Source organism: Diadema antillarum, unplaced genomic scaffold (genome assembly GCF_040938485.1).
Source record: "Diadema antillarum isolate AM-2024a unplaced genomic scaffold, OU_Dant_1.0 seq00001548_RagTag, whole genome shotgun sequence".
NCBI lineage: Eukaryota > Metazoa > Echinodermata > Echinoidea > Diadematoida > Diadematidae > Diadema > Diadema antillarum.
The window spans coordinates 17,183-87,500 of NW_027272277.1; the positions used below are offsets into that span (position 1 = coordinate 17,183).

The following is a 70,318-nucleotide window of genomic DNA, read 5'->3' on the forward strand; positions in this document are numbered from 1 at the left end:
AAAAAAAGAGACTGTTCAGCAGAGATAATAGATATTTGATTATTATACATCCAATAGGAGAGAGAAAAAAAAAGGAAAGAAAAATACTTTCGATAAAGAAAAATGTTTTGGGTTTTGTTAAACGAGTTTGTTGGATTGGACAAAAGTTTATTGGTTTTAATGATACAAATCAGTTCTTATGAATACTACCTGTATAAGGACATAATTATATGGCGTTTTGTATAGTTGAGTTTTTCAAATGTAGTAACTCAAGACGGAGTAATGTTTTTTTTTTGTGTGTGTGTGTGTGTGTGGTTTGTAACAAGAAACAGCCAAAAGTGGGAAAACACCACCTAACCATTTTATCGTAAAACTTATAGCTAGTTTGTAATCACAAAATTGAAATTAAAGAATATTTTTCAGATTGGTTCAATGTGTGAAATAACTATGTCATGACCACAGAAATGTGCGACCTAAATTGGTTTAGTAAAGTCAGGGTTATCACTATATGCAGTGAAAAGAGTATCTATCTTTAGCGAGGTCATAACCTACGCGACATGTTGGTTGTTTCTTTTTTTCACAATGCTTATCATTAATGCCTGAGCACTTGTTCTGAATTTTCAAAAGTGCATATAACGAATTCTATACATGTATATGGATGATTCTAATGTACACTTCTTGGAAGTGCTTCTACTGGGTCCAAGATTAGAAATATGGTGAGAAAAAAAATAGCAAATCTACAAAATCAAGTTAAATGGTGTAAATCTGCATCTAGAGTGCAGAGGGAGAAGGGATCTCCGTCAGCATGGTGTATTGTTATTGATTGAATGATGTAAATCTTCTTCATTTGGATGAAACAAAATGGAAAGTTTTGAACCTTGATCTCACGTGAAGTGAATTATCATAAGACGCCTTATTTTGGACTTTTTTGAGTGGCGATTTTTACATCCGTGATATTTTATCACCGTTTGATGTGCTAAAATCCTTACACGATCTTTGTTTTTTATATATCTCGTTTGTAAAAAATAAAAAAAATAAAAAAAAGAGAGAGAAGGAAAAAGGAGCTTAAATCACGCGAAGTGAAATGTTTTAGTTAATTTTTGACATAATTATGGAGCTTGTCATTTCGCAAATGAAAATGAGAGAATAAGTATGATCCAGAGGAGAGACTGACTATAGATATTCATTTTGAACGAACATTTGGTGCGAAATGGTCATCGTGTTTAATAGTCATACTTCTTGACTTTAAAAACATTTTGCTTGTTTGTTATAGACAATTTTTTTTCACGGTTACATTCATGAATATTTACCTTTAGACAGTGATGGTCTGGGGCATAGATTTTTTTCGGACTGATTTCCATACATTGATCCGGAAATTATGGGGGTTGATTTGCTATTCGCAGCTGTCGTCAGTCAGCTCTGATGCGTTGCGTTGCGTCCAAACGTTTGTGTGTTTTGTTTTGTGTTGTGTGTATTGTAATGTTTTCGTCACAGTACAGTCTTGTTTGTGTCGTTACTGTTTGTGTACATAAAATGAAAACTTCCACAGGTTGTTCCTCTTTTCTTTCCTTCATTCTTTTCGTACATGATGCAGGATAATGTTACGTTTATTTCAATGAATTGTCGCGGCCTAGGAGATAGTCGCAAAAGACAAGATGTTTTGTTGTATTTAAAAGCTAAACAATATGATGTTTGTTGTATTCAGGATACACACTTTACTCGGGAAATAGAGACCGATATACGTAGGGAATGGGAAGGTAAATGTTTTTTCTCTTTCAATACGTCCAACTCAAGAGGAGTATCAATTCTTTTTAAGAACGCTGTCCCAGTAAATATAAATAAATTTAAAGTAGATAATGCAGGGAACTTTGTGGTTTTAGATGTAACTCTGTACGAATATAATATTACTATCGCGTCGTTGTATGGGCCAAATACAGACAACCCAACATTTTTTTGCAGATCTTCAACAAATTATACTAGATTTTGAGAATCCACATGCTATTGTTTGTGGAGACTGGAATTTAGTACAAGATTCAAACCTTGATACATATAACTACTTGCATGTTAATAACCCGCGAGCAAAACAACAAGTAAATAACATGAAAGATGAATTAGATTTATGTGATCCTTGGAGAATTAGATTTCCAGATAAAAAATATTATACATGGCGACAACCTACCCCTTTTAAACAGAGTAGATTAGATTTTTTTTGATATCCTCAGAACTTCTTTCATTAGTGCACAAGGTTGATATTCTTCCAGGCTATCGAACAGATCATTCTTTAATTCTTTTAAGTCTCAGTTTGAATCAGTTACAACGAGGCCCTGGCTTTTGGAAATTTAATAATTCTTTGTTAAAAAACGAAGGTTTTGTTTCACACATTAAGAAAAAAATAAAAGATACTATTCTGTTTTATGCAAAAGACGGAGTACAGTTCGATCAAAATGATTGCATAGTGGGTAACTGTGAATTCATTGTAAATGATCAGTTATTTTTTGAAACTTTAATGATGATAATACGGGGAGAAGCAATATCATATGCTTCTTTCGTTAAAAGACAAAGTGTGAATAGTGAAAAGGATTTAGAAAAGAAAATTGAAGAGTTAGAAAGAAAATTGACAATTTTAAATGATAAGAATTTTATATTAGAGGAAATTGATAAATTGAAATTAGAACTGGAAGCTTTCCGTTTAAAATCAAATGAAGGAAGTGCGATTAGATCTCGGATAAAGTGGATGGAGTTTGGAGAAAAACCTTCTAAATTCTTTTTAAATTTGGAAAAGCAAAATAATATCAATAAAGAAATACGTCAGTTATCGACTGAAAATGGTGATATTTTAGATAAACAAAATGACATACTTAAGGAAGTGTTTGATTTTTACTCTAATCTTTATGCAGAAAAAGAAACTGATGAAATTAATTTGGAAATGTTATTAAATCATTCTGACATTCCTAAGTTGTCTTCACAATTGTCCTCTTTATTGGAAGGTCCACTTAGTGTTGATGAGGTTTATTCCACTTTAAAACTCATGAAAAATAATAAATCTCCCGGACAGGATGGTTTTACTGTAGAATTTTATCGTTACTTTTGGGAAGATATTAAATACTTTCTGGTAAGATCACTGAATTATGCGTATTTCTCAGGACAATTGTCAAACTCACAAAAAATGGGAATAATAACCTTGATTCCTAAAGGAAATAAACCTAGACATTTGTTAAAAAATTGGCGCCCGATCACTTTACTGAATGTAGTTTACAAATTGGCATCCGGTTGTATTGCAAATAGACTCAAGGGCGTTTTGTCTTTTTTGATACATGAAAATCAAACAGGATTTTTGAGTGGTCGCTTCATTGGCGAAAATATACGTCTATTATATGACACGCTACTTTAAACTGAATTAAATGATATAGCAGGCATGCTTCTTGTTGTCGATTTCGAAAAAGCTTTCGACTCCGTATCGCATACTTTTCTATTCAAGGTCCTGGATTTTTTTCACTTCGGTCCATCTGTAAAGAAATGGATCAAGTTATTTTATGCAAATGCATCCTCTTGTGTATTAGTTAACGGATTCTGTACAGATAGATTTGAAATAGGACGAGGGTGTCGCCAGGGAGATCCTTTGTCCCCCTACCTCTTTTTGTTAGTCAGTGAAATACTTGGTATCCTAATACGACACTCGGATTCTTTAGTTGGATTGCATATGAATGGGAAATCGCTTAAACTTTTGCAATATGCAGATGATACCCTTTTGATACTCAACGGTTCAACCCAGGATTTACAAAGTGCTCTTACAATACTTAATGAATTTGCAAATATGTCCAACCTCAAAATTAACGTAACTAAAACTCAAGTAATATGGATTGGGAAGAACAGAACTTTCAAAAAAGAGATTTTACACGAGTACAAATTAAACTGGATATCTGAAGGATATTTCAGGTACCTGGGCATTGATTTTTCAGTTAAATTATCTGAAATGGTTAATCACACTTATCAAGAAAAGGTTAAAGAGATAAAACGTCAGATAGCGATATGGCTGAAAAGAACATTGACTCCCTTAGGGAGAGTAACGGTAGTAAAATCTTTATTGATACCCAAACTGAATTATTTGCTTTTATCTCTTCCAGAACCAAAATTAGAAATTATGAATGATGTTAACCGATCTTTTTATAAATTTATATGGCACGATAAACCTGATAAAATAAGTAGGAAACAAATGTGCCAATTATACAGTGATGGTGGGGTTAAAATGACAGATATTTTTATACATTCTAAATCACTCAAAATATCATGGATAAGAAGATTCTTTTGTTATCCAAGTAACGAAAATTTCACTTTACATATGTTCCAATCATTCTTGCCTCCATCATACACATCTCTCCACTTATTCATGGGGGCTGAACATTACAAAGAATTAGCCAATTCAATGCGCAACCCATTTTGGAAAGAGGCATTATTAGCCTTTTCAGATTTAACTCAGTCCATTGTAGATAATATCGCATGTCAACCCCTTTGGAACAATCCTAGAATACAAGTTAATAATAATGTAATTTATTGTAAGTCATGGTGTGCTAAGAGGGTACGTTTTGTTAACGATGTTCTAGAAACAGATGGAAAATTTCTTTCATATTTTGATTTTCAACGTAAATACAATGTACAAGTAAACTTTCTTCAATATTATGGTTTGTGTAATGCTATTCGATTTGGTTATAATAAAAATGTCATACCTAAGATTATGGAACCTACATGTATTATCCCTGAAACATTGCTTTTAATACTGAAAGTGAAAAAAGGTTGTGCACATATCTACCAGGCTTTCTTGAAACATAAGACAAAGGAATGTAAAAGTCTTATAAAATGGAAACAGGAGTTTGATTTTGACAATATCATTTGGAGTTTTTATTACCAAATTCCCTTTTATTCAACTGTCGATGTAAACATGAGATGGTTTCAGTTCAAGATGCTAAATAGAATTCTTTATATGAAAGACGCTTTATTAAGATTTAAATTAGTAACAGATAACTTATGTACTTTTTGTAATAACAGCGAAGAAACAATTATGCATATATTTTGTTCTTGTATATATTCAAACGAGATATGGTCAGAACTTGAGCTTTGGCTGTCCCGTAATGCTATTCATATTAAGCTTACAAATCAAAATAAATTATTTGGTTTTTATGGACGTAATAACAGTGCCCTCAATTGCATTATGATTATAGTAAGGAAAGAAATTTTTACAGCCAAATGCAAAAATTGTTTGCCAGTTTTTGAACAAATCATGTCAGCGATAAAAAGTTATTATGATATGGAAAAGTATATATGTAAAACAAATCTGAAAGAAAAGAAATTTATGAAAAAGTGGTTACATTTTACTAAATGTTTCTGATTGTGTTTTCTTATGAAATGATTTGTCAGGTAATTTTCTGACACTTTGAAAAGAATTTGCAATTTATAATTGATTTTTGTAACTGTTTGCTGTTCTTATTGTATTTAGAATGGCCAAGAATATCATGTGTTAAATCTGCATGTACATACATATCTCTTTTTGTATATATTTGTGTGTATGATATCATTCAATAAAGGAACCCTGTGGAAGGGGAAAAAAATAAGAGTTCAAAAATTTCCATTTCTTTGAAAGTGTAATGTCCGAAATATTTTCGATACAAATTCTTTATAGCACACTGTTTTTCTTCATGAGATCAAATGACTCAAAAGGAGAAATTATGCTTCTCTTGTACGCATATTTAGAAACGAACCCTCAGAGATTTAATGAATGAGGTGGTTATTTTGAACAGATGATGCTGATTTTTGTAATTCGGATTTGAGAGTGTTCTAATAGACTTATTTTGAAATAAATTTGCTATATAATGGTAAAGCATCAAAATCCGCCCAATGTTAATAGTTAACGAGTACAATGAGTTAAGTGATGAGAAAAAAGGAGAGAAGAGAACCTAGTGAGGAAAAGAAGAGAAGAGAAGAGAAGTGCGAGTATAGAAGAGGAAAGAGATTAAAGAGAAGACCGAGATAATGCAAAGAAAAAAAAATAATGGGCCAAAATGTCATGAATATGTTGGTATATACGGTTGTTTGTGTGTGTTACTAACTCAGGTGTGTTCGTGTTTGTGCATTTTTGAAACATGATATCATTCCCAAAATAAAAGATTAATAATACTTAACGATTGAAAAAAAAATACTAAGTACACATGCACTTTCTTGTTCTCAAAGAAAAATGAAACAACTCTAAATCTTTTCCTTTTTTTCTCGTCTCTTTCATTTTGATTCTCTCTAATCAATATTTTCAAGATCTCTCGACTGCTTAATTTTCACTTCTCTTCTTTGCTATTCTTCTCGATTTTCTCGTTTCTTCTCTTCACTTTTGTTCTCTGCTCTTCTATTTCTCTTCCCATCTTCTTGCAGTTCTTCTCTCTGCTCCCCTTTCCTTCTGTCTGTCTGTCTATTCACTAATTAGTACTCTTTTCTTTTTTGTAGTGTCTCTTCTCCTTATTTCTCTTCTGTCATGTCTGTTATATTCTCAATTTTCTTCTCTTATCTCTTGTCCTCTTCTGAATCTTTTTTTTTCACTTTTTGTTTTGCTGTAGAGCTGTCGAACTCAAAGTCGCTCACGGATAACTGGTTCGCACATATAACAAAAATAGTGCTCCTTGTCTCATGACTGTGACCTTTGACATAGATTATGTGACCTAAAGACGCTTTGTTCAGTAAGCCGACTGCATGTATACACTGGATGCACATTGCGCATTGTATATTGGATTGTGTGTAGCTACACTTCGCCCATGTGCCTGACTAGAATCATTAAATTCTGCACTTTTACCAAAACGACTGAATCACATCTATCCAAAGCGTTTTAAAGTCAATCAGGAGCATCGATTTCTGTCTAGTGATTTTCAAATCCCCCGGAAAAAAAAGAAAAATGTGTCGCGAATCATACTGCTCTGCTGCGGCATAATATCAATAAAATGATACTTGTAATTATAATAACAAGGGCCACATAATATTACGCCCTATATCGATCATCCAGCGGTTTTGTTACCCAAATGGCGCCTGTAATTCGCCCATGAGCGTAACAACGAGAAATCACGAGAGTTAGCTCTCTTAGCGCTTACTTCTATACTCTTTGGTCATGATCCATTCGTTACGTCTATGCGATAAGATAATGTGCAATACTTACTTTAGGTTTTTTGTGTCATTCACGTTTGAAAATGACAGTATTTTTATTTTAATCAAATTATGCAACCCAGTGGGATTTACGTATCTATAGGCAAACTGTGTGCACTTTTCAGGAAATTGGTGTGTAATTTGTTGTCAATCTAGAATAAATCGTCCGCCAAAACTATACATTCAAGTCGTGAAATTGTTTGTTTGTTTGTGTTCATTGGAATCATTTTTTACACCCATGAATTTACGAAAAAACAAAGTTTTAAAAGCACAAAACCTATCGTCAGCTCAAGATTCACGATTGCCGATTGCACGATTACATACTCATGAAGGAAGATAACTAAGTCAAAGAGCTGTAATTGATTGGAAATCATTTTTACACCCATAAATTTACGGAAATACGACGTTTGAAAAGCACAAAACCTACTGTAATCAGCTATCGCGATTGCCGTGATCAGGTGTACGCACAACAGTACCAGCAGAATCGGCAGTGAAGAGGTATTCCTTGATGCCGTGATTTCAGCTCGATTCTTCTTCGAAATGGCATGAAGGTTTGTTAGATGAATGTGACCTTCTTTTTCTCTTATGTGTTTGTTTAAATTCTAATTTCTACCTCAACTTGCTAAAAAAACAGTTTAACAAAGCGGGAAACTGCAACATTTCCGTGCTGAGCAGCAGTCACGATACACGTGTTGCATGCAAGCATGCACCGCTGCTGCAGCGATCCCCATAGTGTAACACGTAGGTTGTTTGTAAAAAAGGGGGTCCTCGGCGCATTTGACTAATCGTGAACACGTATTTCGATCACGTGTCTTGGTAAGCAACAAGGCTGTTTACGCGTCTGGGAGACGATTTGCATTAACTTACGCATGTTTCAGACGAATTTATGAATGAAAGTGAGTAGCATGACATTATGCCATGACCATATTTGGAATAAGTTGAGGTAGAGCTTTCTGTTGGTATCAAATGTGTCAGGGTTCAACGCAGAATATCTAAGACACGATCGCCAAAAGAACAGTCATTTTCGCCGTAAGCGAAGGCGATTTGGTCTTTAGACGCAGGATTTTGGACAACATTTGAGATTAACATCCCACTTTTCTCTTCAAAATTCCACATTTTGTAGGTTGTATTTCGAAATGTTGTGGATATCAATCAGAAACTAGAAAATTTCCCCTACAACGTGATACCAAAATGTCAATTTGGTCCCTGAGGTAGGTCATTGTTTGACCTTTTTCACATTTGCCGAGAAGTTTCGGGTTTTGCCAGAGCGGGTCTCATAGCCGTACGGCAAATCAGCTCATACACATTTGGTGACGTCGCTCAAATCCGATGTTTCTTGTAGCGAACGGAGCTACGTGGTCATGGAAATTGGGTGTTTTTTTCAATCTCAAAAACAGTTTGGGGGTAAAGTTACATCGTGTAAAAGATTTCCAGTTTTGTTAACTAGCTTCTTAGCTTTCCGGAGATACCAAACTTGTCATATTTCTAGATTCTCTATAAATTTCTGCTTTAAAGGGAGGTTGTAGTATTGGTGAAGATTAGGATTAATCTGTTATCTTTTTGCGAGAGGCTAAGAAACCACTAGTGAAATGATCCAGAGTATACAATTTTGAAAAGAACTCAAGTTATTCAGTTTATTTGATGAAATGAATTTGATGAATTTGAAATGGTTGAGATAAACAAGGCGATCCTAATAAAAGGTTGGTCCCATCTTCATTCGGATCGCTCTGTTTTGGATGTCTCGGCTATTTCAAAACCATTTTCAGCAAATAAACGTTGAATTCCTCTCGGAATTACGTGCTCTTTCATGTTTCATACGAGATATCTCGTTAATCTAAAATTCTTTGGATTATTTTTGACCCCGTCTACAGTGCGGGGCTGGGTGGAGCCGCGGCCGAGCCGCGGCCGAGCCCCGCAATTCTGTCCGTTTACAGTGTCGGGCTCGGCCCGGGCTTTTAATTCAAACCTTTCAATTTTTTTTTTGTCGTAGTGGCGCTCTGGTTGTAAACAAACGCAATTTGGTATTGTCTGGTTTTCAGATCCTTTCCCGACTGGACTCGGCAAAGGCCTTTGCCTAAGGAAAAATCCTTTGCAGGACAAAACCACCTTAAGCTATACTAGTTTTCGACGTTGAGGGCGTTAATATCCTGAATAGTGAAATGGTACGGGCAGAGGGTCTGTATAAAGCCAGACTAAATTCGGTACCGCATTGGGCCCACTTTGCGATAACACTGAGAAAAGGCCGGGGTCGGCCGCGGCTCGAGCCGCGGCTGAGACTACCTCAAGAGCTTGACCAAATTAATGCGCGGCCGATTTTAGCTCCGCATTCGGCCATTTGAGCGTTTACAGTGAAATGGGCTCGGCCGCGGTCGAGCCCGGCCTTTTCACTCACTGTTAACTGGGTCTTAAACTCCCGTTGTTATTTGGGTGGTGATCATGATTTTTTTTTCCTTATACATGTATTGGACCGTATTGGACAATTGTAAAAAAAAAAAAAAAAAAAAAGCGTTGGGACAAGAGCGATTCAATTAGAGAATGATAGCATTTTGAATTATGTGAAAAATGTTTTCAGTGATAACATTATTGGTACTGCAAACCATATGGATTTGTATGCAGAAATGGTCATCTCGTTACCGGTGGCACCAGCAGAACGTCCAGATATCGAGATAGTGAACAAGACAGATAAGAAAGTTGTAATTGTAAAGTTGACAGTTCCATTTGAGCCCAATATAAGAGATGAAAAAATAACGAAAAGAAGAAAAATATGCACCCCTTCAAGCTGACATTGAATCCCATGGTTACAAGTGTGATCTCATTTGCTTTGCAATTGGCTCTCAAGGACTATAGTTACGAAAGAAAACAAAAAGAAAATATGACGAGTTTGTTCGCAAAAACCGATAAGTCCATATTTGCCAAATGAAGATATTTGCGATTAACAAACAATTTGTGAGTATAAATGGTCGTGATTCTCAGTTAAAGTTAATTTCATGTGGTGTTCCACAGGGCTCCTTACTAGGCCCACTATTGTTCATTTTGTACATTAACGATCTTCCTAGTTCCTCGCCAATTCTTTCCTTTATAAGTTTTGCTGCCGACTCCAATCTGTTTTTTACACACAGAGATCCTTATACTCTTGTTAACACAATGAATAAAGAACCTAAATCTGTGCAATCTTGGATATACGCCAACAAATTGTCACTTAATATCGATAAAACTCATTGTATGCTTTTTGGCAATAGTCTTAAAACCCTTCCTTGTAACATTAAGTTTAATGAAACTGAATTAAATCAAGTTAGTAGCATAAAATTTCCAGGGCTTTTTATTGACAGTGATTTGTCTTGGAAATCCCACGTCAGTTATTTAAGTAATATTCTTTCCAAAAATACGGGTGTCCTTAATGAACTGAAGAATGTTTTTCCAAGTCAAATCCTGCTTAATCTTTATTCTACTTTGATTACTCCGTACCTTGATTATGGCATTCTTGTTTGGGGGAATGCACATAGAAATCTTCTTGATATACTGTTCCGTGTTCAAAAACGCGCCATCAGAAATATCAACCATGTTCGATATTTGTCCCACACGAATGATATATTTTTCAAAAATAAGAAACTGAAAACATCCGATTTATTTAGTTACAACGTCGGCATATTTATGTATAAATTTTCTGCCAATGAGTTACCGGGTGTTTTTACTCGCATGTTCAGGAAAAACTATATGATTCATAATTATCCTGCCCGCCAAAGTGACGCATTTCACCTTCCACGTACTCGAACAATTTTCGCTAAAAAACAATAATGTATACAGGCCCTAGATACTGGAAGCTGCTCGTCTTTATATTCCTTTAAACGCAAATTAAAAGAGTCTTTATTGAGTGCATATCTTGCAGAAACTGAATAATTGCAATGTCTTATGTAATATTGTGGTATGTTATTGTCCGATCAAACAATCTTGTCAACACGCTGCAGATTCCATTTTGGGTCTTGCTGTCAGGCTCTCCGAATTCATCATTAGCAATTCCACATTCTACTTCGTTTCCCTCTCTTCCTCTTTCCCTCTTCCTCTCTCTAACTTTCTATTCAGAGCTTGACGGCAGGCACCAAATGGCTTAATAGCTGTACATGTTACTTTTTGTGTCTTACTGATCATATCCTGGCGATAGTTTTAATGCAACAACAGTTTATAGTGTATATACCAAAGTAGGCTTTATGATTATGCAAATCATGTTGTACTCCTGAAACCAATGATAGCTCGGTCACAGGAATAGTTCACATTTTAGTATCTTTTTTTTTTTTCTTATTTGGCACCATTACATCATCTGGTCTTATCTTCTATCCGTTCTCCGTTTCTTTTTCACAAACACTGATTACTCGGGGCTTACAGCCAAACAAGCTTGCTTTCAAACTTCAAACTTCAAACTTTATTTTTCACTCTTTTTCCAACAGAATGTACAAAAAACAACAACAATATGATACATTTGGCATGCGAGTCTTTGATAATATTTCATGTAGGCCCCGTCATAGTTTTCTTTGATCAACCCCATCTCGATTTCGATATTGACCAGTTATCATTACATATAATTACTGTGTTATCATCATGTATATTGTTTGTGTTTTGCACATTGTTTACAAGGTGAAAGAACTTGTTTGATTTCTGTTATAATGTCCATAAATGAGAAGTATGGAAATAAATGAATTGAATTGAATTGATTTGAAAATGAATTTACCTCTATATAGTTTATAATGTATGGCGGTTGATGGTTCTAGATAGGGTGTTTGAAAAAACAATTTGATATTATTAGTTAATTGTCATTATATGGTATTATATAAGATTTGATGTTATATGATTTGGTATTTTTAATGGATTGTTGTTATTTTTAATGAGAAAGTAAAATTGGAGTTTTTTGGAGAAGAAATTAAGAAGGTGTAGAATGAATTAATGGGTAATGGTGTAAACGAAAGGTATGAGAAAGGTAGGAGGGGAAGAAAGAGAGAGAGAGAGAGAGAGAAAGAAAGAGAATTTTAAAGAGAATGATTTGTATATTGTAACAGGTGAAGAGATGAAAATAACAGAATGAGATAAAGTTGCATTATTATGATAGAAAGGTATGTTTTGAAATCAAACAGATGTATGGCATATTCTAATTTGTTTGTGTATAAATGTATTTTTAGGTCAATTTGTTTGTGAGCGTGTAACTGTACTTGTTGAGTGTGGGTTTTTTTTTTCAATGTAAGATGTATTTACATTTGTTTCTGTATTGTCCTTTGTCTTTGCCTTGTGCCTCCTGTTCCATCCAGGAGAAAACCTCGACCTTTCATGTTACACTGTTTATTGATATAATAAACAATGCTGAACAACAACAACAGATCTGTGCAGAAGTACAGCAAATGTCTGTCTTGAGGCTTAATTTCTTAACAGTTCCAACTAAATCATCTATGACTCCCTTCGCACAGCTATTGCTCTTGCCAGCTGAGACTTTGGCCCTCTGCCTTAAGATGTTTGCGACCGGTGATCCCTCATTTAATAGTGCATTATTTTTGACTACCACCCCCTCCCCGATTAGCTCTCAAAGGGTATGCAATTTAGGCACACTGCATTTCCTTGAGTCCAGAAAGAATACTATCTAGTAAGACACTCTGCGTCTATGCATATAAACGAAGTACCTGACCTTGTCTGCCCTTTAATAAAATGATTATGCTCATTCTGAACTATAATCGCTTGTGATGTCAGGAACCTGATTTGTAATATGTAAGTAATTCAAATCAATTCAAATTCTATTTCGAGTATCGAGTACATTCGCAAAAAGGGGGACAAATATTTAATCCCTATATATTCTGAAAAAAAAGATATACTAAAGTATGAGGGGAATTCACCCCCCCCCCCCCCCCCCCCCGTTGCTCCGGCTGCATGACGTGTGATTATCGCCGATCATCCCCCTCCCCACCCACGCTCCATTGTGCCTCTATGCGCTCTGCCTACGGGACGGTGAGAGCAGGATTATCCTGTGAAATTACAAGCATACAATAATTGGTAGGAATGTAAAACCCCTGAGAACGAGGTAACATAACTTGATCTACATACCTCTGCTGACAGTGCTCCTGTTGGTTAGTTCTCTGCTGCGAGTTCAAGATCACTGATACCGTAAGGCCTTTGAAAGTTCTGCTTCAATCGAAGCTGCGTTGATGTTGTGTAAATTCTTGAAAGAATTGTTATCCTGCCACTCAATGTTGCAACTTCGGCAGCCGCACAGACTTGGGAGGAAATATTGAAAGACACTGGTTACTGCTGAACTGAAACCACAACGTTCACCCTTACAGTCCTCGCATCACTAATCACAAATGCTGAAACCCGATGCCTCACGTCATGCATAGCACGATGGCAAAGCGCAGTAGAATATTAGGCCTATTTATATTGGTATATATACTGGGACATTTTGTATCAAATCCAGGGTTTGTCGTGTTGAGGCAATATGTCATGGAGCGGCGTTTTTTAATGTACATAGAGGAGATGCAGGAAAATTGAGCCATTAAGGAAAAGTTGTACCACCCCCTCATACTTGTATTTAAGAGTTCGCAGGTGCAATCACTTGTACCCTCTGTTAGTGGTCCCTAACATCACTGTCATAATTTTAGCATAAGCAAGACGCAGATCAAGTTGGTACAGCAAAACAAAGACGCAGGTCACCAAAAAAAAATAAATAAATAAATAAAATAAAAAGACAACAAAAAGTCAACTTCTGAATTTCAGGTAAATCCCCCTTCTGTTGCTCACATACCAGCAATTCGTAAGTCATTGATGTATGTTTTGTCTAGAGAGTTGATCCTAGTTTGCAGGCACAAACCCTTGTTGGTCGTAAATGAGTCTGTGCCAAGACTACTACATGCACCACTCCAGACATGCACTGTTCCATAGGCCCTGTGTTGTAGCTTCTCCCACAGGTGCGTGTAGTAGTATTGGCGCACGCAATCTCCTTTGCGACCAACAAGGGTTAAAGTTGAGCCTTAGTTCAACTCTCCTTTGACTGCATAGCTCAACACATAAGGTCACAGGCAGGTCTCAATGAACTCTAGGGCCCTTTTTCCCTTACAAAAAAAAGTCCTGTAGTACTCCTGTGGTAATTACCACAGGACAGTATCACAGGACACTACCACAGGACCGTACCACATGAATTGTCCTGTGGTATTTTGGGACATACCACAGGACCAGTACCACAGAACAGTACCACAGGAACTGTCCTGTGATATTTTGGAACGTACCACAGGGCAGTACCACAGGACAGTACCACAGAACAGTACCACAGGAACTGTCCTGTGATATTATGGGACATTACCACAGGACAGTACCAAACAGCATTAAAATGGTGCCACAGGAGAGCACCACACAGGATATATCAACACCAAAAAATCTAGGAGAAGTTTTGCAACATATCAAGGAATATTCGTGATAGGCGAGTGATAGATTTCAGGACAAACATTGTCCTAAATAATTACCTGTCCTAGTCCTAACATAATCATATAACCTCAAACGACAGTCTTATATGGCCAAGTGCCATTCTAGTCCTATAATGATCTATATAGTTATCATATTCCTTCACATTCCGTAATGCAATAGGGCATGGTTACTAACTAGATAATTATTTATTATCAAGATATGAAAATACACTTTCACAACAATATTTAAGATGTTGGGAATAACATAACATAATTAGACAATCCTTAATAAACTTGAAAGTAAGTCCCAACATTAGTACTTTTGCTTTTTAAGTCTTTTATGTATTTTTTTAAATCGAGATTACTTTTTATGAATATTCATGAGCTATGTAAAAACTTGGACCACAGGAGCACCACAAGAGTACCACAGGAGTACCGCAGAAGTACCAAATGAAATGTCTCTTGCTTTACATCAGCACTTTCATTTTTAATAGGTAATACTGTAGAAGCATAGGACAGGTTAAACAATTGCTATCACAGCATAAATCATTTATGAATTAATTGGGGATTATGTACTTTTTTGTTTATGTTTTTTTTTTCTGTGTGGTACTCCTGTATAGTATTGCTGTGTGATATTCTCGTGATGTCATGTGGTATAAAATGTTAAGAAAAAAAATTCCTGTGATATTTTTCTGTAGTACTTTCCATTCTATAGGTGTGATTTTTCCACGTGGTATTGTGCGGTATTGCTATGTGTTACTACTGTGTGATGCTATCCTATGTAGCTAATTTGTTGTATGGTACTTCTGTGTGGAACAGTACCCTTATAGGACACATACCACAGAAATACCACAGGACAGTTCCTTTGGTACTGTCCTGTGGTACTGGTCATGTGGTACTGTTCTGCAGTAATGTTGTGTGGTATTGCCCTGTGGTAATTATGTGGTACTGTCCTGCGGTAATGTCCTGTGGTACTGGTCCTGTGGTAATATCCTGTGGTAATGTCCTGTGGTACCTTCCTGTTGTAATGTCCTGTGTGGTACTGTCCAATGGTATGTCCCAAAATACCGCAGGATTTCCTGTGGTACTGCCCTGTGGTACTGCCCTGAGGTACAATATTGTACGTCCAAAAATAACACAGGACAATCCCTGTGGTACTGTTCTGTGGTATGTCCCAAAATACCACAGGAATTCCTGTGGTACTGCCCTGTGGTACGTCCCAAAATACCACAGGACAATTACTGTGGTACTTTCCCGTGGTATTCCCCCCCCCCCAAAAAAAAAAAAAAACAAACAAACAAAAAACAGCCGGAATTCCTGTGGTACTGTCCTGTGGTATGTCCCAAAATGCCACAGGACAATTCCTGTCGTACTGTCCTGTGGTACTTTCTTGAGGTACTATCCTGTGTTACTGTCCTGTGGTACTGTTCTGTGGTACTGCCCTATGGTAATGTTCTGTGGTACTGGTCTTGTGGTACTGTCCTGTGGTAATGGTCCTGTGGTACTGTCCTGTGGTAGTATCCTGTGGTTATGTCTTGTGGATTTTTTACTGTGGTTATGTCTGAGGTACTGTCCTGTGGTAATGTCCTGTGGTACTGTCCAGTGCTAATTTCCCAAAATACCACAGGACAGTTCCTGTGGCAATATCCTGTGGTACTCTCCTGTGGTACTGTCCTGGCGTGGTACGTCCCAAAATAACACATGACAATTCCTGTTGTACTGTCCTGTGATACTGTTCTGTGGTACTGTCATCTACCACACATCAGTGCCTGTGCTGACATGTAATATGTTTGTCTTGTACATATGTGTGGTACTGACAGTTACCACAGGGAGTACCACACGAGCCTGTGACACAATACCACACAGCTCATGTGGTATCATATTTGTGTGGTACATTGTTTGATACTGACAAGTACCACAGGCAGTACCACACGAGCCTGTAATACAGTACCAAACAGTTCCTGTGTTAACATATATTTGTGTGGTACATTATGTGGTACCGACAAGTACTACAGGAAGTACCACAGGACTTTTTTGTTCGGGATATGGTGCGCTTTGATTATGGCTCATAAATTTTGGTGTTTATGTCCGTTTGTGACCTAACTTGGATGGTAGTACATGTCCCTTCGAGAGCTGAAGGTCAACACAAGATCAAAGGTCAAAGGCGGGTCAATGAACATCCGGGATTTATTTTTTAAAAACCCAGTAATTTCTTCGACGCATATATCACAACTTATTTTGGCACTTGCCTCGTGTATATTCACGGACAAAAAATGCCACCAAATTCACCCAAAAAAAGAAAATGTAAACTCCGATACATTTTGGCATAGAAATATATTATTACATGTAGTAGCTAAAAATAACAATGTTTTCGAATTTTATGCATAAAATACGTGAAAGATTGCGAGTGCATGGCATCAACTACCTTACTTGAATATTCATAAGTAATGGTCGTGAAATAATTTCAAAAGAAATGTGAACTTTCATATCATATCTTCCTTATTTTTTTTTCATTTTCCCCCATTTTTGGATCATTTGGGACAGATTTTTTTTTTTTACTCTTAAAGTTTATTATTTTGGTTTGGATTTCCTGAATGTGCTCTATGTGTTTGTTTTATTTTTTTAAAAAGCAAATGAAAGTAAACCTGAATAAATTAGTTAAACTCCCATTAAGGTCAATAGCCCGCCTAATCAGAATAATGCCACATGTGACTGTGAAGAAATCGATACTTTGCTTGCAATTTTGATCATATATACATAACTATGGAAAAAGCAGAGTAGCTAATTTCATAGAAGTAAATTTTCCTCCACAAACACATGCTGCATTACGCCTATTGGAAACTGCATGATTCCAATTTGCGTTTCGACTGTGAAATGTTCACTGTGGATTTGTTAATTACAAGATCTCAAATAGAAATATCAGCAAATCCCTGATGACATCAATCATTGTTTATTCATATATACGCCTACCTTTGCTGATCTCTGCTTTTCACATATATATGGCGTAGCGATAGCACCAGAAAATTGTTGTACTTTACAAATCAGACAGAGTACAGTTTGTTCTCATAACGTTTTTGGGTGTTTTTGTTTTTTTTTTTGCTTATGCTTATCATCTTAGGTTTCTTGTTTGCAGTTTTTCTTCATGGCTCGTGTAATTAATCATATTGCGGTTGCTACAAAGCACAACCACTTTCAGAAAGACCACGCGTGTTACTATGTTATATCATAAAAATATGACTGACATTAACATTTCTTTAGTATGTTTGTAAAATAATGGTGCTTTCTTGCTTTCTAAACTCAGGTTGCAGTTCTGCCGGGTAATTTTGCCTTTACTTTGCTTCAGATTATATTAAGGGATCATCTTCAGTGATGAGTAAATACGTCCCATTGCAAAATCTCCCTGGGTAAAACTTCACTGTAATCAGAATGATGCTTATGAGGGGTGTCATAAAGTGCACAATGAGTATTTGGATTTCTTAAATTCCCAGATGTTCTTATGCGTGAATGTAAGATGAAACCAAGCTGTTTTAGGTAAGATTTATTTCTGGCTACTTGTAAACCATTTCTTGAAATTCATATGTATCTGTTTACACCATGATTAATCTCTTCAATAAATGGCACATGTCTTCAAAAGCAAATTCAACTCTCCTGAAGAGGTTTCCGAACTCTCCTCGTACTGAGGCAGTGTTGAGCCACTTTACATCTTTTTTTTTTAAGGAAAAGTTTTTTTTTTAAATTAGGCAATGATCTACAATATAATTTCATTGGAACAAGACATGCTTATGGTTGTATTTCAATATGGTAACAAACATATATTATCAGCCAGGTTTAGATAGGAACAAATGAAGAGTTTGTTTGCAAAAACCGATAAGACCATATTATTTGCCAAATTGGAGATATTTGCGATTAAAGGTTAGAAAAAAATAAAGAGAATAGTAAGAAAAATTTAGCTTCTTTTGACCATAACTTAAAAAATGTACCTTTATATGTAGCGACCAATATAAAAATTAAAAGGTATTATTTTGTACTGTATGACAGAGACCGTACTTTAAAATCTTCAAAAATGGACTTATCGGCTTTGGCGAACAAACTCTTCAAATCGAAAATAGAAAAAGTGACTGTACTGTCCTTCATCTCCCTAAAGGCCGAAAATGTGGAAAAGTTCTTCTTGTAGTCTAAAGAGCATGCTCCTTCTAAATCTGATGAAGGCATCTTAAATTCTTATTGAAAGAAAGTGGTTATCACGCAGAGAATGTGAAGATATAAGGTATGACAACTGTACTAGATTTCGTCAATTTGTCTGCCCTCTGTAAAAATGATAATTGTAAGATCCCAACCTACGCTTTAATAACAAACATGTTGGGACAATAAAGCAGCGGGAATCTAACCTGTCATCTACTATTTTCTGGGCAGCAGCACTGCCACCACTCCACCAGGCTATCACTGGTTGCCGGCAGTGACACAATGAACTTGGACAAATGCCCAAGCTCCAAATTCCGACAATGTTATGGTAAGTAATCCAAGGCCGACAAGATATGAAATATGAGTTTCCTCCAATTTTTCTGTTAATTTTCTAAGATCGCAACTGATAACCTATATCCAAAAAAAAAATGGACAAAAGTTACCGGCCTGAATTTAACCTGTCATCTACTGCTTTCCCGGCAGTGACACGATGAACTTGGAGCAAATACCTAAGCAACAAAATTCCCACATATAGCCCAAGGCGGAGAAGGCATATTAAATAAACGCGACCCTACCAGAATGCAGGCTACTAATGCCAGGCTTAATAAAGATCCTCTGTGGTTTTGTATCATGGCTCTGTGTGTGCGAGTATCAGAAAGGAGAGAGAAAGAGAGAGAGAGAATCAGAGACAGACAAAACTCATGAGAACTTGCTCGCCGTATTCAACAACGTGAAGTCTGCACTATTCTAATGAGAACAGGGTACTTGAACTTGTGCCTTTTAAAGGCAATTGTTGCTCTAGTAATTGTTGCTGACGGAAGAATTGCCGTAAACAGCGATATTCCAATTTTCGGAGCCTGCTTGTAAATTACTCACCAGGACTAGATCGATGCGTCTGCGGGTTAAGACAAATGAATCTTTACCATGGTCTGTTTTACCGGTATTATACATATTTTTTTTCTTCATAGTTTGCTTATTCTTAGAATGTCTTTTCTGTACTTCGACACTAGATTTTAAGAGCTCCAAAAAAGGGGGATATGTACGAGACTACCCCTTCAGAAAAGTGGTCCGCTCGTCTGATTTTCATCCTAACGTAGCTTATTTTTTTCTTCAATAACATCTTAAATTAAAATATGAAACTCTAACAAAGCCACATTTTAGGCTCAGATACGCTATAAGAGACTTCGCACCTCAAAAAGGACCTGCTAATAGAGTTCATCATTGTCTGTCGCCTGTCGGCACCAACCAGACAACATTGTCAAGCTCAAAGTCGTCTTCAGACCCGATTATCTATTTTCCACTTTAGGCTTTAAATAGTATTTTCGAAATTTTGTTTCCCTTATCTTTAATAGGTCAAATGCAATAATTTCTAAGGGGAGAATGATATTTTCATAATTATTATGTCCATTACAATAAACAATTTCAAAATGTTGCTCACCAGTGAAAATGAAGCACAAACGCAGGAAGCTATAATATAGTAAGCAACCAAGAGTCTGCTGTCTCCTTGATGTGTAACAACCAGGGAGAATAGAACATCCGGACAACGCCGGATTTTCTATTCTCCAGGCAATCCTGCCTGAGTTGTAGGGGTCTTAATTTTTTAGGTTACTGACTTCAGTATAAACATTACCACGGAATATTGCAAGCCAATCCTATTAGAGATTACTGCTCAGCATATTACACTGCATATATACAATTCACATAACCTCAAAAGAACCCATTGTACCAGAAGTTTGAACACGATATGCATTTATAATATTCAAATACTTATATATTTTACATACAAATGCTCATTGACTCTTTTTTCGTGACATTCCTTTCGGCAACTAAATAAATCGAACAGCTTGGGGTGTACAAGTGACGATTCGCCCAGGTAACAGTGTTCTATGCGTTTGCATGTCGGCTTTTCCTGTACTGACCCAATATACAATGGAACAACTGTGAATACTGCCAATTATAATCGCACACCTGAATCCATCTTTTAGAAATCCTCGCCTGTCACGCTTCCATGATCACTTTGAATTCTGCCATTATGTCTATGCGTCGATTCTTTTGTCATTGCCATGTTTTGTGATTTTCTGATTTCTGTTTCCTTATAAAGGCTCCTGGTCTCTGTACTGCGTTGTGGCATGTCCATTATAGAAATTTATAGTGCACGAAGGTACCACAGGATTCTTTGCATTACATGTTTCTCTTTCTCTCTCCCTCTCTCGCTCTTGTAAAGTATAAAGTAAAGCGTAATATGTTACAAAACTCAGAAGGACGAGGCATTAAGGAAATAAAACAAGTGAGTATCATAGAATGTTGGAAATCTATCGTTATTGGTATGTCCTAACTCTGTGTATAATTTCATGGACATTAATCAACCAGTGGATCGGCTAGGCGACGTGCACTTATAATATGCATGTTCGCAGGGCAGTGCATGCTCTATGACGTCGGACCCCCCCCCCCCCCTCCCCCCGAGTTGGAAGGCGAACACACACACACAGACACACACAGACACACACACCACAATGAAAATGTTCACATATTTCCTCCAAAGTGTGCATCAGATCGTCAAATTTCAATTTCTCCTGCTTGGGAGGGGGCACACACATCTCCGCCCCCTTTGTGCTCTTTTCCCTAGTACACTTTTTAGATTGACAAAGAAAAAAATCTGACTTGCATTTGTCACTTCAATTCCACGAACTCAAAAGTTCTCTCGTGTGATGAACAAGAGGAATATCGCCTTTTAATTAACCTTATCTTCGTCGAGTTCCCTTCATATCATCAAATGTAGTACAGTTTTTGTTTTGTTTCGAAAAAAAAATCTCAAATATTCCGTGAAATATGCGTAATCGAGATATTTCAATTTCAATATAACAAAAAATTAAAAAGCTCCTTCTCATGGGCCTTCACCTTGCTCCCTCCCCCCCCCCCCCCCCATTTATAGACCATACACTATGGCTACACTATTTTCCAACTGTGGAACAAAATATAGAAACCAGATCGTTTAACTGCCATCATAAAAAGACAAAATCTCCCTCCTGTAGGAGAGTAGATTTTGGCTAATTGGTTTAAATTGGCTGTGACATTTTACAGTGGCTACTATACAAAAAACAATGTAAAATGATTTCTTATTGGCTTAATATCCACATCGTTCACTTACAGTGCCGTCTGATATATTGGAAGTACTATAAAGACAATTAGCTGGAACATTCTTGTCTGAAAATGAGCTTGGTGATTTTGCATAACCATCACCTATTAATGATACCGACTTACATGATCATTCTATAAGTCAATCACATTAGTGTTCTCGAGTAAAAACAATAAATTTGTTTTTCTTTTTTTTTCCTAATTAATTGTGACCCTGCACCACAAAATACACAAAAAGTCGCCAGACATGAAATTAACGAACATATTCTGATAGCAGACCTTAAGCTTTAAAATGATGCATTACTCAAATCAAATGGACTCTTCTAACCTATCTAAATATTGGAAAGAAAGCGTGAACTGAGGAAACAGGAAACAGGAAAAGTGTGAACTGAGAAAAGAGGCTATTCAAGCGCTTAATCTTTACCAAGCCGTGCTGGTTGTGAATGGGACAAAAAAAAAAAATGATGTAAACCACCGGAGTAACAACAATGAAGGGATTATCAGATTAAACTGAAATTAAACATGCCTTATCAAAATATTCTGTCCTTAATTAATGCAAACTTTCATAGTAGTAGCTCAATCCTTTCAAAAGTTATGAGTTGAAAGTAGAAAAGTGTGTACAAGGTTTTAAAGAAACGAAAAAGGGACTCTAAAGACACACTTAATCACACTATTTTGCCAAAAAAAAATGTTCGAGATCAACTGCTAAAAAACACACGTTCCTGCCTATTTCATGATCCCAATTTGTAGCATAACGTAGAAGAAGACTTGCTCTTTTAGAAAATAAGAAAATGTCTAGATCAGCTCGGTTAACCCATTTTACCTATTTTCAGTCCTCACACAAAATCAGTGTGAGCGACTTTTTGTTCGTTTTGGGATGCACGGTCACAACTGATCTCATGTCAGTTGACATTGGTTCCATTGATTTTACTGTATATCTGTTTGTAGTTTTATTGATTTCTCACTTTTCTTTGGGAACCTCAGTTTCCATCCCGATCCTTATCTAATTTTCCTATATGCATATGTTATTGAAAAAAAAAATGCAGTTATTGTTATGTGTTCTTCATTCTGTTACCATTATCACTTGCATTTTGTTAATTTACGTTTTTGCAATTATCATAAATACACTCAGCAAAAAGAAAGTAAACACTTTTTCAAATTTACATTTCTCATAGAATATTTGGCTGAAAGCTAATGTATCATATACCAAATTGAAGGTAATTTAATTGGTTATAAACAGCTTGTTATTCCGAAAGTTCGTTAATCCGAAGGCTCTAACGTGAGAAGATTCGTTATTCCGAAGGTTCCTAATTCCGAATTTCATTTTCAGATTAACAAGTCTTCGGAATAACACACCTTCGGAATAACGCCACAAATGTTCGGATAAAAACCCTTTTTCATTTTCGGATTAACGAACCTCTACAATAGGAAATTTGTGTGTTTCGGATTAACGAACCTTCGGAATAGCGAACCTTCCGAATAACGAACAGGAGCCACTTAATTGGTTATTAATCTGTTAGGTCAACAAAAAAGGGAACCTAACGCATGAGTGAACACAAGGGTTTTTCTCTTCCAGGGCACAACAGTAAACATTGCAAAACTGAACATGTCATTCATGCGTATGTGCTCTTCCATAGAACGATAAGAACAAACAACAAATTTTACACGAAAAGAAACATGAATTAAGTTGTAAAAACAAATCCTTGATCTCTATGATATCTTTCAAGCCTAAAAGAAAAATGAAGGGGAAAAATAATGGAGGAAAATAAAGCATCTTATGTCAAATCTAAATTCAAATGAAATAAGAGAAGGAAAAATACGTCTGTAATCAACAAAAATGGTACATATTTGAGCTTTTTTCAGATGAGGAAATTGTAAATAATGTTAGGTTCTCGAAATTGTCACATGGAATTTAAATCACTAGCTTAAAAGAAATGTGTAAAGCAATTCTCATTTTACCAACTTTATGCTTTTTATTCGATATGTCTTTTGAAGTTTGACTTGATAGAAAATTCTTATCTTTCCCGTTTAGTTTCCGACTTTGCTTTTCTTGGAGGTACAATAGAGATAAAGAGAACAAAAACTTTTTTTTCCTATTTCATTCATGTCTCTCCCTGTGTTTAACTGGTCTTTTGTTGTCAATGTTATCGCGAAGGGCATTTGCAAATGAAAGAGAACATGTCAATTATTGCAATTTTTTTTTTTGCCTTTGAGGACAAAAACGAATGTGCTCACTCATGTGTGAAGTTCTCTTTTTATTTAACCTATGAGCTTAATAGTCAATTAAATTACCTTTAATATGGTATATAGTACATTGATTTTCATAAAAATCTGTGAAAATATGACCTCGAAAAAGTGCTTACTTTCTTTTCTCTTTCTTTTTTTTTTTTGCTGAGTGTATACTCAGCTTATACACTGTATATAATTTCATTTTTTTCTATTTGATGGGTATGAGAAAAGTTTGATCTTTTGAAATTTTTATATAGTTCAAGTGTACCTACTCTTGACATCAAGCCTACGTAATGTGTAAACAGAAAGTGCACCAAACAAACTTCTGGTGTGTCCGAAAGATATTTTTCGCACATTCCCAGGTCAAAATGAGAATGTCTTGTTACTTCTTTATTCAAAATCGTGTCTTTTTTTTTCCTTCCAGACAAATAAAACCACATCAAACTTCAAGAATGAAAGAAATACGCAGACTTACTCAGACTTGTGAAAAAAAAAACAAGTTTTGTATTCACTTTTGACAGATATGTAATAATCGACGTCAGATCAGATTTATCGACATTGACTCATTTTTTTTTTTCAGTTTGGAATCATATGAATACACTATATCATTAAACGTTGTATAAGAACAATTGCATATCAGCACGAGATTCATTTGATTACAATCAATAACTTATTTAACAATATGATATATTGTCCAGCCTAAGTAACACGTTTCATGTATTAAAATTTATTCACTAAAAACATTGCTTGACAAATTTTGTGGAAAAGCAGATACTCGTAGAGATATTTTGCACATGTTCAATTTAGTTTTCTACCATCAAACTAAATCCAGCCATGTCTACAAAATATACTATAGTATAATTATTCTGTTCCTCATCTGCTCAAGAAGGTAATGAAAACAAAACAAGCAAAACACGTTATTCTCAAAACGTATTTCAATTTGGCTTTCACAAAAACAGAAAGGACAGAAATGCAGCGTGATATTCATTTCCATCCTCAAAATAATCGTCTATTCATGATAAAAAAAAAAAAAATTCATGATTACCCGAGTATCATACATCTCTGTCATTCTACCACAACATGAAAATATTCGATCTACACAAAACAAAAATCTAATGATATGAATCAGTGAAAATGAGAAGGAGAATGTTACTACTGTTTGTATATTTTTGCTTTCCAACAGATACATGCAGTAAGCATCACTATATCCTACTTCACAGACCTTTAAGATGTGCATTATCTCTTTCCCCTCACACTGTCTTACTCCATCAATTCCACATCAGACTCAACAACACTGGATATGAGATTCACTTTGTATCGCCAGACGATCATGAATGAAAATGTTTGGATTACCACATTATGCTACGTGTATATACATCATAATCTGGTCAAATATCACAGGAACGATGTATCATCTTTGCATGTTTCACTGGGGTTATGATGAATTCTATTTCAGAGCTGCTCAATTGTCATACACTTCATTTTCATTATACATATTATTCTATTACTACACTTCCCTTTTTTCTTTGAAGGCAGAGGAGGTCATACAAGTTGACGAACAAATTATATTCATGCAAGCAATATTGCCTAAAAAGAATAAGATATTGACAGACTAAGAGTGGATATCTCAGATATTGACACGTTTTGATAATAAAACTTGCAGAAAACACTGTACTACAGAAGTACAGCACATGAAAAAGTGGTAGAGTAATGACAACCTGATTTCACTTTTGACTGGGATGTAATAACTGGAATTTCAAATCAGTTATTTTCATTGATTGTTGTAAGTTTTAAAACATAATAATACATATCAACGTCATGTGATCATGTGAATAAACAAGCCACATATTCCAATTACCCTGTATATAGGCACAACATGTTTATATTAAGTAGAACGATTGTGTAATTTAACGGGCCATGATTAATCAATATTTGCCAACGTTTGTGAGGATCTTCAAAGACATATGAAAATTGAAATTCACAAGTTTCATTCAATTTGGCCAATGTTCTATCAAATGCATTGTTTAATTTGTAAACTTAAACAAACCAGGAGCTCAAAGCACGAACAATGTTTTCAATATAGTGTTTTTTCTCTAAACAAGAAATCAACATTTCAAATATATACTTCAGTTTGCCTTCAAATCATTATAAAAGGCAATTCAAGACCATAATACAGTGTACAACCATGTCAGTCGATCGTACATTATAACTGCCCGTGAAGGGTACGAATTTTTCGTGAAATGTTAGACAGTTTCACCAGAACGTACTATACAATTTGTATAGTTGTAAGGCAGTAGGAAGGGAGGGGTGAGAGTCAGCATTAACATAAGCAGTAAAATAAAGTTCCGTAAGGAAACGTATGCAGCAGCCCTTTCGAATCTACATCCATCCATCCACTCATAACACACACGGTAGAAACATTTGAGGAGACAGGATGCATAGATGCATAAAATATGCCGGCACAAAAATTTCATTTCGAAGAATAACAAAAAAATATCTTTAATTTCCATAAGTCAGAGGTCAGCTTTACCTCTGCATTGGAAGCAAACAGACGTATCAGATAAGGGACTACATGTTATATCCGACATGATCGCGACAAACCCGAACAGAGATTCTTGATTTGTCTTTGTTTTAATAATTTAAGATCAAACCATAATTCATATAAAAAGATAGGATTTTTTTGCACATTTTTTTTTACATAATTAAATTCTGAACTGCAAACCTGAAAAATCACCCCTGACTATGATCAGAACCCCCTATGACGCAACTGAGCACCCACATTGATAGCCCATGAGTTACTCGGAATGTCTTTGCATCCTATATGGTACAATGAAAATACGTGCAAGCATTCAAAGAAAAAGGATGAGAGTAAAGCCGGCATCTGATCATTGACATAGCTGTCATGTCATTACTGTCCACAATGTCCGTCCTACCCAGTTCTGACTGCGGCGAGACTCCGTATAAAAGATCATCAAAGGTCATCAAAATCTGAGAATTTGAATTTCAAACAATAATTATATACTGCAACAATAAGGAGAGTTACAAAATGATCATAACATCCACACCTACGTGACCTACAAAACATGTTTGGGTGCCCGCTATTCATTTCAGTAAAACTGTCTTTAATTTTTTGATAAGTTACAGGGAATTAAATCTAAGACTGGAGTTTAATTGTAGGTAATTTCAACAACGATCTGTGTCATATTTGGCATTCTCGTTAAACAAGTGTATAGGGGTAATATTAGAGATTGTTGAACCAAAAGATTAAATCACTCATGAACCAGGATTTGTGGATTTGCACTGTCTCTACAGGGAAAGTCTTTGGTAATTCTATAACCTATTAATGAGAAGGCAGTCGGGACTGAATAGAAGCAATAGAAAAAAAGGAAAATCAAATTCCGTTATATCTAATTGAACTCCAGTTGGACCCTTCATTTGTATGTATAACTACAAAAAAAGTGTGACTTTACATAGAGTATCCCACAAAGAGAAGTCGATATCTTGCTGTTCATTGACATAATTTGAATATTTCGTGTTTTGTTGTTGTTTTTGGGAGGGGCATAAATGCACATAAACACAGGCACACACACATGCATGCACATTCACATGGAGGGGGGGGAGAAATGTCCTTTCACGTATTTGAAATGACTTTGCCTCAGTGGGCGCAATTATGATGGGAAAATACAGTGTAGTTGATAAAAAAAGATTGTAATAAATGTGCACGTTACACAGACTTGAGTCTGGCATACTGTATTAACTAGAAGCATACTTGGTGTCCCATGCTCAACAGTAACGAGGAGTTTCCCTTCTGCGTTGACCTCTTTACAAAACGGGTCAAGCTCCTCTGTAGTATCACATCTGATCAGCCTGGATGAAAAGTCGAAGTGTTTGAACAGCGGCGATACAGTGAACTAAAACTAAAAACAGAGTCTAAGTGGGTAGTTATCATTTATACCTTCTTTAATTACTTTGTTGCTCTTTCTTCACCACGTTTATTAATATCAATCCCTCTACTATCCACAGGATGAATATTTTTTTTTCTAAGGCAGAGAGTGGTTTCAATATTCCTAAATACATAGAGGTATACACGCGCAGATCTTTTTTTTAGCAGCTGCTGTGGTTGAAGGTGATGCTTATTCGTATTCAGGACAGTTGCGATTTCTATGTAATTTACTCACCACATTAAAAAAAAATATATGTTAAAAGTTAAGGGACTCTAAAAGAAAGAATTAAAACGAAGAGTTTGTTCGCAAAAACCGATAAGTCCATTTTTTAAGATTTTGAAGTACGGTCTCTTTCATAAAGTACAAAATAATACCTTTTAAATGATATATTGGTCACTACATATAAAGGTACATTTCTGAAGTTATGGTCAAAAGAAGCAAAAATTTTCCTATTATTCTCTTCATTTTTCTTGACCTTTGATCGCAAATATCTCCACTTGGCAAATATGGACTTATCGGTTTTTGCGAACAAACTCTTCAAATATAAATTTTCATTGAAAATTACGCAAATTAAAGGCAGAAAAATCGAGTGATTTTTTTCAAAAGTGATATTGTTAAATAAGTTGAAAGGAGCATTCAATCAAGTAACTGAATCAGCGAATTGAAAGGCAAGAAAAGATAATCGGGTCAAATTAAAGAAAATGCAAAAAAAAAAAAGAAGGATAGTGTGCATAGCACCCATTACCCGATCACACAAGACAAAATAAATGTAAAATACATACTTTTCGCTAGTGGCGGATCGGGGGGGGGGGGGGGGGGAGGGGGACAGCAAATGCTCCCTCCCCCTTCAATTTCATTTAAATGCTTGTCAGCCAATAAAATCAGCCGGAAGTGGCACGAAAACCAAAATATTGACAGGAGCCGCTGTTGCTGTTATTCTTGTCGCCAGAAGTGGTGTCTTTCATTATGTAATACAATATTATTTTTTTTTTCACCAAGAGTGTAACAAGAAATTGATGTCGTCATGCAAAATAAATGCAAATATAGGAAAGACATACATCAATGCATAATGAATACATGAAATCTCATGATTGTGTTGATGGTAATAGGATCACAACAACATCGCACTAATTTGAATTCTCAAAATGTTACATAGATTGCTCCGAAACGAATCACAATGCTGGAAATTAACCAACTCTCCCTATATTGAAGTACTTTCTACGACTACAGATGTTAGCAGTTTAGATGCATTGATCTGTAAATAAACAAACATGTCGGAAAAAGGAACCAGATTTTTTTCCTACATGTTTGTTAAGTTTTAAATCTATTTCCCTATCTACATTGTAAAGGTACTATGATATTTATTTACCATGCCCGTGCAAGGTAACACGGAATTGATAGAAACTTTCACATAACCAAACGGTCAAACTATCAAGAGGTTTAACCGATCTTTTTCGGGTACGACTGTGTCACAATACAATATATCCAAGTATACAACCATTTAGCCTGTCACGAGTGATCATTGTAATGGTGACGTTTTCTTTAGTATATTTGAGAGTCACTGTTGACCGCATTTTATTGATGTCCGATATGTTGGATAACAAAAATAGCGTAAGGTCTTTACTCGTGCAATTTTACAAGATATCGCTCTCGGTGAAAGATGAGGCGCACTATTTCGGTTGCCTTTGCCTTGTTGAATTTAGTGCGCTTTATCTTTCACTGCGTTCGAAATCTTGTTACAATCCCACTCTTTTTGTATACTGTACATCTGAAATTTATGAAATATCCAGGGATCACCTATGAATGTGGTATACAAATACCTCATGAAAACTGATATCGAGAGGGCTTGCTGAACACCATGACTTTTTTTTAAAGGTTGATAAAAGCGTACAATGATGCGGGTTTCATGTGAACTTACGAAGCATTCTTGAGATGAGGGTAAGATCTCACAGATCTGATCAACTCCTTAGCTCCTTCATTGAATACATATGCATCTGTTATAGACAGTCCGGTTACTGTAGAAGGTGCAAGTAAGGACTGGCGTAATTGACCGTCCTTTAAAAATTTCGTCATGTCGCCCCGTAGGTCGAGCTCCACATTGTGAGGAAAAAGTGGCCACGCCTTGTCAGTGTTCAGGAAAGAATAAGACTTGAAACCTAGTATCCATACAGACACTTTCTTCACATTGGGGCAAAGGGAGGGCACATTTAATTGCCTGAGAAGTGGGACAGAGTTGCCTTCTACACAAAGATGGGTGATGGGACTCCTCACGAAGCCATTCTGTAGAAAGATCAACAAAAAAGATGAGAATATTGTCCATACCGCAGTATTAGTCATAGATCTTGTGACGAGATGACAGCTCATCAAAATAATTCACTCCATTTTTCATTTATAGAAAATATTGTCAATACTATATGTAAAACACGAAGGAGAATATATAGGATACATGCAAATATATGTTCATAGGCCCATATCTATATTTGAAGAGTTTGTTCGCAAAAACCGATAAGTCCATTTTTGAAGATTTTGAAGTACGGTCTCTGTCATAAAGTACAAAATAATACCTTTTAAATGATATATTGGTCACTACATATAAACGTACATTTTTGAAGTTATGGTCAAAAGAAGCAGATATTTTTCTTTATTTTTCTTGACCTTTAATCGCAAATATCTCCATTTGGCAAATATGGACTTATCGGTTTCTGCGAACAAACTCTTCATATAATCTAAAAAAAATATTTTTCATTGGCACAAAAAAAAATAAACACTTCCAATAATTCGTGCCAGAGAAAAGTTAGCTATACTCTGTTCTTGTCTGCACCTCAAGCTAACATCACACACAATGATTAACTTTATTCATAGTGCTCCATTAGGTACGGGGACATAAAGCGAATTCCAGCTATCATTCATAGCGATAGTCATTTTCACCATCACAAGGGCATTTTTAATCATCATCTTCTCATTTGTTTTATCAACCTGGCTTAAAACCTTATTGTTCCAAAGAGTCAAATGTGCATGATTTCACACACTTGCTAATGGTTCAGATATCAATGTGGCGAGCAGAGGGTTATTACCCCGCTCGCTCGCTTTTCTAAATGCCAAAACGACATTTTATACAAATGTATCAATGATAAAGAAAGGTTTGTCTAAGTCACGTTCAACTCAGAGACAACACTATATTTTGGCTTGTTTGATTCCCTCCCCCACTTTTACTTTTATCGCATGCTTTATCATAACGAACAAGTAATTAAAAAGTATATTACTTCATATGAAGCAAAATTATATCATGTTAAATCCGAACAGAACAAAAAGCTTTGTCTAAAATTGAACACGAAATAACATTTTGAATATGATTAATTTCCATTTCTTTCAACAGGATTAAAAAAAAATCGTCTAACCTACGAAGCGGAGTACCATTTTCGCAATCAAAACAAACATTTTTCCTTCGCTCAATTACCGAAAACTGTTCTGCTTTGAGTGATCATGAATATAAATTTGCCTTTATGAAATGTTATGAATGAAAATCATGAGGAACCACATTGTGTTTTAAGTGAATAAAAGTTTAATATATATATTACAAGGAAGATATGTGGGCCATTTCATTATCTATTCATATGAGAGTTGAGCGCGCATTAGATTCTGCAAATACCTCTCCTTTCTATTTCACTGTTGAAAACTTATCATCATTTTTATCCAGAAAAGTGTTGTGACAGGTGAACAGGTAAATTTTCCTGATCTGCAATAGCAATTCATACGGAAGTGGAATAGAATGGAACAAACCTCATGCTCAGCATCTTCCTTGTCGTCTGGACGATGTGACGTGGAAAGCTGAAGTTCAGAGAATAGAATACAAGTTATCTAAATAAACACACTTAAAAATGTATCCAGGACAGGGCACTTGTACCAGAAAGATCTGCACAATCAAAATCAGTTGATAATGTTTGAATATCTCACAAAAAGAACAACGTTTTTATGGGGGAGGGGTACGGATGAGAAAGAAGGGGAAAGAAACAGAGGAGACGACGAATAGCTTCCGAGAGGGATACAAAGTCCAACATCTTGTGAAATTAGCAGCAAAATAAAAATAAGAAAAAGCTAAGATAATCAAAATGTAAGTCGTCATTTTTGGTATAAAAATCTCAAATGTGAACCCATCAACCAGGGTGGATACGCAGTGATATATGGCATTTCAGTATCTTTCTCTCTCTTTCTCTCTCTCTCTCTCTCTCCATTATCTATCTACGTATCTATCTTATCTCTCTGCCTTTTCAGGACATTCAAATATTGGTTTATATAAAATTCATGAGAAAAAAAAAAAGCCACGTAGTTATTTTTCTATTATTTTTCATAGGACATGGCGTTTAAGTGACATTACACAAATGGTATATCCAACGAATATCGCAACACAGAGCGATAGTACTATCTCTGCCTCAAAAAATATAAAAATATAAAAATTGCGTCACATTTCTTCCAACTCACCTTATTCTGTATCAGAGTAAGCGAATTCAGACAGGGTAGTTTCAAAATGGATTGAATAGTACTTGCTGATAATGTAGCTCCCCACAGTTCCAATCGCCGGATCTAGTGATCCCAAATGAAAACACATTCGTTGGAGTACTGAGTTTAGAAGTCAGGGTCATTGCATGTACAATCACATGGGCGGATCCAGAAAAACCGTAAAGGGGGGGGGGGGGGGTCCTTTAAAGAATTAAAGGGAGGGCGCACGCTCCTTCCATTTTTTTTTCTTTTTCTTTTGTTTCGTAAAGGGCGGGTGCGCACCCGCTGTGCCCCCTTCTGGATCCACCACTGAGTCATGGTCTAATGTTATCATTACATAGAAGTAACTACTATACATTGTAATCCATTGGGATTCCACAGGCAATTGAAGAGTTTGTTCGCAAAAACCAATAAGTATACAAATCTGCCATATAGAGATATTTGCGATTAAAGGCCAAGAAAAATAAAGAGAATAATAAGAAAAATTTTGCTTCTTTTGACCATAACTTCAAAAATGTACCTTTATATGTAATGTCCAACATATCATTTAAAAGGTATTATTTTGTACTTTATGACAGAGACCGTACTTCAAAATCTTCAAAAATCGACTTATCGGTTTTTGCGAACAAACTCTTAAGGGCTTTTTACACTTGTGCTTCTTAACCCCGGACTTTCTCTGACCCAGGACTATCGTTAGTCCCGTACCAATTTTTTCAGCTTTTTACACTCGCCAATTAGTCCCGTACTATCTCTTGTCCGGGGCTAAGGAGAAAACTGACCTTTTTACACTCGTATTTCTTAGCCCCGGACTTTCCAAACCACATGAATATTCATAATTACGCTGTGTACTGTACACGTACACGCACGCACCGGCAGCACTTGATTACCTCGTTTCTGATTGGTCAGTGAGGGTCGGACTTCGTCTCCGTCGCTTAGCCCAGGATTATTTATTCGTTCTGTTTACACTCACTTGCTTGGCACCGCAATTGCGGTGCTAGCACCGCAATTGCGGTGCTAACCCCTGCTATTTTGCAGGGCCAGATAGTACCGTACTATCGGTGGGGCTAGCCCACTTTGGCAAAAACGAGTGTAAACAGAAAGTGGGCTAAGGATAGTCCCGTACCAACGGTGGGGCTAAGGCCCCCCCCCCCCCCCCCTTAGCCCCACCGTTGGTCCGGGGCTAAGCAAAAATTTACAAGTGTAAAAAGCCCTTTAATTACATCTTACATTTCAGTCATGTCCTTGATTGTCCGGTATTTTCCTTAGCTTTAGTAGAATTCTGTAAAAGGCTTGATATTTACCGTGTTTCATTTGAGGACTCTATGTTGACAAATAAAGTGACTCGAGGGAAAGGGTTGACCTCACAGTGCGTTTGGGTTAGTTAGTTTGTTTGTTTGTTTGTTTGTTTTTTTACGAACAATTGAATATTTGCAGTCAAAGATGATTATTCAAGTGAAAATAGCGCAGTAACAATTAAAAAAAGATATCGATGCCTTCACTTTGATAATATGTGTTGGCTCTTCATAGCAGACACTAATTCATCCTATACTAAATACTGTTGTACAGTCATGACAATGACAGCCTTCAAGGCATTTTTGAACATGCACCAAATGTTAATGGAAGAAGATAAGGGGGAGGACTGAGGACTGAGGACTGAGGACTGAGGACTGAAAAAGTGAAAAGAGTACACTTCGTAGTTTGCTCTACAAAGTGTACTCTTTTCTTCGGACCTACTCAGGAAGTGACATTAGACTGCTAGATAACTAAAGAAATTCGACTCTTATCGAAAGGGATAGTACAGCAAAGGTTGCGATGGGGTCGAGGTTTTCAACATTTTTTGGATGATATTTTTAGATAATAAGAAACATCTTATGACATATTATAGAGCATATAATACTACGAGGAATTCAAAGTTTATTTGCTCAAAAAATGGTTTTGAAATAGCTTTGAAACCCAAAATAGAGCAATCCTTATAAAAGGGGGACCCACCTTTTTATGCGAATCGCATTGTTTTACATTGTTCTTGGATATCTCAGCATTTTAAACCAATCTTTAGCAAATAAACTTTGAATTCCTCTTAAATTTGTACGCATTTTTAACATTTCATAAATTGGTTGCTGAGTATCTCATAAAGAGTTAAAAGCTGAATTCTCACGTCAACCAATAACGTACCACCCAATGAACTTGGGTGTATGTGCTTGTAACACGATTATTTTATCTGGCCGTCATAAACTCAAAGCTATATTCACATACATTTTGGTGAAGCTCCTTGATCTTGACCACAACCCGAAATTGGAAATTTGCCCCTCTCGGCGCATAGGTATTTTCAAATTATTACTTGAGCTCTTACACCAAATGTTGTTAGCACGTAACTGATCCGTGTTAGAATGAGAATGCATGGCCAAAAAAATCATATTACAACTTTTTTGATGACTTTTGTGCTTGACCTTTGATGTCTCATTCTCGTCGTAAGGTTGCTTTGAAAAGAATACTGTCGAGGCCATGACTTCATTGCCTTGTCTCGTCCGAATTAAATAACTGTCACTGACAGTAATATGTCGTGACACCTCTTTGGACTACTTCAATACACCTTCGCTCTCGGATCACTGCGTTGTAAGTGTTTTTTTTTTTTTTTTTTTTTTTTTTTTGGGGGGGGGGGGAATTGGACGTGCATTGGACATGTCATTTATGGAAATCAGAAAAGGGGAAAATAAAAACCCTCCCTTCTGGCGATATTGCGGTGACGGCGAAAATAAATACTGTGTGAAGCCTGTTTCAACAGACTTTATCGCGACAACATCGCGACAACGTCCGAAGAACAAAATTCCTCGCCTCGGGCAATAAAGCAGCAGGAAAGAGCGAGGGGTACCGTTTTAAGAGACACACACTGAAAACCTCCTCCGGGTGAATTTCCAAGAAAGGGGTGTGTCCACTGGTGCGACTACCCCGCCCACTGTCCAGCGCTGCTATTTGTTCGAGAAATATTCACATCTAGGTAGGCAATTGTGATAGTAAACAAAATGTGGTTAGAATCACTGATCTCAACTACCCGGTACGTAGATGCGAGATCAGTGGTTGCAATATATGCGCGTGATCGGTGCGCGGGGTGTCAATCATTCTCTGTCTGCAATGCTGCGCATGCGTGTTTTTTGTTTCAAAGAAATGTTTCCCCCGGTTGAGATCTACTAGAAGGGTTCAAGGGTTATAGAAAAGTTTCCACGACAACGTCCGAGCAACATTTTGCGAAAACCCTTTTAACAAAAAACAAAAACAAAAACAAAAAAAAACCCGAAACAAAACAAAAAATTACCCGGACGCTATCTGGGGCATAGTGACAAAATGTAGCTTAGGATTTTCAAGGTTTCGCATGGAGCGATTACTCTTGGCGCTTGGTGCGGACTGTGAGGCAGTGACCGAATTGCCAGATGTTCCATGCCGATATAGTTATTCAGTGCAGACTTGCAACATTGACGGAGGATTCAAAATAATGCGAAATGTTTTAGCAAGATTAGGAACAGAGTAAGGACATGATCCATTCTTATCATAACCAAATGCATACTTCTTGAAATTATTCACTTCTCATTTAAAAGAGGGAACAACAATAAAACGTACTAAATTAATTCTTCCAGAATAGTGAAAACCCGCTGTCAACTCTAGGGGCCATTGCATCATCGCCTTATCTCTTTATGTGATTATCATTATCAACCTGATATGAAAACACGAAAATCTAACATCATGTATTTCATAATGAAAAGATTTCACTCCTTTCTCGGGGCACGACATTGTGAGCAATTTTTTTTTTTTTTTTTGCTTGTTTTAATTGCAGTAAACTTTTATGTGCATTGGAGTTCCTCCTATAATGAAATCAGACAATGCAAAGACAAAATAAGATACCTTTGCTCCTGACGCTAAATCGGCAAGGGTCAGATAGAAATCGTCTGTTGTGCCGACATCATCTAGCTTCAAAGTCTGAAGGTTTGGCATAGTACAGACGCTCTTGGCGTAGGCCATCGACGCAGAAGTCGAGAGTTCAGGTCCTTTATTGTGGCGTATTGATTCCAGCTATGCAGCATAGTAAGGAAGTGGAGAATAATATGGCATACTATGTAGAGACTATACGGTGGAATGGAAAATATAATAAATCATTCTTCTAATCCCCCATTCCCAAGACAAGACAAAACAAAACAAAACAAAAGACAAATCACACATCATGCGTACTTGTTATTTAGATCTAAGAAGTGACAATGAATGAATGCTAGTAAGGCCGTTAATATGAACGTAATAGAATACTGACGTAATAGAGTACAGATGAATACGTTCTCTTGTGTATGGATGGAATGTTTTTTTGATAGAATTGACATTTTAAGGACATGAAATAATTCCTCTCATTTAATCCGCATTTTGTGATCGTCACTTTTATTAATGTATCATGAAAGAAAAAAAAAGTCCAGTTTACCCTTTTGTTCTGATTTAATATAAACATTGATAAATGTCGCGGACCACTAACCTAGATGATTTTAATCATTACTATCTGAAATTGGTTATAATGTTGTGCTCTTCTTTCAACCTGATAAGATTAAAAAGGAAAGACAAAATAAGATACCCGTGCTCCTGACGCTGAATCGGCAAGGGCAAGAAAGAAATCGTCTGTTAGGCTGACATCAACCAGGTTCAGAGCCTGAAGGTTTGGCATTGTACAGACACTCTTGGCGTAGGCTGTTGATGCAGAGGCCGAGATTCCGGGTCCTTTAGTGTGACTTATCGATAGCAGCTATCCAGCATATAGTGCAAGGATGAACAAAAGGCGAGCAAAGTACAAGAATTAATAAAATGATATGAAATGTTAAAGACAGACTGTATGGTGGAGTGGGGAAATGATTATAATAACTCATATTTTTTTCTCATCCCCCATCCCCAAAGCAATACACACACAAAAAAGACTTCACACATCATGTTATCACAAGATTTTTGTCACTGTTGGCATGTGAGCTTTCATCAACACTCTTCTTCATAAAACTGCCTGCGCAAGCATAGTCATATTCTTATAAATTCTGAACGGTTTTTTTTTCTCTGACTCATTCATTACTACAAACTTCATTGTGTTGATCTTTAATATCAAAGGAACAGTAAATAAATAAGCTTATTCCTTCAAAGGCAGAAGAATACAAAAAATATTCATGAATATGATCTCTTATGTAAGTTGCCTAACCAGTTTTTGTTGTTTTGCTACAAAAATGAAATTTTAAGACAATGACATCATAATTATCCAACTTGCATACCGTCACTGTCACTGTTATCATTGTGTCGTGTAAAAAAAGAAGAAAAAAAAGCCTTCTAGTCTTTTATATTAACTATTGATTCAACTTCATGGTTTATTTACTCTTTTGTGTCGTTGCATCTATTATAATCGCACACAAGTCGCACATATAGGCCGACATTGTACTCTTCATTAAATGGAAGAGAGATTGAGCTAAGACAAAATAAGATACCGTAGATCCTGACGCTGAATCGGCGAGGGCAATAAAGAAATCGTCTGCTGTGCTGACATTCTCAAACATCAGAGTTTGAAGGCTCGGCATTGTGCAGACGCTCTTGGCGTAGGCCATCGACGCAGAAGCCGAGAGTGCAGGTCCTTTAATATGACTTATGGATTCCAGCTATGCAGCATGTTACGACGGTGAAATATAAATTAAAGTGATACGGTGAGACCACATGCTAGAGTGGGACATATTATGACAACTCACCTTTTTTTTTTTCATTTCCTCCTCCTCCCCCACTCACACACACAATGAAACAAGATTTCTCCAAGTTGACCTGTAAGTTTTAACCTAAAAGTTTCGTTAAAAGTCTTTATGTAACATCAAATTATGTTCTTAGCAGCTTTGAATACCATGACTCATTACTCAACAAGAAACCAATAATGAATTAACCTGTTATCACAAAAGGTAATACATTACGAAAATTGTAGGAAAATACGATCCCTCTTAGGCCTATATTGGAATGTCAAGGTTTTGATATTATCCCTTCTTTTCATTTTCTTTTCATTATGTAATCAACAATGTTATGAAAAAACACGTCAACCTTCTTGTCCGTATTTGATATCATATTTCTCTTCAATGCTGGATCACTAACCTTGATGTTTCTTAACATATCATTGTTGCAGAAAATTGGTCATTATAATATCGTACTGTTCGAAAACTGAAAATGAGATAAAATCAATAGAAACAAGAAGATACTTTTGCTCTTGAATTTGAATCGGCAAGGGCAAGAAAGAAATCGTCTGTTGTGCCGACATCATCTAGCTTCAAGGTCTGAAGGTTTGGCATTGTACAGACACTCTTTGCGTAGGCCGTCGACGCAGAAGCCGAGAGTTCAGGTCCTTTCGTGTGACTTATCGATACCAGCTATGCAGCATAGTACAAGGGTGAACAATAATACGAAGTAATTAGAAGACTTCATGGTGGAGTGAAGAAAATGCAACAACTCATTCTTATTCCCACCCACTCATCCCCCCCCCCAAAAAAAAAAATATATATATATATATATAAAACATTATATATATACAAAAAAAAACACACAGAAGAATCATACGTCATTCCATAAGATTTCTGTCAGGATAACATGTAAGCTTTCACTAAAACTCTTCGTTATAAAATTTCATGTGACATTATAGTCATATTTTTAGAAATTTTTGAATCAAAGTAATGGGAAACATTGTACGACTGTGTACTCAAAACGTCATTTGTTTTAATCATTCAAATCAAAGGAAAAAATCAATCAATGCACACATCACTTTCAATGCTAATAGAAGGCGTAAAATATTGATGGATGTGACTCCTTACGTTAGTTGCAGTGCTTATTGGTATCAATGATATTTGAAGGCCACGACACGATCCTCACATTTTATATGCACTACGGAAAAAAAAAATATATATATATATATCGATCACAATAGCACAATTCTTATATCGATAGTGCAATCGTTATGGTTATCGCTTCGGTGCAATCGCCATCTTTTCCCGTATTTCGCTGGTTCTCATTTGAGTTTTACAACCTTCATCTTTTCTTTTATTTTTGCGACTGATATAGTTTTATATATCTAATCCGCGTGTGAAGTAGCATCATGTATTTTGAGAACATTCTGTCGTTTTCACAAGTTTTGTTTGTTTGTTCTTTTCTTTTTTGTACTCCACCAGACTGGAGTCGTACACTGTTTGCTTCACTGCAAAGTGCGGCAGTAAACAAAGAAATAATAACAAAATAAATCGACCTTCCTACCATATTTTCATATGGCTCGTTACGACAATACATTTTTTTTGGGGGGGCGGAGTTATGTGATGGTCACTGCTATAAGCGAGTTGTGAAGAAATACCCATACCTACCTTCTCTCCTAGTTTTAATAATAGGCCCTACTTTTGCTTCAGTGTTGGATCACTGTAACCTAGCTGCTTTTATTCATACTATCTCAGGTGCATTGGTCATATATATACGTGCTCTTTTTCTAAAAACGAAATCAAGATTATTCGAGTAAAGATAAAAATAAGATACCCTTGCTCCTGACGCTGAATCGTTGAGGGCGACGAAGAAGTCGTTTGCTGTGCTGACATCATTTAGCTTCAGGGTCTGAAGGTTTGGCATAGTACAGACGCTCTTGGCGTAGGCCATCGATGCAGAAGCCGAAAGTTCAGGTCCTTTCGTGTGGTATATTGTTTCAAGCTATGCAGCATTTTACGAGAGGAAAAAAAATATGGAATATCATTGAGAGACTATACAGTGAAGGGGAGAAGATATAAGAACTCATTCTTCTTCTCCGTCATCCACCAACTCAACAACCACAAAGAAATCACGCATCATGTCGCAATTTTTCTCTCAGCTAGGCATAAAGCTCTCAATGAATGGTCTTTTATATTGCATTTTTTAATTGCTTGTGAATAACCGTTTCCTTTTGTGTGTGTGTGTGGTTTTTTTTTTTGGTATTTGTATAATTCTGTGTGTGATTTTCCCCTTTTTTACCAAGTCTGTCAGCTTGCGTTTTTTGTTTTACTCAAATTGAAGGGGCCTAACTTGTATGTGCTTCAGTACCGAGTGAGCTGAAAGGGTTATCCTGCCAAAAGAAAACAGAATAAAGAAATGAATAAAAAATAAAGATACGTAAACAAATAAAAAGTAAATATAAAACCAGCTGAGACCATAGTCATATCTTAAGCAAGTTTGAAACGTTGATTGTCTGATTCAAAACACTTAAAACTATATGCGTCCACTACATCACGCGTTATTCTCCAAATACGTCGACAGAGCATCTTGGCAATGTGAGACAGTGAATTCAAATGATGGCAGAATTTTGCAAATAATCACTTTCTTTTAAAACACCAATTTTGGTGACAATACTAGGTGCCATTTTCAGGATATTGACAAAGAAAGTGACGTTGTAGCATTTTCTTTTCACCTTTGACCCCATGGATCAAATCTTTCCCTACAAAGATTAGATTCACATAAGCCACATTCCTGAGATATGGAGAAAGCATGACCCTTCACTTTCTCTAGAGAATCTTTACCTACTAATACATATAATACAATAAGATTCTTCAAAAACCTTCAGCCATTGTAGAGATAAACGAAATAAAAAAAAGTTCCTAATAAGCTAGAGGTTTTATAGATCCAGAATGGTCTGTTTGTATAGCGAGAGACCACCAAATGTGTGAAAGATCACTAGTCTTTAGAAAGACTTTACAGACAAAGATTAATCTAGAAGTAGAGTCCAAACGTTTAATAATTACTTAGTCTGGTAAAGAGTAAAGCTGCGATAGGTTCCACAAAATTAAAGGACAAGTTCACCTTCATAAACATAAGGATTGAGAGAATGTAGCAATATTAGTAGAACACATCATTGAAAGTTTGAGGATAATCGGACAATCCGTTCAAAAGTTATGAATTTTTGAAGTTTTTGTGCAGTAACCGCTGGATGAGAAGACTACTGCAGTGTGTGAAAAACTTAGATGTCACATGCGTACAACAATATAAGGAAAATATAAAGAGAATTTCACAAAATTTCATCTTATGAAAAAAGTACACATTCCCCCGACTCGTTACCGACAAATGTTATGGGTAATATTATTCCCCCTGCCTTTAGAAAGAGGCAAGTCAAGTGCTCTTTTATTATGCGAAAAAAGTGAAAATATGTTGAATTTTCTTTATATTTTCTTTATACTGTTGTACGCATATGACTCACAAGCTGTAGTAGTCTCCTCATCCAGCGGTTCCAAAACAGAAATTTTAAAAATTCATAACTTTTGCATCGATTGTCCAATTTTCCTCAAACTTTCACTGATGTGTTCTACTAATATTGTTGCATTCTCTCAATCCTTATGTTTATGAAGGTGAACTTGTCCTTTAACTTCTGTTCTAACAAAGTGTACATTTATTCCTTTATAGTCAGACTCAGGAGGTGACATTACGTAACTGGAGTATTTTGAATTTTTCGTCTAGTCGATTCGGCTGCATCCGCTTCTCACCCTATCATTTTTACCAGCCATGATAAAAAAAGACTTTTCATTTTCATTTTGATGACGTTCATTGATCTTGAACACCAACAGGAGACTGTTATCCTCTCTCCACAGAGGCAGTATTGCATCATCTTTTTCCCTAAGACCATTAACGATGCTACTTTTGGACTAACACTTAACAGAATCTTGTCCGTTAGTTGAATTATGACTGTTGTTTGCTTAACTTTAAGCTTGACATTTTGATAGTTCTTACCTGTCATTTTAGGCAGTGATGAAAAGAATTGTGTTCCTACTTTGTTAGCGATTTTTGGTTAGAGTCAATTGTAGGAAATTGTACGTGCATTGTAGCTTCCCTGTAATGAAAGTCAGATGAAGCAGAGAACAAATCAATATACCTTTGCTCCTTCTGCTGATGAAGCAAGGGCGAGAAAAAAATCGTCCGCTATACTGACATCCTTTAGCTCCAGAGTCTGAAGGTTGTGCATGGTACAGATACTCTTGGCGTAGGCCTTTGATGCGTCAGCCAGAAGGCCTGGTCCCATAGTGTGACTTATTGATTGGAGCTTTCCGGAAACAGAGGAAAAAAGTAAAATACAAAATATAACGTGGAATAAATAATAAGACTGTGGCTTGCGATGAAGAACTTGCATTAAAGCTTTAAAAAAGTAAATTTCTTTCCATTTTTGGAAGTGATGAGATCTACTCAGCATATGACTTTCATTAATTTTGATAGAATTGACTTTTTTATGACAGAAAAAAAACAAATCTCATATAATGTCATAATGACATAGACATTTTGTGATTATCACCGATATCATTGTGAAAACATTGCTTTGTCTCTGTTAAATAATGAAAACACTTTCATTCTTTTGCTTGATCACTACCTTGTCTGCTTTTGAGTATGGTGCTTTTTTTTTGTCAAATCGGACATGCAAATGACTTTTATCTAATGTTGAAAAAATGAAGCAAAGACGGAAAAAGATACCTTTGCTCCTGATGCTGATGCCGCAAGGGCTAGAAAAAAGTCGTCTGCTACGTTGACATTGTCCAGCTCCAGAGTGTTAAGGTTTGGCATGACACAGACACTCTTGGCGAATGCCTGTGATGCAGCAGAGGACATGTGAATTCCTCTAGAGAGTCTTATTGATTGGAGCTTGGGAATCGCAGGAGGGAGACAAAAAGACGAAATACATGCAAAAAGTATGTAATTAGACACCATCGCATGATATTTCTTGCAGAACTACACATGTCATTGATCACAATGTTCCGAATGTCAACTTAATTGTTTTAAAATGAGAGAGTAGTTTATTCACAACATTATGTATGATTTTTATGAAAATTTGCTGTTATCATTGCACGGCATTACGCGATACTGATAATAATAAAAGGGATCTAACACATCTCCCTATGATAGCAGCCAAACGCAAAAACTTATTTCACTTGCTTGAAAAATGAGGGAGTATAGTTCGACTTACAAGATTTCGCAACGGACAAACAGACCAACCGACAGCCCGACCGCCCAACCGCCTGACCGACCGACCGACCGACCACCCGGCCACCCGACCTTTGATTGACATAGGCCCTGTATACCTCAATACTATGTTTGCGTGGAGGTATAACTATTCAGGACAGGGATCTACAAGTTAAAAATCTAGAACAGCTAGGCCGTGAAATTATCGCCTCAATGCATCAGAGTTATGTGATCGATACTGAAATCAAAGTGTCCTGAAACAAAAAGAGAACCATACACTTCGACTTTCTGTGTGCTCATAGATGTAGTCTATGTAGATAGTGTAGATACGTTAATATACGTGTAAATACCTTTTCGCTCTTTTGTTGGCCTACCAAGTTGTACGTCTTTTTTTCTGTTGTGTTTATGGTCAAATAGGACGTGCATTGGTGTTTTCATTGAAATGATAGAAATCGAAAAAAGGCAAAGAGAGAACAAGACATTCTGGTTCCTGGTACTAATGCAAAGGGAGAGCAAATCTACTTGCACATAATTTGAAGGTTTGGGATTGTAAAACGAATGGCAAACTGTATTTTTGCAGCTTTTCTGGAACAGCTTTTTTGCAGACAAGTGTGATGAGACATATCTTATAGAGGCTTCTTTTCATGCCTTAAAGCTACTTTGCACACTTTTTGTATTCAACTGTAATAACTTGTGAAACCATTTGTGAAAAGTAGAATGTGCATATGAAGTGAGCAAAATTTTAGCCTACAATGATACTCCTTTCGTTGTGATTTGCTTTGAATTACATCCTATTTTTCCCCATGCCGTGACTGAAATGTCAGGTGGTGAGTGATATGTGTGTTGGTATTAGCACAATATTTAAAAAAAAAAAACATCATACAATTGATTTCAATGCGCAGAATTATCGCAATTCTTACTGGGCCATTTTCACCCCGTGTTTACTCAACAGTGAAATTTTGTGCACAAGTCACATGGTACGATAAGAAGCACATAAATCATACATTGCATGCCTTTTTATTCTGGAAAATTGAAATTTGTTCTGATATCACCAAATTAAAGTTGCAAAATTGGGCTTGTGAACTTCAAAATGTGACTATTTTGACTTTAAGTCATGCTCACTCAAGCGTGGCCAAGAGAAATCTACTGAATTTCACATGAAAGGTAGCGTGATCCTCTATTCAGATTCCCTCAAAGGTTCCTGATTCATTGATTACAGAGGTTTGTTTTAGGGGGAACTTACTTTTTGTTTAGAGTTAAGTTTGTTGATACAGGTACAACCTTTAACATTCCATGAATTCATTTCAATTAAACTATTAGTTTCTGTTAGACTGACTGTATACAGCCAACTTTATATACATGTATAATATAAGAAAACGTCTCTTTGGTTCACTCTACACTCTAAAAATGAAGAGAAACAATACAAGAAAAAGATACCCTTGCTCCTGATGCTGATGCCGCGAGGGTGAGAAAGAAATCGTCTGCAAAACCGATGGAGTGTAGCTCCAAACTCTGAAGGTTTGGCATTGTGCAGATGCTCTTGGCGTAGGCCTGTGCTGCAGTAGCCGAGATGTCTGGCCCTTCCCCGTGGCTAATTGATTCCAGCTATACAGGGCCGTAAGAGGGTGGAAAATGGTAGGATTTTTCTACAAATGCTTCAAAAGAATTTTGTCAAACGCTAAACAGTGACTCCTTTGTTGCAAGTTTGCTGTCGTGGAAGGATAAAAGGTAAAAGGACAAGAATATTGGACGATACATATGCACTCTGTGTTCTATCATTTTCATTTTTTTTTTGTCACCAAAGGCACAGATTATAGCTAGCTATGATGCTTTTGCAATGTTGATATGCCAGGTTACGAAAACGTTACACGTCATAATGCAGTGTAGTAATATTTAGGATATTCTGCAATGCATCCGACTTTTCCATGGAACAAAGACACTGCCACAGTGTTCAACATGGTTCAGCAAAAAGAAAAACAAACAAACAAACAAACAAACAAACAAACAAACAAACAAAAAACTGTGTCATGCATTGTAGTTTCCCACTCCGATAATCAGATCATAATAATAACAAAAGAAAATGTTCTTTCGTGCACAATTGGATATCACTTTAGAAACAAACACAAAGAAAACAACATACCCTTGCTCCTGGTGCTGATTCGGCGAGGGAGATGAAAAAATTGTCTGCTATGCTTACATCAAATAGTCGAAGAGCCTTGAGGTTTGGCATGGTGCAGATACTCTTGGCGTAGGCTTGTGATGCAGCAGCCGAGAGGTCTGGTCCTCCCCCGTGACTAATTGATTCCAGCTATGCAGCATCAAAAAGAGGGAAACGTAGAGTTAGAAGACTAAGAACGATGCTCCATCAATCTCCGCGGATTTTTTTTTTTGTTTTTTTGTTTTTAGATGCTACACAGTGACTAGTGTCGTATGCGCAAAGGAGGCCCAAACTTCGAGAACTTAACATCAAGAAGATTAGCTGCCAGTGATAACGGACTACCAATTTCGGCATAGAGTCATTGTACTTTCTAAACCAGCAGTAGACCAGCTGAAAAGATCATTGAGTCACCGCAATCCAAGAAACAGGTACAATCACTCCTAGGTCTTACAGGCTTGTGGTACTACATCCCCAAATAAGCTCAAATCGCAGTGTCTTTGGCAGACCTTACATATATATATATATATATATATATGTAAAGGCAAACCGAAACTATAGGACCTATAGGTCAGGTGGGAAAATGGGAATGAGGCAATATCATTCGGGATTAATGTCCATATTTACCCTTTTATTCCTTTATTTCCCTTGTTACGAACTTTTGTTCGTGATGAAGGTAGATATCATGTAGTTGCCCTGCGCATGCAACACATTCAGAGATAGAATAGAGAGAGGTGTAGTGATCTTTCTTTAAAATGTACCCCGAGTTTTGTCATGCTGGGAAAACCCCTCTCCGAAGCTTGATTTTTAAACAACAACAACAAAAAAAAGGAATGCGCACAAAAAGAAATGTTCTACCAAATGCTCCCCTTTTTATTTTTTTTTTTATCCTCTACATCCTCATGGAGTCATAAGGAATATCTTAAAACATCTCCTAAGAAATGCATATTATAAATATTATCTAGTGCGACAGAAAATCATTCAATATAAGAGACGCAAAATAAAAAAAAAATAGCTTATCTCAACAACCACACAAACACACACACACACACCCACACACACATTTCTACCTATTCATTTATTCATTCATTCTGTAACACTTATTTTCCCTGCAAATGGCAATGGAATAGGAAAGCGTCATGGAATAATAAACTTTACCATTCACCAGCCAAATATAAATCATAACACTTCAAATTCAGAAGCTGGGAAGATGGGCACGCAACTCAAAGACAGATCGTTTTTCAGGTTTTCGAAATGAGGAAGAAATTATGCTTTACACCATATCTTATAGGCAGATGTTGAACCTCTTTAATTTGTTTGTTTGTTTCATTTTCTTCCCATTTTAGAAAATGGCTACAGATAGCCTATGTTCAGATGAACTATATAGCTGGTCTTCTATAGGGTCAATTTGGATGGGAGGCGGGACTATTTCACTGTGTGATGCAATCTGCTCTTTGCTATTTAATGATGAAAGGGGATCTTTTACAAGCATGTGCTGTGACTCTCTCACACAAGGAACCTCAATTTTACGTATTATCCGAGGGACAGCGTGTTTTGTTTGTTAGTAGTGGAGAAATGACGGAATGCGTACACACGTCATTGCTCAGTTAGACTCAGGAATCGAACCCGGGTCCTTTGAATCTTGACGATGACTCAATTTAGCAAACTTACGGCCCTGTCTGTCGCATTTGTTAGAAGTAATGCCAAAATCAGTGAGAGGAAAGAAATTACAATATGCTTGCTTTACAGAAGAATCTTACCTTTGATTGCGAGGCCATAGAAGACATTCCTGTGAAGAAGTCCTCATGCAGCTGGATGGTCGTCAAATCCAGTGATGTTAGATTGGACAGTAAGCAAATGCCTCGACCAGCATTTCGAGCAGCAATCGCAGTGCTATTGTCCTTTTCCGTTAGGCCACGGTATTCTGAACACTCTGATGCCTATTGATAGAAGTAGGACAAAAGAATTCGTCATTTTCAGTCTATGTTGATGTTGGATTTGGATTCTAAGTGTGCAATCATCTGAAGTTAGAAAAAAACGTACTCAAAAAAGAAAAAGAAAAAGGAATTATGTTTACTTAAAAACATAATCCATTGTCCAAACGAAATTGCATCTTTTATTTCATTTCCTTTTTTCATGTCGTTTATATCATTCAGAACAACTGTATACACATAGGCACACAAAATCAATACAAAAGTGTTTTCATGATGTAATTATTATTATATTATGTTTATCAAAGGTTATACTATGGATTGAAATGCAATAATGTAATGTCTTTTATGACAAATACAAAACTAAATGGACTGATAATGGAGGGGAATGACAAATCTAATAAAAATAAATAAACATTTACTAATAATTGCTAACTGCTGATGTTGTTTAATGCATGGTAATTTTTAGACACGTGCTATTGATATTACAATCTACTCGTCGACACCTATAATCACTATTTCCGTTACACACACAAGGGACTGAAATTAAAGGTTTCTTCAGATATCTACAAAATAATCATAACAGGTCATTGTATTATGTGTATTATATTGTTATGACGTTCAAGACACATTAAGTCATTCTAGTTGTCTTAATTGTGACAAAAAGGAAAGCATAATAATGTGCCATGACGCTGTGTCTAGCGGATATTAAAATAGTGACAATTAAACAACAGCGCACTGAGGCGCTGGTGACGTGAAAAGAACTTACAAAGTAACCACATGCCTCCCATGCATAGACCCATCCCGAGGCTGTATGGTAAGGACCTCTGATACTCAGAGACTTCTTTTCGTTGAGGTAAGGAATTAGAGGCTGAAGAGCATCCAGTCTATGGCATTCAAATGCTACATCAATGATAAACTCAAGTTTCTCTTCATCAGGTAACATCTTGCATAAGGAACTCAGGACAGCCTTTCCGACATCTACGCCTTGCGCTGCAGTGAAGTAGAGAAGGTAAGAAAAATTTTCAAAGTCTTCAATCAGTTTATTGCTCAGCTGGTTGAACTCTTCTGGATTGTTCTCATACAGCCATGCCAGATGCAATCCTGCCAGGTACTCCTGAAATAACTTGTGGGGTATTCTATATTCGACCAAACCCATTGTTCTTCTCTTGTTGTTTTCCCTTCTGGAAACGAAGTGTTCCTCTCTTGTAAGGACTCCAATTTCACATGCCGTCTTTACATCGACGTCACTTACGGTGAGGTCTTTTTCTCCAAATACAAGCTGGTTTCTAAGGAGGTTAGACAAGGCGTCTTTGCCAAAATTCTGTAAACAGTCGTCACCTCGCACCAATTTCGTTTTTTGCGCCTTTTCGTCTGTCTCCTTTCCAGCAAAGTGGACTTTAAGATGATGGATCAATTCGTCGAAAAAATTGGCGAAAGTTTCCAGTCCCTGAATTACACTGCGGTTTCCTTCATTCTGCCAAATAAAACAAAGCATGCTGCAGTAAATCGGGTAGGGTGCCATATTCTGAGCTACGAGGCTGTCTTTGTCTGTCATCAAGCTGATGAGACTGTTTCTGGCTTCTTCGTTGTGGTGGAAGAATTTTGAAATATAGCACGAAACATCATCTGGCTTGAAACCCTCAATCTCTACAAATGTGTACTGTTTCTCGAGTTTAGTGTCGGATTTTATTCGCTCCTTTTTCCATGGTCGAGTGGTAACAATGACTCGGACATTTTTGAACTTTTCGCCTCTGATCACAGCAATGGTAGCATCATCTTTGGCAGCATCATCATTGGAAGCACTCTTGCTGATTTCCTTTGCGTACTCATCAAGACCGTCATAGAGAATCAAAACTTGTTGTTGGTTTGTTCGAATGTACTCATCCAATTCAAGCCCCTCGATTTCTAGTTCATCAGACAAGTTGCCCATGATGGTATCACCGAAACATGTGCTCTCCTCAATTTCTCTCAGATGTATTAGAAAAACGAGATCAATAGTCTTCAGGCGTCTCCCCAAGGCCCAGTCCAATGCAAGCTTGGCAAGGAATGTTGTCTTGCCAACGCCCGCTTCTCCATATATTGCAATTCGAGTGGGCAAACCTATTTCAGTGCCAATTCGCCCTAAGTGATCGATGAATTCATCGTAATTTACGTCTGTTTTTACGTCCCCATCTTGAGAGCACATCACTAAATTTGTATATATTTCCTCAAGCTTCATTGATGATTTGGAATGAAGTGGAGAAAAGCGCACGTCTCTGCATGATTGATGACAAAAATCCCGTAACTCTTTCTTCAACAATTGCAGAATTTTGTCATCAGGAAACTTTGGTTGCACCTGCGGAACACTGGCTGAAAGAGGACAGAATAAGGTTCGTTCATGTTTACTAAACTGGAATTTTCCTAATTTGCGACGTTACGTCTACTTTCACCAAAAATAAGGACTTAATCATCTCATTATCAGACTACGGCAAATGCACATGCATATTCACCTTGACATCAAAAATTCCAAATATTTGAATGGTAATAGGTACATTTACATTTTGCAGCACTTGTGAACTTGAAGAGGTTCCAGAACAGAATAAGCTTCTAAGCAAACGGCTGAGATCTTGTCTAGACTGTTTATCAATGACCGGAAATTGAAAAAAAAAATCACTCCTCACAAAGTATTGTTGTCATTTCTAAAATCAGCATAACATTCCTTGTATTATACTGCTCATCCTAAAAACAAGAAAAAAAAGAATGAAAACATTTGAATATACTGAAAAAATAGCTAATCTATAAAGTATACATCGTGGAATGTTATCTAAACGTTTAAATTCTGGCGACATGTATTAATATTTCGCGACTCCTACAAGAAAATGCCTTGCTACAGTTTATGACAAGAAAAGTTTGATTTTAATCCAACGCTATTAAGGCTGATTATACGATCTTGACCATTGGAGCTGTGGTCATAAGGTTTTTTCTGTGTTTTTTTTTATATTTAGATATGAAGCAACATGCTTCTGATTCCCTATCAGATAAAATCACACGTATACATATCCACAATATGATTTTTAAGATTAATTGGGGAAAAATATGCTTCTGTGAGTTAAAGCTTTACATTTCATCACCATTTTGAACAAAAAGCCTGCCAGCTTCTCCATATAATTATGTATTGACTGCTATATGATTTTCAGTCTCTAGCTAGCAAATTAGTGCCAAAAGTATGCCTATTATCAGCTAGCATATACAGTTTGTGCATTTGAGAATTTGTAAATATGGATCTGTAATCTGTAAAATGGAGACTGGCTGGAAAGCTCCCCATCAGGGAGTGGAGAGTGAGCATTGTCTGTGCTGGCGGGAAATAATGTTTCCGTAGACCGGGGTTATAACAGTTTGTATGCGCTTTGAGCACTCTTACAGAATGGATTTGACGTAAATATAAATTCATATTACTATTATCATTATTATTACTATTATTATTGTTATTATTATTATTATTATTATTATCATTATTATTATCATCATCATCATCATTGTTATTATTTCTAAGTTTTGAGACACGATATTCTAATGACTATAAGACAATTAAAAAAAAGTAATTGTATAAATTATAGCAGAGCGTAAACTAGTATAAAACAAAATACTGCGGTCTTGTGTGTGTGTTTTTTTTCGATCGTTTCCTGGTTCGGCCGTAATAAGGCAAAACAACGTAACTCAGAATATCATGTTCTGAGAAAAACGACTTTGAAAATTCAATTGGTTCCCATTTTTCCGTCATAGGAGCAAAACACTTTTGAAGCAGCGAAGTTTCTTAGGCATTAATGAAGAATATCTCGGGAAAATTTCAGTAAAATAGGACTTCCCGTTTTAGAGTAATTGCCATGTTTAGAATAGATACAGCATTTTACCGAATCACAGCACTGTGCTGATGAGTAATTCTAGTTTGCCAAAAGAGCGTATCCTTACTTACGTTGTGCGAGAATCCTCACGCGGCAACATATCAATTAGGCAAAAGAACGTATCCTGACTTACGGCGCGTAAGCATTCTCCCGCGAAGCCACTTCAGTATGCCAAAACAACGTATCTTGACTTACAAATATCTGCGCCTCAACCCTTTCATCAATGTAATTAGGCAGAATGACGTATCCCAACTCTATGGCAACAATCTCTATGATTTATTTACTTTGACAATTTTGTTAACTGGATGATAAAAGTCCCGTTATGTGTTTTTAGATATACATAAGGAATAGTAAAACACGTTAGCTTGCAAAATGATCGATGCAATTGAACATTTTCGTTTTTTTTCTGAAAACTTACCGAGTATGTACTAAAATGTAATTAGTTATCTACCAATTACCGTATATTTTTGTTTTACTTCATTTGCATACACAGTTTATAGTTTATTGAGATGTCCATTCTTTTTCATTATCTTTAAGTGTAAGTTCTTTATCTCTTGATGTAAGATTTTTTTCATTGGGAGCATAATTATATGTGGTTTATCATTCATGTTGTTTTAACAAAAGCATGGATTTGGATTAATATTGACAACTAAAGTACGAGTTTGGGTAAAGTCTGAAAATGGATTTCATTACATTTCTTATGCCATGTGCTACAATTAAGATGAACTTGAAATATGTATATTTTTTAGTATGAAAATGCATGAGTGGCAACTATTATGACTGTATGGGAACTGGCAAAAAAAAAAACTAAAATAAAATGGGTATGAAAAGAATTGTATAGACATCTGCACATACACTTCGTTTCAAAGACACATACACGCATGTGTTAATATTGAGACTCCTGTTTTAATTTCTATCTTTTCTTTGATTTATTTAACGATTTCCATTGAGATGAAAGGATTTGAACAGACAGAATGATATTAAGTACTTTGTTTATCGTTATAAGTTGTTGATGTTTGGTTGATTGCATGAATTGTATCCGGAAGGTTAAAATGCCTCAATTCTTTGAACAACAATAATAACAATGATTTATCAGGTAAGTATGAATCCAGGTTTTAATGTTTTTAGGTGTAACTTGACCACTCACACACACACACACACACATCTCAGACTTGTCAGAGGTGCAAACATTCTCTCAGTTGAATAACTTTGAGATAGACATGACAAACGTAGATGCAGAGACTGATTTACATTTTCCTAAAGGTTTATAGGGGAAAACATGTGTGTACATCTGTTTCTCAAAGACAACAGCATTACAGAAATCATTCGATTATTTGCAAGTCTTAAAAATATGAAATAGGTATCTACGCTTTCTTCTTACAATCTAAGATAGAGTTTGATATGCCATAATGCTTTTATCACATTGAAAGCAAATCAGCAGTAACTATAAACATTATCATGATGGTAACAGAATTAGAAAAAAAAAATGTAATTTACTTCCCGAGTAAAGTAGCCTTTATTATTACGTACCACAGTTGAACAGAACCATGGGAGCAAAATTTTCAATTTCAATAGAACAGAACATTTTTTTTTTCGTGAGATTAGTTATACTTAGTTATATATTACCATATCAGACCTTCGCATCAATTTTTACCTTGGAAGATCAGAACATCTACAAATTACAAATTATGAATAGCACACAATGTATTTTTAATCCTTACTGTTGTTGAAGATCAAGTGTAGTAAGAAGTAAATACTTGGGTAAAGAACAATTATCAGGCAGCTGAAACGAAGGGAGAATTTGCAACAGTATTCACTTTAAACACATTTCAATAAACGTCTTATCACAACAGCGATTTGCTGTGCTGCAATACATCTGCGTTGTCTGAGAGCTCCCGGAGAGATTAGGCTCAAAATAAATCAAAATTATGCAGGAAATAAAGGTTACTATTTCCCTGGTTTTCTGAAATATGTTGACAAGTTTCAATCAACATGATATTGATTTTGAGGGCAAGCATTTACAACAATATTTACTATGAACAAGTGATAGTTTTACCTAAAGTTGATAATCATCATTTCAAAGGGCAATAAGCCCTCATCATATTTTTTTTTGAAATAGAATCTTTAGTTTCATATCAATATAAAAAAAGAAATCTTTCTTGTGCCTTAATAACGTAAGAATAGTCATTAACATTTCACAGTTGAGTTTTGCGAGTTCTTAATTTAACTGTGAAAGATTTACTTGATCCTATATAAACAATCCGAGTGTTATTATTTTTCTTTTAAAGTTGACTGATCTAGTGCACAATCCACTCCATCTTTCATGAGATTCTGACGGGCGTGCAGAGCTGTTCTGAAATTTGTATAGTTGCTCCTTTCTCTGCTTTCGAACTGCTCGGTAGACCACTGCAGGAAAATGAAAAAAAAAAAACGCAAGAGAATAATTAACACAAAATAAAATGAGGCACTCTGTATTTTCCATAAAAGAAAGCTAGTGAATTTCAATTCTGCTTTAGTTATGTGATTAGATTCTTCATTAGACATGGTTGTTTGTAACAAATCCTCTCTCACAGACCCTCCCCCCTCCTAAAAAAAGCAAAGAATATGAGAATGAGTATTTATGAAGAGTTTGTTCGCAAAACCGATAAGTCCGTTTTTGAAGATTTTGAAGTACAGTCTCTCTCATAAAGTACAACATGATATCTTTTAAATTATATACTGGTCAGTCCATAAAATCGAACATTTTTGAAGTTGTGGTCAAAAGAAGCAAACAATTTCGTATTATTCTCTTTATTTTTCTTGACCCTTAATCGCAAATATCTCCATTTAGCAAATATGGACTTATCGTATTTTGCAAACAAACTCTTCAAATAATGAAATACACTCACAATATCTATTTTTCAACATCATACAAATACCCCTTGAGGATGCACACGGCTGTGTGTTTGTTTTGAGACAGAATATGGTTACCATTTCATCAGTTTTCATTTAATATTATTATTTTTTATCGCTAAGGAATGAACTGTGAAATGTGGTATTCTCAAATTATCAGAAAGTCATCATCATGGATTCTGCCTTCTTTTCTTTTTTTTAAATAATTTTTTCCAAATGCCGGCTTGTGTCGCTAGTGATAATGACAAAGGTGGGATTAATTTCAGCCCCCTTCTCCTAATACTTTTTTGTATGAATTAATAGGTGATTATTCAACGTGTACCTTTCATTGTACTTGATACACTGCATTCCTTTTCTGTGCTGGTCTAGGCTGGCGGTTGGTGTGGACACTGAAAAGAGAGACAAGCAAAAAGTTCAACACGAATGTTAATATCACCTAAAGTAGACGATTGGGTCTGAATATTTGAACTTTACATAGTATTTAAAACCATCTAACTTGATGATAAATATTTGAATTCCATAAGCTTTTGCCCTCAACATTTTTATGGGGAAGGGGTGGAACGTATTAGCATGTATAGGATCTACCATGGCAACAATGCATTATATCGTATCGAAATGAAAAAAAAATGTTTTAAAGAATATGTACAGCTGACTAAAATTGCACAAAGAATTAAAAAGAAAATAAATCAGGCCTCCATAGTTAGCAGGTAAAGAGTACCATTAAATATTACCTTATTTTTTAGGTTAATTTTAAGTGAGTAAATTCCTGTATGTATGAAAACACCACAATCACATTCTTCATCCTTTCAAGAAATAACAAACAAGATCTAAGACTACTTATGTTTAACCAAAGATGTAGACCAAACATTCCATTTTATCCCTACTTTTCTTGCCAAAGTAATGCTGTTAATGTCATTATTAGAACATATTGTCTGCCATCAGTTCATGTAGCCACTAAAGACTAAATGGAATTCATCAGTATCAAGCTTTATTGTCATTTGCTTGAAGTCGAGTCTACTGTTTACTATAAAGCTGTTACTTTACAAAACTGAATTTGAGGTAGAAGACCTCAAGTCGAATGTCGATGATCATAACAGTATATTGGGGTCCACTTCCTTTGCGCATAGGTATATTTCTTTTGACAGTCACTACTTGATCTACTAGACCACTAGTAGTAGTACAAGTATCCTACATTTACATAGTCCTTTAATAGTAGAACCACAACCACACCAATGAGCCACGTTTTGCCAAGCCCACCGACAGGAAAGGCTGTCATACTCATAGATCTATGTTTGCTCTTTATTTTCGTAGCTTGCTGTGTTTTTTGTTTATTTGTTTTTTACTCATCGTTTTCTTAAATCTTAGTGAAAACTATAATTGAAAGTACTGGACCCTACTACTAGCATAGCGTACTGTCGTCCACTATGTACAGCCCAATCGCCGTACTTCGCACGGCGTCTGGTCGGGCTGGATCAAACTTAGACCTGACAAAAAAATAAATAAATAAAACTTACCGGTGTTACCACTGATTTTCTTTGTGGTAGCATTAACTGGTCAGGAGAATATCCATTCCATGACTGCAAAACAGAACAACTGGCATGACTTCATAGTTCACACTGCAGCAAAGCTTGCCTGCCAGTCAACCAGTACTCTGCTACAGCACTGCTGCAGCTGTTGTCGCAAGCGGCCCGGCATCAGCGGCGGCACTACACTCACTGCCGCGGCTGAAATGGATCTGCAGCTAGTAGCCGTATGTCTTGCACATAGAGTTAATATGCAGTGTAGCGTGTGTTGTGATGGCCACGATGTTGATACGTTGTTTTGCCGTGCTGACTGTAGCGCGCATGGCCCTGATTTTATACAGCAAAGCGCTGTATGATGACATACGTTCTTTTGGCGTCGCAATTTCCTTCTTTTTTCTTGAGAAACCACCATGAAAAAACAGTGTATGTAAAGATACGTTCATTTGCCGTAACAGCGAAAATGCTTTCTTTGTCATTTCTATACGTATCTCAGCTTACGTTGTTTTGCCTAGCTGGAAACGGCAACGTTGTGAAAAAGGTGTGTGAGATACGCTTTTTATCTCTGAAATGGTAAACATTTGAGAATTGAGACATTCACCATTAAAAAGAGCACATTTTATTTAGGAGCCATATGCTCATAACTCAAAATGCCCAAATTTTGAGTTACGTTCCTTTGCCTTATCACGGCCGGGTTGTCGCCAAAATCGTCCTTGCAAAAAAAAATAAAAAAATAAATGAATCACTGAAATACGACAGTCATAAGTGGACTTGATAATCTTCAGTTTGTTTAGTTTACTTCTTCCTATGTTGTATGTTAAATTATGAGTGGCATGCACACATTTTTTCCCCATTTTTTCTTTCGGATTCCGAACGTTGAGTTAGATAATGAAAAAAAAAAAGAAATACTGCTTAAGAATGCTTTATTAGGACGTTTTTCCAGTTTTGCGTATCTTTCTAATGTTTTTCTACAAGGACACGCTTGTCTGCCACTTAAGTCCGTACAGGCGCCGTGACAAGTTTCAGTTTCTAACACTTGCATTATATCGCCTTCAAATAACGTATGATGACAAGAAAGTGCATTCATTCAAGTTCAGTTACAGTGGAGATAGGGCCGGAGATAATGATTAATTATGTGGATATTAAACTATACATTGTGTAACTTATATATTCTACTTTTTTTCTGGCTTCATTAATACTGGCATCAATGGCAAATATGACGGATAAAATTGATAAAAAATATCTAAGCATATCGCATTTTTGTGTGATTAAGTGTGGGTTCTGTTTTTGTTTGTTTGTTTTGTCATGGTGAGCTGAAGTGGTAATGAGGGACCGATCTTTAAAGAGGAGAAAACAAAGGGTTGTAAACGACACCGTGCATAAACAGATTGAGTTCACTTTCCAAAACCAGCTTATGGTATTAAGATGTCACAATAAGTGATTATAACTATTGTATTTGTTTTCTAATGAGCTAAGTCCAAATATTATCTAGACGACTCTTTCAATAAACATGCTCATATTCTAACGTCTTAAATCACTCTTTTCACAGAGATTAAAGGCCCCCTTTTAGGACGACATTGTGAGAGTGCATACTCTTCACCTTTTAATCTTTAAATGGGTATAACATGGTGATGACTTACCTAATGGTAGATGTATCTCAGCAATCCGGACTAGCCTGGCTCTCTTCAGAGCTTCTCTCAGGTCTGATCGAAGTGACGACGGGCTCACTCCCTTACTCCATTTACGAAGCATGCAGACAGTTCCTTCATTCGTTATTTCAAGGTGACGATAGTTAGTTTTGATGAAGTTCTGGCATTCCGCCACAGTGAAGCCCAACCCTTTACCGAGGTTCTCGATGTCCTCATTGTATGAGATATCTCTGGCAATGGCTCTCAAAATGACATCCACATCACATGACTGATCTTCAGGCATTCTGTAATGTATAGTCAGGAAAATGATTACTTGTAGTACTCTTCATCCGTGTAAATACAAGAAATCAATCCTGATACAAATCATATTAGATCTCTGAATTATTCCCGGTTTGGGATTGGGTCATATTATGGGGAAAAAATGACATTCTTTGCAGAGTATATGCATTGCATTATAAAAATCTGTAATATGGTGCAGTCAAAGACACACTTCTGACGAATAAGATGTAGTTTATACGCCGAATATTTCGCTTTTTTTTCGCGAATTTCGCGAGTCAGCTGCTATTCATGAAAATAAGGACAGGCGAACTTATTGACTCTGATCCCAATATGAACATGACGTATAAGTTTTCTGTTCAGTACAGGATTACAAGATCGCGAATTACAGCACCCGCAAAATCGTCGGGAAGTTTCGATTTGCGAAAATTTAGACTAGCTAAATATTATGGCGTATACTCTTTTGCGACTGTATGATTACTGTACGATGTACGAGATGTACGATACAATTTCATCGCAAGGTGTGCTCTGCAGGCTTCAAGGGATTTTGATTCCAAGCTCTAACTACATAATATATAAACCAGTTCGATTACGGCTCGCTATTCCGCAGGTTCGTTATTCCGTTGGTCTTTAATTCCAATAAAATCAAGTTCGTTCATCCGCAAAATATACAAGGTTTATTACACCGAAGAGGACTAGTTAATCGAAAATAGAATAGGGATTGCAGTCTCATGAATCCGACTTGGTTGGTCGAGTACCAGGTGAGTGTCAGACATGGCGCGCGTAATCATAATCGGTCGATCCTGTCTCATCTGATACCTCCCCCCCCCCCCCCCCTCCCCCGACATGTCTGGCACCGACCTGATAGTCGACCAACTAAGTCGGAATCATGAGACGTCAGACTGGGATCTAATACACATCGGTGGGTGGCCGGAAGCAACAACTTTTGCTTCCGACGAGTGACCGATGAGAAAAAATCTCTATGGAATAGGGGTTGTTGCGACACGGATTGTCGCCCCTACACGGATTGTCGCCTCCTGCTCGGGGCGACAATCCGTGATGGGCGTTGGCGGCACGGATTGTCGCCCCCTACACGGATTGTCGCCCGCCCTCAAAGCACATTTTGCTGGGTAATATCGTTCTGGACATAATCATTGAAATACTAACACATAACTTACATGGCTACATCCATGCAAACATGCCATGTAAAGACTCATGGTGAGGTTTCAAGGAAGTGTGTATGTGCGCGTGCACATGATAATTTCGTGCCCGTTTGTGCGTGTGCGTGCGTGTGTGTGTGTGTGTGTGTGTGTGTGATGGAAGAATGTGTTTATTATGTCAGTTTTTTGCGTATGTCTTTTTAAGCTGCGCGTGGGGAGGGATACCTAGTAAGCTGTTGCTGGCATAAACATTGATATTGATTTTATCAGCAGCTTTGAATATGATGAGTTTGTTTGGCAGATTTGTATATGAATTCGGAGTGGAGCTTGCGTGCGGGCGGATGCTGCTTTTCTGCATACGGTCCATTATGTCTTATTTATCAACATTTGGAAATCGTTTCATCAGGAAGGATGTGGTATCGGTTCGGGTGTGCGTCGGTATGTGGGAAGGGGTTACATTTCGTTATTGCAAAAGTTTGTTATTCTGAAGGCTCATTCGTCCGAAGGCTCATTCGTCCGAAGGGTCATTATTCCGAAGGTTCGTTATTCCGAATTTCATTTTTGGATCAACGAACCACTAGGTATAGGGAATTGTGTGTTTCGGATAAATGAAGCCTCGGAAAAAACGAAACTTCGGAATAACGAACCTTCGTGTGTGTGTGTGTGTGTGTGTGTGTGTGTGTGTATATATATATATATATATATATGTATGTATGTATTTGGGTCGGTGAATGTGGGTGTGGGATGATTTAGGTTTTGTTTAATCAGGGGTTGGTGGGTTGGGGATTGGATTTGAAGAAGGATAGTTATAAATGGTATGACGGATGTTGGTAGGATTTAATATTTAGGATAGATGTAGGCCCTAGTAGATTTGTTTCGGTTTGGGAGGGGAGGGGATGGTGGGGGTTTTTTTATGACTGATTTCATTCTAGATTTGTGTAATATATTTGTGTGTTTTTTTAATGTATATGCCCTTTTAAGTAAGAAGGTGTTACATGATCCAAACCAATATATTCAAGGAATATAGGTTTGGTTGGGCCCTATACATGTCCAAACTTTCTCGTGAAGAAATTATTAGTAGGGTTGGTCTATAATCGAGTTATCTATGTTGAAGTGAGATTATTTGTGGTATAAATTGACACATGGATTTGCTTTTGTTTCGAATTGCCATTTGTAACTTTTTTTTTGTTCCTGTTGCACCCAGAATGGGTCGATTTATGAATGATTTGAATGAAATCAATAAATATCAAGGAAAAAAGTGTTGAGTTGGTTTGTTTGCATTATGAGGTTTGTTTGAGTGTTTGTTGGTGTTTGTTTGTATTACGTATGTATTAGCGGTGTGCAATGGCAGTTCGTTTGTGCTAATTAATCAAGTAACGATTGACAAATTTTTTACGGCGTGTGGAAATTATTCGCTCATGCATAAAGCATGCCAAACCTATTCTGGGACAAAGAATAGTGGTATGGACGTTCTAGTTTATAAGACTGATGGAAGAAAATGACTGCAGGGAAAAATGAACAAAGACAAATAACTTTGGGGAGGGTACCTCCCTCGTATGTATTTTCTCTCGGTCTCTCTCTCGCCTAGCCCGCCTCACCGCTGATATTTGGTTGACACACCCATACTATTTAGATCAACGCTGGTGTGAATTCTTTAAACACGTGCTCATACACTCTGAAGGCGTTTGTATTGCCACAGTAGCGCCACTATATTCCACATACACACGTAAACATACAGGCACACGTAAACATACAGGCACACGTATACACACAGACAAACAAACCACTACCACTATGTAACCACCACACATGCACAGTTTCTACATATTGTATTATTATACTCCAAACACACACACAAACAAACAAACACACACACACACACAACAAATCATACACATCACATATCATGCAGCTCACAATACACTCACACACACACACACACACACACACACATACGCATAACTTACCAGTCATACCCATCCCACCAAAGCTTAACACCGGAGGAACCACCCCGAGCCCGGGGCGACAATCCGTGACGGGGCGACAATCCGTGTCGCAACAAATTTTTTGCCAACACGGATTGTCGCCTTCGAGGTCAAAAACTGGGAACTGCACAAGCGTCACGGATTGTCGCCAGGCGACAATCCGTGTAGGGGGCGACAATCCGTGCCGCCAGCGCCCGTCACGGATTGTCGCCCCGAGCAGGAGGCGACAATCCGTGTAGGGGCGACAATCCGTGTCGCAACAGGGGTATTATGTTCCAGTCATGTAAGACGTAAAATTTTGATGTCAGGCGGTGGGTAATGTACGTCGATGTAAGTCTAAGATCCCATACACATATAATTGAAAGGATTTGCCCATGTTTTTAATGCAGCTCGGGTACTCGGTCGGCATGTACTATGCATAACAATGCAAGTCCAATGGCTATTAGAGAAAGTTACCATGAATTTCATCAGCCCGAATCCTACTGCCTCAACCAGTCAACAAAACCTTATCAATCATGACATGGATCGTGCTTAAAATAAAGTGTGTCTCACACCAAAATTCACGCTACAGAACTTAATACTAAAACCATTGTAGATCAAACAGAGATAACTGAAGGGTTTAGACTTTGCGGTCCTGAATTTGATTTGACTTTATCGGTCGCACTCAAACTTACATCTTGAATAATTAGAATTATCTCTCTCTATCTCTCTCTCTCTCTCTCTCTCTCTCTCTAATATATGCCTATATTTCTCCACTCTCTTTCATTTTATGCACAGAAAGTTTTATCCAATCCCCGGCCATCAACACTGACAGTCATAATCGTATGCACAATTTCCTTCTAAGACTTCCGATCTTAATGATCTTAATTATGTAACTTACCGCTTATCATCAATCTCATGTTGAAGCTTGGTATATCTTGTAGCCTTTGCTGGCTGTTTTCTCCTCTTAGGTTTTGAGCAACAACTTCTAAACATGATTGCATGTGATGTGTTGTCAACCGTGATGACCCAAAGGTAATGATGCTCAGAATGTATGAAGACGATTTAGACGGGGATTGTCTAAAGTTGTGATAAGTTTGTCCTTTACTGTATGGCACTCCCACGATGTTAGCAAGCTAGCCCGGATCCGGAAGTACAGTGTGGCCAAGACGGGTTCATGGATGACCTGATCATCACCACACCTCTGCGGTGGCTGGTTGTTCAGGACCTGTAATGATAGAGGCATGAAAGGCTATGAACGTTGTCGTGACATGTGTAGGCGTACTTTGTGCTACCTGGGAACCTGTCTAAAGAATTTCAAAAGAGATGAGAATTTTTTAATCATTAATATTCTATTTATATCATACTTTTGTCCTCCGTATGATATATGAATAAAAATAAAAATAAAAGGAAGAACGGTGCGCATGCACTATTAATACTTCCCGTTGTTTCTGTGTGTGCATGTGCGTACAAAATATTTTTGCGCGAAAGATCATCAAAACCTTTTTTTTTTTTTCGAATGTAATATATAAACAAAAACTAAAACTATAGAGAGCAAACACCACATTTTGTGTTTTGGTTAAGAAAGTTATTTGTTATATAGTACAAGTACTTTATACAATGGGTATGGATAACGTTCATTACCATTTGGAAGAAATCCCGAAAATTCGGGTAGGAGGCAGTCGAAACAATAAGGCCTCGCACCTCTCGTGTTGGAGCTCAGCAATCTTGTGTAATATTTAGGCTTGAACATTATGTAGGCGGAAATAATACCGGCTATAGAGTATTCCGCCATAAGAGCAGGATTTATTTGTGGCTCGTCCGCCATCCTCATCCCTGACAGTTTTGACCTGAAGACTACAAAACTATCTGCTTCTCATTTTGAGAACTGATTAATGAGAAGGGGGTCTTTGGGGTCTCACTTTGCAGATCTGAATGTTGCATTTTCATTTATTACTCAATTCTATATCTCTACTTGAAATAGAAAGAGCTTCGTTAAAGGGACATTCCAGACGATTTTCATAATTTCACATCATGTAGTGCATAAATCGACAACTCCATGTATAGATTTGTGGAATTTATTGTGGTTCTTGAGCAGAAAAACAATACTTTGAAAAACCTTAAAACAAATTACACTAAACAAGGGTGATGACATAGGAGGTTCACATATTTCAGAAATGTAGCAGTGTAGTTTCATTACAATACCGCTTGCTTGCGAGTTCACCTGTGTATGATTTATGCATGTCTTCTTCTTTTGTTCTGCTTCCTTGAGCCCCAACTCAGGCATTCTTATGGTGACTCTGCCATGTCATCATCCTTGTTCATTGCAATTTGTTCTAAATTTTGAAAATATTCTTATTCTTCATCCCAATTATCACAAATTCTGAAACTCTGTCCTCAGTATAGCTAATTTATAGTAGTTCAAATGTAAAAATCTGAAAATCATCCGGAGGTCTCCTTTAACACGTTTTATAGCTGACGAGCACATAGATGCCTAGTTTGGTATTGGACCGGATATGAAGCAGAGTGACAGTGCATTGAAGCGACAAAGCTGTGTCGGAATTAGTTGTAAGTCGCCTTGGTTTGCATATATAGTTCGCACGAAAAGACTGATTCGAATTCTACAATGTTTCCTTTACAACTTTACATACAACGAAAAAAGAATAAAAATCTGCTCACACGAATTTAACAGTGTGAAGAGATTACACTCTGTGTTTACAATGTATTCACATTATGTTCACATTGTGTTCACACTGTGTTTCTCATACTGTTGGACACTGTGTTCTTTCCGGCAGGGAGCGCCAATCAAGTTATAACTTATATAACGCATTGATTTCATCTGCACTTGACAAAACAAACGGTCGCAGATTAATCAATGTAATCTATTTAATTTCAGATTCATGATTACAAATATCTATATAATTATAATCATATAAATCATATACACGTATATAATGACAGATTCTATAAATTTCGAAGGTTATGTTAGTAACGTAATGATTGGATTTGTGACTTGAGATTGTTTGTTTCCACACATATAAATCATAGTCATATGACCGAAATTTGTTTTGATATTGTTTGGTACGTCGACTGGTTGCGGTAATCCATCATTAATTTATGATGTGATCCCTTCATGTGTTATTCAAAGGAAGGAAATTACGACCTGTTTTTGTAACATTATTGTATCTTCTACACTTAATGGGAATGTACTGATCTCAATTTCACTGCCATTTTCGTAAGGTACGAATTTTTACAATTTCTATCTTCTTACGCAATTACATGTGCTCATACCAAGTGTGACAAGATATCCAACCATTCACTTTAAATTCCCCATTATTCTGTAACAAGCAATATTTTGTAGACCACTTCATCTTCGCAACGGAAGAAAGCAAAATCAGCAAGAAAAGAAAAAAAAAGAAGAAAATAAAAAGATTCCAATTGTAAAAATACAGACTCAGACACACTCACAATAGCACAACATTTTAGGCAGTTGATATCATTATTATAGGATACTTGTAAATTGATAATCAGTTCGAGCTGAGAACATTTTGCGCTCCTCTTGAACCATCGCAGTCAATGCGTACTTTGGCATCATTTGCCAAATAATTGCTAAAAGATGCGCTGCCTTTCACAAAGCTATATTTTGATGGTTGGCCTACATTGTATACGTAAATTACACATTATATGTTATTTCATATTCGCAGTAAAGTAGGCAGAGAAAAGCAGTAGAATCAGAGTCTAAACTTGCAATATATAACTTGTATATTTACAGTATACATATATTATTATGTATATATTATATATATATATATATATATATATATATATATATATATATTATATGTATGTGTGTGTGTGTGTGTGTGCGTGTGTGACTTATGCACGAAAAGCGAAATTGCTAAACCGAAACACATTGGACTGAGAATACAAACCGAACTAATCCTGAACAAAATCCCATACAAATCACAGCATGTTATTAGTCGTATATAAGATAATAGGAAAGAAGAGGAAGAAGAGGAAGGGGGAGAAGAGAGATAGAGAGAAAAAAAAAAGCTGATAAGCAGAGATGGAAATTTAATAAAATAAAAGTCGATGGGAGGACAAAAAGTGATAGATGAACGGAGCCTGAACTTTATACGCTTAATGTTAAAGAAAAGTAAAGTTAAACGTTCCGGTTCTTTTGCAATCATCGAAAAATCAGCAGTTTGCGTTTTTCGTAATTTAGATGAATAAAACCATAATAGCTCAGATTACTTTTTTTTTTATCTAGAAAGAAAAATTATGTTAATTTTGAAAAAAAAAAATTAAACTTTCGGACGATTTAAACTACTAAAGAGGATATTCAAAATTTTGGTCCAACTAATGTAAATGTAGTTTGAGTAAAAATAGTCCTAATCATAGGAGTGAGAAGATGGATATCATTGAAATTAGTTTTTTTCACAAACATGACAATGAAGGTGGGATTTAATTAATCATTATTACCTCCGCCAAGGGAGGAGGTTATGTTTTCGTTACCGTTGGTTTGTTCGCTCGTTCGTTAGTTAGTTAGCTTGAATTGAATTCGAATTTATTCATTTCATTTACATTTACATTTCACATTTACATTGCATTGTCGTTTACATATTGACACATATTACAGTAATATATCAGCATGAATTGACAGAATATAGGGTACTTATACAAACGGAAATGGGGTGACCCAACTAAAAGCATAGCTTGTCAAATTTGTAGGTCACCATGACAAGTAATTATTCATAATCATGTACAGAGTAATTGAGAATATAATACAGACTCCTGAAACATATTTACATAACTTGTCCATATTTACATCTTAAAGGTAGTAAACATGAATGAGAAAAAGAGGGAGAGAACGAGAGAACGAGAGAAATGGAGGAAATAAAGTGAGAACCGAAGGGGGAGAGAGGGGGAAGAAAAAGAAACAAAGAAAAAAAGAAAAAAAATGAACAGTGAAATTAGAATGAATAGGAATAGTTTGTCCGTGTGCAAAATAACTCAAAAAGTAGTCAACGGATTTGAATGAAACTTGCAGGAAAGGTTTAGAAAGATACAAGTTACAGACGATTAAATTTTGGTAGTGATCCGAGAATATTGGGGGAGTTTATGAAGGATTTTTGATATTTTTGCAGGTAGGGTCAATGAACTTGGGAGTTCCGACTGCGCGTATTTGAGGTTTGCATGCGCGTACTAAAGTGCGTGCTCTAATTTCTGCTAGGGCGAGGCGCGCCATGTAGCTGAGGGTTTATGACGTAACAAAGGCTTCTAAATTAGGAAATCGGGTGACTTTCAGCACACAATGCTATAAGGAAGTATGGGTGAAAATCACTGATATCTCTATGGAAGAACAAGATCAGTGGTGGAAAATATACTGCATGCTTGGCGGAGGTCTGCGCTCTCAGAGTACTTCTCTAGTTGTATGATAGTGACACACCTGTGCATACGACTGAATGACACCCCCTCATGACACACAGTTCGAGTTCATCCCCAGTATAGCTTCATGCATAAGCTGCTTCAAGGGATTACTGCGTCAAGGTATCAAGGTATTACTGGGTTTACACGTAAACTGACCATAAGGTGGATAGGATAATAACAATGAATCGGTTATCTTTAAAATCTCAATAATAAAACGACAGTATGAGATTTTCAAGATACATTGGACATTCAAAGGACTGTTTCTAGAGACGTAACAGGCTCTCTTCCAGATGCAGGATACCATACTTAAGATAAGGCAGAATCAAAGTTGAGTATAACATCAAAAGGATGGCGTGGAGTATTAAAACTTAACTTCGTTGATGGTAACACTATCATTACGTGGCTTCCACTAGTCTGATTTCCAGACCCTTTGCCAACTGGACGAAGTCGCCGCCTTTGCCGAAGGAAATACTACCTTAAAATCTACTTGTTTTCGACGTTGAGGGCGTCAATATCCTGTATAGGGCTCACACCCATAAATATTTCTCCATAGGGATGTGTGTTAAAATTCAAATTTTAAAAAATTCTGTAAAATAGCTGGGAGAAATGAAGTGTTTCAGCTTCACTAACCTGGATAAGTTAGATATACCCTTTCATCCTTCGATTTTCTCAGGGTGGATAATTCAGTTCAAATTCTGTCCAGGGGTCCGCAAAGCCAGACTACGAGTTCTTGTCACTCAAAAAATCACCCATTTTCCGTACACGTACCCAATGAAATATAGTCCCCTCAAATTCCACTAGAAAAGCTTTCATCTTCCAACCAAAATGCAATTTATAGAGGAATTCATACTCAATATCTACAGCTATTCAGTTTTTTGCCAAACTACATCATTGATTTTTTATTAATTTTTTTCTTCATTTATTTTGGTATCTTTGGTACGAATTGTGAAGGGGTCTGGGACAGTCCATTGTATTTACGGGTGTGAGCCCTATAGTGGAGGTCATATTTCTCATTTGACTTTTAAACATCATAAATGTGTTTTTGATGATATTTGCACTTACATCATATGGGAAATTACACATTCAGGGGTTATAAAGCTTCTCAAAGGGACACCTTTGAATCTCATGCCCTTTGACGTTTTTAAAAATAATAAAAATGTAGTGTTGATCAGTTCTTCATAAGATGAATACCTAGATGCAGGCAGTAATCTTTGATTATGGGGGTGTCATCATCACATTATTGCCTACAAAATACTTGAAAAGACTTTGTTTTGTTAAACAGACTAACTTTATGAATTTTGACCTGTTTCAGTGGTAGCCAAACAAAGAAATACATTAAAATAACACAGTCATTCAAAGTTGTGTGGTACTGATGACTGCTATGTACAAAGATCTATCTATACCACAACAACATAATAAGAAAACAAATTGTAGCCAAACAGAGTGGGGGGGGGGGGGGTGGAGGAGAGAGTTAAGGGGGGGGGGGGGTAGGAAGGGGAAGGGGGAGGGAAGAAGAGATCTGACACAATAGATCAACATAAACCAGCAGAGTTTGTATGGGATGAATACTTCCCATAGACTTGTGTGCATTGCATGCATCCTCTATAGTGGAGGTCATATTTCTCATTTGACTTTTAAACATCATAAATGTGTTTTTGATGATATTTGCACTTACATCATATGGGAAATTACACATTCAAGGGTTATAAAGCTTCTCAAAGGGACACCTTTGAATCTCATGCCCTTTGACGTTTAAAAAAAAAAATGTAGTGTTGATCAGTTCTTCATAAGATGAATACCTAGATGCAGGCAGTAATCTTTGATTATGGGGGTGTCATCATCACATTATTGCCTACAAAATACTTGAAAAGACTTTGTTTTGTTAAACAGACTAACTTTATGAATTTTGACCTGTTTCAGTGGTAGCCAAACATAGAAATACATTAAAATAACACAGTCATTCAAAGTTGTGTGGTACTGATGACTGCTATGTACAAAGATCTATCTATACCCCCAACAACATAATAAGAAAACAAATTGTAGCCAAACAGAGTGGGGGGGGGGGGGGTGGAGGAGAGAGGTAAGGGGGGGGGGGTAGGAAGGGGAAGGGGGAGGGAGGAAGAGATCTGACACAATAGATCAACATAAACCAGCAGAGTTTGTATGGGATGAATACTTCCCATAGACTTGTGTGCATTGCATGCATCCTCTATAGGGCTCACACCCATAAATATTTCCCCATAGGGATGTGTGTTAAAATTCAAATTTTAAAAAATTCTGTAAAATAGCTGGGAGAAATGAAGTGTTTCAGCTTCACTAACCTGGATAAGTTAGATATATCCTTTCATCCTTCAAATTCTCAGGGTGGATAATTCAGTTCAAATTCTGTCCAGGGGTCCGCAAAGCCAGACTACGAGTTCTTGTCACTCAAAAAATCACCCATTTTCCGTACACGTACCCAATGAAATATAGTCCCCTCAAATTCCACCAGAAAAGCTTTCATCTTCCAACCAAAATGCAATTTGTAGAGGAATTCATACTCAATATCTACAGCTATTCAGTTTTTTGCCAAACTACATCATTGATTTTTTATTAATTTTTTTCTTCATTTATTTTGGTATTATTCAACCTGGAAGACCATAACATTTTATATTTTAAAGCAGAAAGTAATTGAATGCTTGTCATATTTTTTTTACACGATCAATGGAAAATTGCAAGTTGTTGACATCGTCTGATCACTCATTTGCATATTTCAACTGTGCGAAAACGGTTCTGCAGAATTCCTTTTAAAGAAATTATGAATGTCATAACTTCCGGAAACAGAGGCTCCTCCTTACATGTCTTAGTCTTGCAACTTCATTTAAAGCCGGTTTGGTCTGTTATCCAGAGCATAACGATCAGTTTTGACATTCAGACATTAGTGCTTTATATGCCTAGACCCTTTACTCTTTTTTTTTAAGTTCCATGTGTATTATATCGGTACTTCACAGCTTCTCTCATGTTGCGTATTGGGATCCGATATACATGTATATTTAAAGAGGTACGTGGAAGGACTCACGTGTGACACAGTGAATATATTTCGAAGTAAGGCATGTATTGGAGAGGTAACTTTAACTTGTCCTCTCTCTCCGAGTGTCGAACCTCCAACCCTTGATGATTCTTGCAATTCTCAATACTAAGCTTCTAATCAGGGTTTCTGGATAGTCATTGCTAAGTATCATTTTAACCTTATAGATTTATTTCCTTCATTAGTACATTTTACATTGTGTCTAACTTACTTTGTGAGACCTGAGCTTATACAGGCATATCTTTCTATATAGTGGTCGAAATATTTCAAACTCATTCTTCTTTTTTTACATTTTTGTAACACACTTTACATAATCTATACTTCAATTTTTTAGCTTAATATTGATTGACTTTCGGATAGTTGGGCTCGATTTCTTGAAATCATCAAAATGTCTGACACTTGGCTGCAAAGTCGATACATCAACCGACACGATAGAACAGTTTTCATCACATTCAACAGATGTGCACCTTGATTCAGGCTTTTTACATTCCTATAAGTGATATATAATGAGAAACCTCTTATGAAATGTGAAAGAGCATGTAATTTTAAGAAGGATTCAATATTTGATGAAAATTGGTTTTCAAATGGCTGAGATATCAAAAAAGTGATAATAATTAAAAGACTACAGGCCACGCCTTTTATTAGGATCTCTTTGTTTCACCTTGTTTTGGGATATCTCAGGCATTTCAAAACCGATTTTCATCAAATACAGTTTTGATACCCTTTAGAATTGCATGCTCTTTGACATCTCATATATAGAGTGGTTTCTGAATATCTCGCAAAACGTTAAAAGCTAAATCCTAACCTCGACCAGAACTGTACGCACCCTTTAATATCGATTGACTTTCGG

At 36.6% G+C, this 70,318-nt stretch overlaps 1 protein-coding gene across 1 annotated transcript; it reads right to left on the bottom strand.

The window, feature by feature from the left end:
* Window positions 1–36,460: 36,460 nt before the first annotated feature.
* Window positions 36,461–57,854, bottom strand: LOC139710610 (NLR family CARD domain-containing protein 4-like; the record flags this gene model as incomplete). The annotated part of the gene is made up of 6 exons (XM_071622536.1): window positions 57,563–57,854; window positions 48,396–49,729; window positions 47,456–47,635; window positions 45,681–45,848; window positions 44,978–45,145; window positions 36,461–36,628 (listed from the first exon to the last, which is right to left on the bottom strand). Coding segments are annotated over exons 1-6 (2,310 nt in total), but the record flags the coding sequence as incomplete, so codon positions are not given.
* Window positions 57,855–70,318: the final 12,464 nt, after the last annotated feature.